This window comes from Bubalus kerabau, chromosome 4, assembly GCF_029407905.1.
Source record: "Bubalus kerabau isolate K-KA32 ecotype Philippines breed swamp buffalo chromosome 4, PCC_UOA_SB_1v2, whole genome shotgun sequence".
Classification (NCBI taxonomy): Eukaryota; Metazoa; Chordata; class Mammalia; order Artiodactyla; family Bovidae; genus Bubalus; species Bubalus kerabau.
This window is the reverse complement of record NC_073627.1, coordinates 161774470-161842741: the sequence shown is the minus strand read 5'-3', so window position 1 is coordinate 161842741 and position 68272 is coordinate 161774470. Positions and strand designations below refer to the sequence as shown.

The following is a 68272-nucleotide window of genomic DNA, read 5'->3' as shown; positions in this document are numbered from 1 at the left end:
CATTCAAGGGAGCAGGTCCTCCTGTTGGAAGATAGGTTTGGAGATCCTCTCTTAACCTCTGGCCTTGTTTCTTCTGTCATGGTAGAATAATTTATTCATTCTAAAAACCCCCACAAGCACCACCACAGGCTGCTTTGCGTATTCAGGATTCTTAGCTGTTGTGAGTGGAGGACATGGCCCACGGGCCTCCCAAAGGGAATGAATTTTGTCCAAGGAAGCACCTGAGAGGCTAAATCAGTGAATCACTTTGCTTTTGCTTTTTTAAGGTGTACACCTTAAACAAACAAATTATTGTAAATCAACAATATCTCAACTTAAAGAAAAGATATTCCTTCATCAAAAATTGTTCAAAATTTTGTAAAATTTTTCTTTCAATTGTTGGTTCTTCAGTTCAGTTCAGTCACCCAGTCGTGTCCGACTCTTTGCGACCCCATGAATCACAGCACGCCAGGCCTCCCTGTCCATCACCATCTCCCGGAGTTCACTCAAACTCACACCCATCGAGTCCATGATGCCATCCAGCCATCTCATCCTCTGTCATCCCATTCTCTTCCTGCCCCCAATCCCTCCCAGCATCAGGGTCTTTTCTAATGCGTCAACTCTTTGCATGAGGTGGCCAAAGTACTGGAGTTTCAGCTTTAGCATCATTCCTTCCAAAGAAATCCCAGGGCTGATCTCCTTTAGAATGGACTGGTTGAATCTCCTTGCAGTCCAAGGGACTCTCAAGAGTCTTCTCCAACACCACAGTTCAAAAGCATCAATTCTTCGGTGCTCAACTTTCTTTACAGTCCAACTCTCACATCCATACATGACCACTAGAAAAACCATAGCCTTGACTAGACGAACTTTGTTGGCTAAGTAACGTCTCTGCTTTTCAATATGCTATCTGCTGCTGCTGCTGCTAAGTCGCTTCAGTCGTGTCCGACTCTGTGCAACCCCATAGATGGAAGCCCACCAGGCTCCCCAGTTCCTGGGATTCTCCAGGCAAGAACACTGGAGTGGGTTGCCATTTCTTTCTCCAATGCATGAACGTGAAAAGTGAAAGTGAATTCGCTCAGTCATGTCCAACTCTTAGCAACCCCAAGGACTGCAGCCTACCAGGCTCCTCCATCCATGGGATTTTCCAGGCAAGAGTACTGGAGTTGGGTACCATTGCCTTCTCCAATATACTATCTAGGTTGGTCATAACTTTTCTTCCAAGGAGTAAGCATCTTTTAATTTCATGGCTGCAATCACCATCTGCAGTGATTTTGGAGCCCCCAAAAATAAAGTCTGACAGTGTTTCCCCATCTATTTCCCATCAAGTAATGGGACCAGATGCCATGTTGGTTCTTAGTATGTGTCTAATTGGTTTGGTGGTGTTTTGTGAGGTAGGGATCCAACTTACTTTTCCATATGGATACCAAATTGTCCCAATGGGACGATTCCTTTGTCCTTTCTCCTGGAAATGTCCTTTCTGGGTTTACATATTAAGAAGCTTTTTTTTAAATGCCAAGTATCAAGAACTTCAGAATTTTTTTAATTTGTAGAGCACCCCAGAGACATGTTTCCATTTCTGTGTCTTCTCTTTGCATTTCACCATTGCCAGTTTCTAGTATACACAAGTACCCTCAGAGGGTTCTCTGTAGTGAACCGTGTATGTTTCTGTGAGAACAGAGGATGTGAGCATGGAGGAGGGTCTGAGTCCATAGTGACCATGTAACTAGGCTCAGCAACCCCAATATTAAGTCTGGCTGAGACTTCCTAAGGCAAGGTCTGTGTTTCTTCCTCTCGGTGTCTGGATACGGAAAACGATGTTGGTGGATTGGGACTTGGGTCTCTGGGTCCAGCAGTGTAGAGATATACGCATAGCCTGCTTTTCCATTATATTTTCCTCCTGTGGGCTCTGCTGAGATGGTGTGGAGATATTTCTGCTAAAGGCTTGAGAGGTAGTCAATCCTTCTGCTTCTCATCCCCTGCCTCATCTGTACTTCTGTCATTTTTTTTTTATATAGCTAATTTTCAATGTTGTTAGTCCTTGTGTCATTCTGACACTCAGGCACCTGTAGTTTAATAGACCTCCAGCTCCTGAGAGCTTTTTGCCTGGTGGAGACATGGAGAACTCAGGGAGCAGCACCACATCACACTGGAGCCTGGACCAGAGAGAAGGTTCTTGCCAGGAAGGCTCCATCCCTGCTGTGGGGGGTTCGGAGTTATCACTTCTGATTGTGCATCCACCGGGCCCTCGGTGCAGGCCCCACTCTGAGATCTGGAAAGGAGGTGGCTTCCCTCATTGACACAGGACTAGTACTTTTTGTCCTCGTCCTTGTCCAGTCCCGTTTGGTTCCCAGGCTCTACCCTTAACCCTCACCCACCGGATCAGGAGAGCCCCGTTCTAGAGGAGTTTCATACAAGGAGAGACTCCTGGAGACACTCTAACCCCCAGGCCTAAATAAGCATCTCCTTGGAGTTTCACAGCCCTGGAAGGAGATACTGGGTTTGTGTCCATTTTACAGTTGAATATGTTGAGCCTCAGATCATGGTGCAGTTTGCCCTGGGTCACTCTGCAGGTCAGTAGGTGAGCTGGGATTTGAACCCAGACTCTATGTCTTGGAGCCCATAACTGTACAGGTGTTTCTGCCCCTCGGTTAAATTTATTTCAGGTATTTTTTTTTTTTTTGGATGCATTTGTATATGGGACTGTTTTGTTCTCTCTCTGATGGTTCATATCTTGCTATATTGCTGAGTTTACTAGTTTTAATAGTTGTTACTGGTGGAGTTTTTAGGGTTTCATATAAATCCTGTCGTAATCGAATAGTGACAGTGTAACTTCATCTGCTCCAATGGGGATGCCTTTAATTTCCTTTTCTCGCCTAGTTACTCTGGGTAGGACACTTCCACTACTATGTTGAACAAGACTGGGGAGGGTGGACATCCTTGTTCTTTCCTAATCTTTTAGGAAAATCCCTGTTGGCTCAGATGGTAAAGCATCTGCCTACAATGTGGGAGACCCAGGTTCGATCCCTGGGTTGGGAAGATCCCCTGGAGAAGGAAGTGGCAACCCACTCCAGGACTCTTGCCTGGAAAATCCCTGGTAGGGGGGTCGCCAAGAGTCGGGCACAACCGACGGACTTCACTTTCACTTTTCACCTCTTTGCCACTGAGCTGGATGTTAGCTGTGGGCTTGTCTTATATACCCTTTAGTATGTTCCATGTATAACCACTGTATTGAGAGATTGTATCAAAATTGATGTTACCCTTTGTCGAAAGCTTTTTCTGCAATTATTGCGAAGATCATGTGATTTTATTCTTAATTTTGCTCATATTGTGTATCACAGTGATTGATGTACAGATAATAAATCATGCTTGAAGGCACGGAATGACTTACATTTGATCATAGTGTATGATTCTTTTAATATATTCATCAATTTGGTTTGCTAATATTCTTTTGAGGATTTTTACATCCATGTCCACCAGGGTCAGGGTTCTCTGGTGGTTCATATAGTAAAGAATCTGCCTGCAATCCAGGAGACCTGGATTTGACCCCTAGGCCAGGAAGATCCCCTCAAGAAAGGAATGGCTACCCACTCCAATATTCTTGCCTGGAAAATTCTCTGGACAATGGACCTGGTGGGCTACAGTCCATGGGTCACAAATAACTGGACATGACTGAGTGATTCACACTTACAAGACTGCTTCTTGACATTCTTAATATCTAAATTTAAGATTTTATCTCAGTCAAAAATTACAGTCAAAGGCAAAATGTCAAAAGTCCAAGAGTCCTTAGAAATAAATGACAATAAGGCATAACAGATGAAAGCAAGAAGGACTCCACATAATTTACTTTTCATAAGAATTTTAGATCTTCAGAGGAATTCTCCTTAAGCTGAATTAAAATGCAAGCTTTAGTTTACAATGGAAACCTTTTTTGGTATTACGTTTCTGTGTGGAGACTGAAATTTCATTATTTATGTATGATATCTTAAACAATGCTTTGTGGCTATTAAAATCATATTTTCAAAACCTTTAATGACATTTCTAAGCACTTATAGTGGAAAAATAACTAGGAATAGAAGATGATCCCATATAGCTTTAGATGACAGTACAGATGTGTTGAATGATAGTTTTCAGATTGTATTTATTTTTAATCAATGAATAACTACTTTACAATGTTGGTTGGTTTTCCTCATACAACAACACAAATAAGCCATAAGGATATTATCCACTCTTTGGTGAGCCTGCCTCCCACTTCCCGCTATCCCACCCTCTAGATCGTCACAGAGCTCCATGCTGGGCTCCCTGTATTATATAGCAACTTCCCACTAGCTAGCTATTTTGCATATGGTAGTGCCTATGTTTCAATGCTACTCTCTCAATTCGTCCCACCCTCTCCTTCTCCAGCTGAGTTCACGAGTCCTTCCTCTACATCTGTGTATCTATTCAGTTCAGTTGAGTTCATTTCACTGGCTCAGTGGTGTCTGACTCTATGCAACCCCATGAACCACAGCACGCCAGACCTCCCTGTCCATCACTAACTCCGGGAGTTTACCCAAACTCATGTCCATTGAGTTGGTGATGCCATCTAACCATCTCATCCCCTGTCATCCCCTTCTCCTACCTTTAATCTTTCCCAACATCAGGGTCTTTTCAAATGAGTCAGCTCTTCGAATCACATGGCCAAAATATTGGAGTTTCAGTTTCAACATCAGTCCTTCACACCCGGGACTGATTTCCTTTAGGATGGACTGGTTGGATCTCTTGCAGTTCAAGGGACTCTCAAGAGTCTTCTCCAACACCACAGTTCAAAAGCATCAATTCTGTGCTCAGCTTCTTTTTATAGTCCGACTCTTACATTCATACATGACTACTAGAAAAACCATAGCCTTGACTAGACAGACCTTTGTTGACAAAGGAATGTCTCTGCTTTTTTAATATGCTGTCTAGGTTGGTCATAACTTTCCTTCCAAGGAGTAAGCGTCTTTTAATTTCATTCCTGCAATCATCATCTGCAAGGAAAGATATAAGCATCTGAATGCAGAGTTCCAAAGAATAGCAAGGAGAGATAAAAAAGCCTTCCTCAGCGATCAATGCAAAGAAATAGAGGAAAACAATAGAATGGGAAAGACTAGAGGTCTCTTCAAGAAAATTAGAGATCCCAAGGGAATATTTCATGCAAAATGGGCTCGATAAAGGACAGAAATGGCATGGACCTAACAGAAGCAGAAGATATTAAGAAGAGGTGGCAAGAACACACAGAAGAACTGTACAAAAAAGAGCTTCATGACTCAGATAATCACAATGGTGTGATCATTCACTAGAGCCAGACATCCTGGAATGTGAAGTCAAGTGGGCCTTAGAAAGCATCACTACAAACAAAGCTAGTGGAGGTGATGGAATTCCAGTTGAGCTATTTCAAATCCTGAAAGATGATGCTGTGAAAGTGCTGCACTCAATATGCCAGCAAATTTGGAAAACTCAGCAGTGGCCACAGGACTGGAAAAGGTCAGTTTTCATTTCAATCCCAAAGAAAGGCAATGCCAAAGAATGCTCAAACTACCGCACAATTGCATTCATCTCACATGCTAGTAAAGTAATGCTCAAAATTCTCCAAGCCCGGCTTCAGCAGTACATGAACCGTGAATTTCCAGATGTTCAAGCTGGTTTTTGAAAAAGCAGAGGAACCAGAGATCAAATTGTCAACATCCGCTGGATCATCAAAAAAGCAAGAGAGTTCCAGAAAAACATCTATTTCTGCTTCATTGACTATGCCAAAGCCTTTGGCTGTGTGGACCATGATAAACTGTGGAAAATTCTGAAAGATATGGGAATACCAGACCACCTGATCTGCCTCTTGAGAAACCTATATGCAGGTCAGGAAGCAACAGTTACAGCTGGACATGGAACAACAGACTGGTTCTAAATAGGAAAAGGAATACGTCGAGGCTGTATATTGTCACCCTGCTTATTTAACTTCTATGCAGATTACATCATGAGAAAAGCTGGGCTGGAAGAAGCACAAGCTGGAATCAAGATTGGCGTGAGAAATATGAATAACCTCAGATATATAGATGACACCACCCTTATGGCAGAAAGAGCAGAGGAACTAAAAAGCCTCTTGATGGAAGTGAAAGAGGAGAGTGAAAAAGTTGGCTTAAAGCTCAACATTCAGAAAACGAAGATCATGGCATCCGGTCCCATCACTTCATGGCAGATAGATGGGGAAATAGTGGAAACAGTGTCAGACTTTATTTTTGGGGGCTCCAAAATCACTGCAGATGGTGATTGCAGCCATGAAATTAAAAGACACTTACTCCTTGGAAGGAAACTTATGACCAACCTAGATAGCATATTGAAAAGCAGAGACATTACTTTGCCAACAAAGGTCCATCTAGTCAAGGCTATGGTTTTTTTAGTGGTCATGTATGGATGTGAGAATTGGACTGTGAAGAAAGCTGAGCGCTGAAGAATTGATGCTTTTAAACTGTGGTGTTGGAGAAGACTCTTGAGAGTCCCTTGGGCTTCAAGGAGATCCATCCTAAAGGAGGTCAGTCCTGGGTGTTCATTGGAGGGACTGATGCTGAAGCTGAAACTCCAATATTTTGGCCACCTCATGCGAAGAGTTGACCCACTGTAAAAGACTCTGAGGCTGGGAGGGATTGGGGCAAGAGGAGAAGGGGCCGACAGAGGATGAGATGGCTGGATGGCATCACGGACTCAATGGACATGAGTTTGGGTGAACTAGCGGAGTTGGTGATGGACAGGGAGGTCTGGCGTGCTGCGATTCATGGGGTCGCAAAGAGTCGGACATGACTGAGTGGCTGAACTGAACTGAACTCAACTGAATGTGCTGAGTGTGCTATATCTAGATGATGGAAAAACAGTGAGGGTTCTATATATATGTATCATTTTAATCTTCTGCAGCAAATATGTCTAACAAAACATATAATAAATATTATTTTAAAATATACAATGTTTGACCCTGTTTATAAGAGAGGTCTTTTTAATATGATTAAATTTACTTTAGTGTAATTATTTCTCCCAGCAAACCAAATGCTTGTAAGCAAGCATTTCCTTGAACAATGCTAATTTTTTTTTAAACATGAACTAATCTTTTTTTATTTTTTCACGTATTGATTTATTTTTGGCTGCACTGGATCTTATTGCTATGCTCAGGCTTTCTCTAGATATAATGCATGGGCTTCTCATTGATGTGGATTCTCTTGTTTTGGAGCATGGGCTGCAGAGCGTGTGGGCTTCAGTAGTTATGGCACACCGGCTTAGTTGCCCCATGGCATGTGGGATATCCCTGGACCAAGGACGGAACCTGTCTCCCCTGCATTGGCAGGTGGATGCTTAACCACAGGCCCAACATGGAAGTCCTAAAGAAAAAAAAATTTTTTTTGAAAGGGGAATTCCAGCCAGTTTCTACATCTGCAGTAATCACAGTGATTCAACAGTAACAGAGTGAATTTATTCAATGGTCCCATACACTGAGCATCCAATGTCCATGACCTTAATCCTCATTTGTTGCTGTTGTTCCATCACTCAGTTGTGTCCGACTCTGTTACCCCATGCACCGCAGCATGCCAGGCTTCCCTGTCCTTCACTATCTCTCAGAGTCTGCCCAAACTCATGTCCACTGAGTCAGTGATGCCATCCAAGCATCTCATGCTCTGTCACTCCCTTCTCCTCCTGCCCTCAATCTTTCCCAGTATCAGGGTCTTTTCCAATGAGTCAGTTCTTCCCATCAGTTGGCCAAAATGCTTGTTGTCCAAAGGACTCGCATGAGTCTTCTCCAGCACCTCAAATGATCTAGAAAAATAATTAGGATGAAATTATTGCCATTTTAACCATCTCCTGAACATGCCTTGCTTTATTTTAGAAAACTCATTTCCAGATTTCCTGCTTTTGCTTAGAAGAAGGTAGGAGAGCAGGCTGACCAAGAAATGCATCCTGGCCTAGGTCTCTAGCTAGGAACTGGGGTTTCTTTTGTGGGGTGAGAAGGTGGAGCTCTGCAGAGCCTTTGTGTAATTGTGGCTTTATAGGGTAGTCACGGGTCTAGAACAAGCTTGACTTTCGGCCAAAGCACCTCATGTTATTTTCAACTATTATAAAAGGAAATGAAAGGGAATCAGATGTAGTGTTCTGGTGCTATACTCTGTTTTTTAAAAGCAGGATGGTTATGCAGAGTCTTTGAGCACAGCAAAAAGGTTTTCTTATTTATTTATTTATTTCCTCCTCCTATTTATAGCTAGATCAAATTCTTGAGAAATCTAGGTAAGGGGCCGAAGTTGAGGTTAATTGGTGTGAAATCCAGGAGAACTGGAGGAAGCCAGGAAGATGGAAGAAGTGGATGGGGCTGCAATCAGTAAAACCGGCACCCTCCTCCTGCAGCACACCCCTCTGAAGTGTAACCCACGGCGCTTTGTCTTCAGTCAGTCCCTCCCGCTGGCCCCACGAGGACAGGAGAGCGATCAGCTTTGCCCACTGAGCACAGGGGTGGTTGGCCCAGTTAATCTGCCCTGTGTTAAGAAATTGGGCCTGCAGCCCAGCACACAGGGCACCAGACCCATTCATTCTGCGTGTTTTGGCAAAAGTGGCTGAGGATGACAGTCCAACAAATACCAAAGCTGCTTCTGTTTCCAGACTCATTCCTGAGTGCATTTGCTTTTAAAGTATAATCAGGCTCCCTCCTGATTGCACTTTGTCTCAGATTGCATAATAAACATGCTTTTGTTGAAAAAATTGCTTTGCATTGTCACTTCTGAACTATGTTGATAATATCCTATCTGACATAGCAACAGAGTTTGGTTTTTTGTTTTTATTTTCACTCAAGAAGGGTTCTGTCTTCAAAAGACAGAAGAATGACCTGAGAAGTGTCACTCTTTTGGAGGCCAACGCTAAGGTGAAGGGTATTGCAATATCCAGGGAGAGGAAAATTCTAAAAGATGCACTTCGATAAGGTACTTTTGAGCATATTTTCCATGGGGTTTTAGTAGATGAAAAAGATCCAAATATGGAGAAGGAATGGCAGCCCACTCCAGTGTTCGTGCCTGGGAAATCTCATGGACAGAGGAGCCTGGTGGCCTATAGTCCATGGCATCACAAAAGGACAGACACAACTTAGCAACTGAACAACAACAATACAACATCAGCAGATTGTGATTTGGGGAAACACTGCTTGATGGAAATGTAGAATAAAATGGAGAGCGAAGTGACCTAGCAATATGGAGCATAGAGTTTTGGAAGAAATTAAAAGTGTATAGAATAATAGTTGGAGAAGGCAATGGCACCCCACTCCAGTACTCTTGCCTGGAAAATCCCATGGACGGAGGAGCCTGGTAGGCTGCAGTCCATGGGGTCGCTAAGAGTCGGACACGACTGAGCGAATTCACTTTGACTTTTCACTTTCATGCATTGGAGAAGGAAATGGCAACCCACTCCAGTGTTCTTGCCTGGAGAATCCCAGGGACGGCGGAGCCTGGTGGGCTACTGTCTATGGGGTCGCACAGAACCGGACACGACTGAAGCCACTTAGCAGCAGAATAATAGTTGCAAATATTCAAACAATAAAGTCTGTGGCTAAAGGAAAAAAAGAAAAAGATTCAAATAAAGAAAAGCAAGTATTTGTAAAAACAGTTAAAGATCAAGCTTCTGAAATTCAGGTGACAATGATGCTCACTGAGAGTTGTAAGCTATGAGGTCTTCATCACAGAAATCTTCTTCCTATCACCAGGGTGTGTATAGAAGGAGAAAAGCCCATGGGGATATTGGCTTACATGAACTGGGGGAATCTTAGATTGTTTTTACGGCAGTGCCAATTAGTAGAGGCCCATAATCCACAGGTGATTTCTTAACAAGACTTGGTTCACATGACTGTTCAGATTGCCTGAGGAATGAGCTGTCTGTCCAGCAGGGAAGTCATCCACCAAGATGTGGCTGTTAGGACCTGTATTGCTGAGGATACACTTCAAGTTAAGATCGCAGACAATGCCGTCTGCAGAGACTTGTTCCCCGTGGACTATGTCATTGCCTGGGGGACAATGAAAACAGGCGGATTTGGTGGATGGCTCTTGAAAGTCTGGTTAATAATGAGTTCTCCAGGGCCAGTGACCTGTGGGCCTTCAGAGTGATGCTGTGGGAGCTAGCTTTTGACTCAGGGCCAAATGCCCTACGTGGACATGGACCCCTTTGACATGGCAGCGGGCCCTAAAAGACGGTTACTGCGCTGTCCTGAGGACCTGTTTGCTGTGCTGGCTTGTTGCTGGCCCTTCGATCTGGAAGGGAGAGCCCAGTTCTAGCAGCTGGTCATGTATAGCCACCTCTGCCATGTCCTGATGATTACAGATGAGTCACTAATTGCACCACATGTTCAGCTATATATCTTGAAAGAAAAAGATCAAAGAATTTGTGCACCTGCCTTACAACCACCACAGGTAAATACTATTAATAATCTTGTTTTTTCCTCTTAACATTTTTAAACACTTTTTTCCAACATTTTTTCATTTCATTAATTATTTTGCTATGTTACTTTTGATAACTCCCTAACATACTGTATGGGTCTAATACCAGTAACTTAACCAGAATCCCATTGGGAACATTTTAATTCTTTTGAAGTTTTTGACATTTGAAGAATACTACAAAAACATTTTGTCACATAAATGTCTATATGTGTCTTAGTCACTCAGTTGTGTCCAACTCTTTGCAACCCACCAATTGTAGCTTGCCAGGCTCCTCTGTCCAGGGGATTCTCCAGACAAGAACATTGGAATGGGTTGCCATTCCCTTCTCCAGGGGATCTTCCCAACCCAGGGATTGAACCCAGGTCTCCTGCACTGCAGGCAGATTCCTCACCATCTGAGCCAGCGGGGAAGCCCAAATGTCTCTATAATCCATGATTATTTAACAAGGCTAATAGGTAGACTAAAATCCTCATTAGTGTGGAAATGGTTTCAGCAACTCAGAGGATGGAGCAAAAGCCAAGCGCTTAATAAGACATTGTCTGGACACTCTCCAGGGAGGGAGGGGTGGAAATCCTGGGAAGTGGTTTGCATCAGGAAGATTCCAGACTCCTGTGGGATCGTAGCATAATGGAGGACAGAGACAGCTGTCAAAGCCGGAGGCCTGTTGCTGTGATTCAGCAGGGACAGCATGAGGTGTGCCCGAGGGGACAGAAAAGACAAAAGAAACCAGAGGAAGAGCAGTCAAGTGCTGAGACATGGTAAAACCTGAGTCTGAGGAGTCAAGAAAAAACAGGCCAAGATGACTCAGGGCCCAGGAAAGGGATGGGTGAAAAGTCACTTCATGTTCTTGTGGAAATCTATTCCAAAAACTGAGTTTTGTATTTTCTATTTGTCCAACTCAGACTATTGGGGGATGTCAAAAAATCTTTAAAAGTTTATATGTATTTAATGAAATCCCATAGAGTGAATGTTTAACATCCAGGCAGAGAGACTGTGTGCACCCTGCTTATCTTTACTACTGGGGACAAATTTCTGGCCTTTAATCCTATTATCTTCAATTTATAAAATGGACATGACATTTTTCAGGTTTGCTTAAAGTTTAAGTTTTTTGAGCAAAGATTGTGGGCAACTTTGCTTAAAGGCTGTTTGGTTAACAGGACTTTTCAGGTGGTGCTAGTGGTAAAGAACCCTCCCTGTCAATGCAGGAGACCTAAGAGATGCTGGTTCCATCTCTGGGCCAAGAAGATCCTCTGGAAGAGAACATGACAACCCACTCCAGTATTCTTGCCTGGCGAAGCCCATGAACAAAGAAGCCTGGTGGGCTAAGGGCCATAAGGTTGCAAAGAGTTACACATGACTGAAGCAACTTAGCATGCAGCAAGCACAAATGGTTGACATGCCTTAGAAGGGAGAGGTTGGCTACTGCCCTGTAGGGACTAGAGGTTGTCCCCTGCCGATCAGGGCCGTGTACTCACATTCTAGGCTTCTTTCCTCCAAAAGAGACTTTGTTTCTATTCCAGAAGAAAATACAGGATATTTCTTACTGAGGAGGAGAGCAGGAGTTGATGTGTCAGCCATCTATTTAAGCTCTGAGTTTCATAACCTGGAATTGATGCATAAACCCCACTGCACACACAGGTACACGTGCCTCTCCCCTCTCCCGCTTGGGGAACCAGGGCTAAGTGTACTCGGCAACGAAACAGTCTGATCCTCGATCCAGAGATCTCACGACGGGATGGTATGTGCACAGTTGGCTAGCACATATGTTTGTATGCATCCATATGCACTTGTATACTGGTATATACACACTACCCAGGTGAACATGCACACTCATAAAGACTCACATAAATAATGTGGTAAGGTAACTCACTAACTCACAAGTAGGGTCTCAGAGCTGTCAGATTTTCACATAAAATACTGAGAAATGGATCAACAGAAGCAGTGGCATGTCTCAAGATCAGGCTAAAAGGATGGTGACTCCTCCCCAGCTCCCACACCCCACCCATCCCCACCGCATTGCTCACTTTCTCTGTTGAAACAAGCTGCCATGTGCCGGGGACCAGCCCCGGCTGATCCAGGGTATTCGAAGCGGGGACGGCGTCGGCGACCTATTTATATTTATTTATTCATCAAAGATTCAAAGAGTAATAGAATGAGGATAGCTCAGTGAAGAAATTCAGTGGAGAAAAGCGGCTGAAATAAAGATAGCTCAGTAGGAAAATTCAGTGGAGAAAAGAAGCTGAGTGGCTTGGTTTACGCGGAAAATCAATATAACCCGTGACACCAGGTTAGCTCTGACCACGGAGGCCGCAGGCGCCCTCTCGAATAGCGGAAGGTGCCCCACCTTAGACACCCTCTCGAGTGGGTCTTAGAAGCCCAGGCAAATAAATGGTCGCAGAGGACATCCGCGCTCCAGATGGACGCTCAGCCGGAAGTTAAAGGGAAGAATGACATGGGGAGACCAAGTTTCAGTGAACAAGGCCCGCACTTTATTTTCCAAAGTAGTTTTTATACCTTAAGGTATGCATAGAGGATAATGGGGGAAGGGGTAGAGTCATGCAGCAAGCCAGGCTTTCTTCCTGCAAACTTATCATATGCAAAAGTTCAGGTGATTGACATCATCTTCTGGCCCGGAGGCCTGTTAACATTTTAAGAAACTTATCTTTTTCTAAAGGTGATTATTCCAAAGTCAGGCGCCAGCCTTCCAAAAAGCATTGGACAAAGCGGCATTTTACATTTCTATACACCCATTATATCAATCAATACACTGCCAAGGACACAGTAGGTAAGGAGTATGGAGACTTAGCAGCAAACATTGGCCCAACAAGTGAAAAACCCTTCACCAATACATTTTCTAATCAATCTTTTAACTACTCAAAGGAATCTGTGTTTAGGCAGTTTAGAACATCTCCTGCCTCTCACAGTTGGGAGGCTCTGAACAATCACATGTGGCCGGAAAAACCTATTCAGGCAGGCTAGAGGATTTCCAAAGGAGTTTGTAGGTTAAACACTGTCACACCCAGGAATTATTAACTGGAGCTGTAAGCTAACTCTTTTTCCAGAGAGAGGTAGTGGGGGACAGCCCCCTGTAAAGTCAGAGGTGTAGGTGAAAGCACAAAGCAGAAAGTAGGCAGACTCTGGTTTTGGGGGTAGATGTTCGAGAATTTCCAGGGGGACTCCTGAGGCTCGATCCCGCCTTTGCGTATGCCGAGCCTCCTTCCTCATGACCTTTGTCATGGGTGGAGTGCCTCACGCTGGCTCTCAGCAGTGATAGAATTCCAGTTGAGCTATTCCAGATCCTCACTCAATATGCAATATGCCGGCTCCCAGCAGCCATGTTTTGCTCAGCCCTGTGGAGAGGCCTGGGTTTCCCTGGTGGCATTGGGGGTAACCAACCCGCTTGTCATTGCTAGAGACCTAAGAGATGCCAGTTCAGTCCCTGAATCAGAAAGATCCCCTGGAGGAAGGCATGGCAATCCACTCCAGCATTCTTGCCTGGAGAGTCCCATGGACAGAGGGAGCCTGGTATAGGGTTGCAAAGGGTCTGACACAGCTGAAGCAACTTAGCATGTACACACACACATATGGAGAGGACTGGGCTTCCCTGGTGGCTCAGCCGTGAAGAATCCGCCTGCCAATGCAGGAGACTTGGGTTTGATCCTTGGGTTGGGAAAATCTGCTGGAGAAAGAAATAGCAACCCACTCCACTATTCTTGCCTGGAGAATTCCACGGACATAGGTGCCTGGTAGGTTACAGTCCACGGGGTTTCAAAGAGTCTGACACGCCTGAGTGACGACTAAACAGTAAATGGAGAGGCAAAGGACAGCCTCCTGCCAACTGCCCCCAAGAACTGAATCCAGCCCCACCTCATGTGTAAGCTTGGAAGCACGTCCTTTTCCATTCAGGCCTTGAAGGGACCACAGCCCCAGTCTGGTGAGACTCACTATCAGAGAACCAACCTACACTGAACCATTAGAAATGGTGATGTAATAAAGGCTGTGACAAACCTAGACGCCGTTTTAGAAAACAGAGACATCACTTTGCCGACAAAGATCCGTCTGGTCAGCGCTATAGTATTCCCAGTAGTCGTGTACGGATGTGAAAGCAGGACCATAAAGTAGGCTGAGCACCGAAGAACTGATGCTTGTTTAACCGTGGTGTTGGAGAAGACTCAGGAGAGTCCCTTCAACAGCAAGGAGATCAAACCAGTCAATCTTGAAGGAAACCAACCCTGAATATTCATTGGAAGGACTGATGCTGAAGCTAAAGCTCCAATACTTGGCCACCTGATGGGAAAAGCTTGAAAAGACACTTGAAAAGACTCTGATTCTGGGAAAGATTGAAGGCATGAAAAGAAGTGGTCGACAGGATGAGATGGTTGGATGGCATCACCGACTCAGTGGACATAAGTTAGAGCAAACTCTGCGAGATGGTGAAGGACAGGGAAGTCTGGCATGCTGCAGTCCATGGGGTCACAGAGTCGGACATGACTGAGTGACTGAACAACAACAGTAAGGCTGTAGTGTTAAAACTCTATGTTTTAGGTTAATGTCCACTAATACGTGCTCTTACCTATCCTGTAAAACTGCTCAGATGCATCCCATATGTGAAATGTTAGTCGCTCAGTCATGTCCGACTTCTTGTGACCCCATGGACTGGGACTTGCCAGGCTCTTCTGTCCATGGGATTCTCCAGCCAAGAATACTGGAGTGGGTTGCCATTGCCTTCTCCAGGAGATCTTCCAGACCCCGGGATTGGACCTGTGGCTCCTGTATTGCAGGCAGACTCTTTATCATGTTAGCCACCAGGGAAGCTCAAGTCTGTTGATTATATAATATTGCCCCTAACACCCTCACCCCGCCCCCCACCCCCCACCATCCCTCAGCTTCTCATAAAGTGTTAACAGACACAAAAACAAATGGAGGCCCAGTCAGTCTTCTCCATTCAAGGACAACTTAGGTGATCTGATATAGGGGTCTCACACAGGCAACACTGCTTCTCAAGAATTTATTTTCAAGTAATTATAAATTCACTTCTTCCTCCTGATTTGTGATCTAAAATATTTTTCTTCCCACTCCTGATGTAATATGTTCACAGGCAGGAGTGGGGGCAGTCAGGGGGTGTGCAGCTCTGCACGAGCACCTTTGCTCTGGGAAAGGGGACAGGGCTGGGACCACGGGGCTCCCCCAGGAAATCTAGGTGGGTGGGGGATCCTACCCTAAGGTCCAGGGGAAGGGAGTTGTGTCTCCATGAGGTTGCAGGGCTGAGCCACCAGACCCACTGTGATGAGGATGCAGAAAGGACAGCAGGGACAGAAGGGGAAGGTGGCCCCAGAGTGGCAGGAGGCTCACAAGTGAGGGGCCACTGAAGAACCCCAGCAAGCAGGGCCCCACCAGCCCTTCCCAACAGCTCTGTCAGAGCCAGTCTGCACCTCCAGGGAGCCCAGCAGGCCCAGACAGGACTCAGAGACACCACAGTGGGGAGGCTGTGCAGGAGCCTGACCAGGCTGGGGCCTCTCTCCCAGGGGAAGAGCGGGGAGGAGGTGACAGACGAGGGGCTGTATTCAGGTCCCCCAGGAATCTGGCATCTGGAAATCTTGAGTCAGAGCAGGAGACACACCCATGCAAGATGAGCCTGAGGCATAAAGGGAGAAGGAAGGAGTGGGTCACACAGCAAGAACACACCCCTGTACCCTTCACTCAGAACTGCTCCAGAGAACCAGAGGATGGGGAAAAAACACACACATGCCTCTTTTTATATAAAATTACATCTTTAATTTGGTCACAAATTCATAAAATTGTATATTTCATAACAGTTTGATAGTTTTTATACTTTTTATAACATTCCACATTTGTCAAAATGTATAAAACTATATATAAAATTATAATATTTGTATATAACATCACATATTTAATTTAGTCACAGTCATAAAATTGCATATTTATATAAAATTGCAAAATGTTTATGTAACTGCCATGTAATTTGGTCACAAATTCATCCAATTGCTTATTTATATAAAATTATAAAATTTGTATATAACATTGCATATTTAATTTGGCCACAAATTCTTTAAATTGCATGTTTATAGAAAATTGCAAAATTTGTATATAACACTGAATATTCAATTTGGTTCAAAATCATAAAATTGCACATTTACATAAAATTATTTGTATATGACATTGCATGTTTATTGATTTTTTTATATTTAATGAATTTTAATTATCCAATTTTTAGATGAGATATAGTATTATGGTTGTTTTTTTATTTTTTAATTTAAATTTATTTATTTTAATTAGAGGCTAATGACTTTACAATATTGTATTGGTTTTGCCATACATCAACATGAATCCACCACGGGTGTACACGTGGACATAACATATTAAAATTGGTCACAAATTCATTACTGAGGAGAAACCTGAACAGGCATCCAGTCTTCAAGTAAAACTTTAAATTGTCACATTTGCACTGGCATAAAGCAGTAATGCTTCCCGGATGGCTCAGCAGACAAAGAACTCGCCTGCAGTGCCGGAGACACAGGACACGCGGGTTCGATCCCTGGATCGGGAAGATCCCCTGGAGTAGGAAATGGCAACTCACTCCAGTATTCTTGCCTGGAGAATCGCATGGACAGAGGGGTCTGGCAGGCTTAGTTCACGGGGTCGCAAAGAGTCAGACACGACTGAGCGACTAAGCACCCACCGGGAAGCAACAAAGGAGTCAAGTTTCACGTTTCTTGAAGGTTCTCATTAGTAAAACACACAATAAACGGGTACAAATGAATACACATGACAAATACTGACAAGGCTGATACTCTAGATGGGCACTCAAGGAAGTCTTCTGAGAAAGGGACAAGTGACCTGACACTTGACTATGTATTTTCTTAAACTGTTTTACAAATGCACATGTTTTTTGTAACATATAGGTGACAGTTTCAAATTTTATTGTATCTTATTTATTTTAGCTGTGCAGACTCTTCACTGCAGCACACAGGCTCCTCTAGCTGTGATGTGCAGGCTCTACAGCACATGGGCTCAGTTGTGGAGCACATGCTTAGTTGTGGTATGTGGGATCTCAGTTCCCCAACCAGAGACCGAACCCGGGCTCCTTGCATTGGGAGTGCAGAGTCTTAACCACTGAACCACCAGGGAAGTCCCAAGAATTCATTTCTATCTCCTTCTGGGGATGAAGGCAGAGTGTCCTGCACAGAAGGGACAGCAAAGACAGGAAACACCTGACTTCCAGGAAAGGGAGGGACATCAGGGCCAGAGGGATGTAGCACCAAGACCACGGGGGTCAGCCCTTCTCAAAACACAAGTGAACTCCACACACTGTATCCATTTGTACCTACATTTTAGGCAATTCAGTTTTGACCACACCAGTCACATCAACCTTAGGGAAGACAACATACAAGCCTTGAGATGGACTAGACCAAAAACCTCCCTGAGAATTGCTTCTGCCATTAAATTATCCTGCAGTGATTGGAATACTACAGAGAAGGGTTTAGCAGAAGGTAAAAAAAAAAAAATTTTTTAATTAAAAAAAAAAAAAAACCTAATATAGCAGGCATTTTAGGTCAGTTCTCACAGTATTTAAGAATCAGCATTTCTGTGTCTTTTCTGCAGAACATCAAAGCTTACAGAGGGGCTGAGATCCTTAATCAGCCAATTCAAACACAAAAAGGCAATTCTGGGCTCAGAGCACCAGTATCAAGGGGGGCCCATCTAGTGCGGAGCAAGCCAACACTGAACATAACCTAGGAGCCCGTCCATTCTTCCTCCCAAAAACTATGGCAGATCCCTGTCCTCTCTTCCTTGAGCCCAGATGCAATGAAGGTCACTGATAAGAGCAGACATGACACAGAAACTATCTGACACTCATATCTAACCCACGTCCCACCCTAACCTCCCAGATGAGCAGGAGGAAGCCCGGGGAATGACAGCCCAGTTCACGGTCACCAGACACAGCACGGGGGTGCCACTTCCCCTCCCTCTCTGCTCACTTGTTAACATCTCCCTAGGAAAAATACAAATATTCACCCAACTATAAAGTTGACATGTTTAAAGCCTGGATCCTAAAGAAGTCGCCAGGCAATCCCAAAGTGGTCAAATTCCCCCAGCAGTGGGCTTGCTCTCCTTTATTGTTGTTGTTGTTTTGTAGGTTTTTGTTTGTTTGTTTTTGCCTCATGGCTCGTGGGATCTTACTTTTTTTTTTGGCCTCATGGCTTGTGGGATCTTACTTTCTGACCAGGGATTGAACTCAGGGCTCTCAGCACAGAGTCCTAACCACTGAACAGCTAGGGAATGCCCTCCTTTTGTATTTCTAATTGCTTTGGATTGCCAGTACTCAACCAGGTAGCCCACATAAACCTAGAAATTATATTTGCAAAATGTTTTTCTACACATATAAATATATGCACAAACATAAAAGTACCAAGACATACAAGATGTTTGCACTTTAATCATGTATATTACAAGTTACAGGGCCTCCCTGGTGGCTCAGTCGGTAAGGAGTCTGCCTGCAGTGCAGGAGACCTAGGTTCCATCCCTGGGTAGGGAAGATCCCCTGGAGAAGGAAACGGCAACCCACTGCAGTACTCTTGCCTGGAGAAACCCCATGGACAGAAGAGCCTGGTGGGCGACAGTCCATAGGGTCACAAAGAGTTGGACATGACTCAGTGACTAACACCTTCATTATAAGTTACATCATTAAATGCATACATACTAACATGAATGACAAATTTCAAACAAATACAAATAAAAATTAGAAGTCTATTAGGAGTGTGTCCTGAAATGAAAGATTGACATCCTCAAACAGTCAGGGCACAGCAGAGCCTGTCTCCCTTTCTTCATAAACATGTTAATACTTTCCTGAGTTCAGCAGGCGCTCTTGAATTGTCTCTTTTGTCAACCTTTGCCCCAGCATTTCCAAGGCATCCATAAGGGTGTTGACTGAGGTCCCCTGTCCCTTCTTGGTGACTGGCAGCATTTCACACAAGGCATCCGGAGAGACCCAGGCCTATTCTCTGGTCACAAGGATCTCATTTCATGTGAGGCCCAACTGCATCAAGAGCGAATCACAGAAATCACAAGGAAAAGATAGCTGCAAAGTCACTGAAGAATAGCTTCAGGCCTAGGTTGGGGGAAAGTCACAGAGACAGAGTTGGAACAGGCTTCCACAAAGGCCAAGGACCCTCAATTCGGGCCTAGACTTCAGGATGGGAACCTGAGGAGCTCCCCCTGCTGGTAAGCCTGCTGCTCTGCGCCCCTGACCTGCTTCCCAGCAGCAAACAAGCCACACAGGCACTGGGCATTGGACTTCGCCAGCACCCAGAGCAGGTGGGGACAGTCCAGGTCAGCAGAGAGTCCTGCCCCAAGCAGGGGATGAGGGCGCATCTGGAAGAGGAGACTGCTGTCACAGAGGGAGAAGGCATCTGTGAGAGGAGACAGAGGGTGGGACAGTGAGGGGCAACAGACCTCAGAGGAGGGCACCTGTCTTTCTCAGGAGGGTGGGGCACCTGCCTTTCTCAGGAGGGTGAGGCCCCCTGGCTGCCACCTCTGCACTGGGGACAAAGCAAAGGCCTGGAGGGAGGAAGGTCTCCGGCCTCACATCCCGCTCGGCCTCACTGCCTGACACTGCGGTACAGCTGGATGGGGACAGACTCTGAGCAAGAATTTAACCCTAAAATGGAGCAAACACCACCTGCCTCATGGACTGTGCTGCAGATTCAACGCTGTGTGTGTGAAATGCTGTGCACACCACCATCCACAGTACATAAGGAGGGCACCCGACACAAGTTTATATTCTCTAACAGTTACACTGAAAACATGAAACATAACAATACTACTTTTCATGAAATATGGTACTAACTCAAAGTATTCTAAAAAATTTCATTTCAATATGTAATATAGATAGCTAATGGGAAGTGGCTTTATAACACAGAGAGCTCAATCCGGTGCTCTGTGATAACCTAAGGGAGGTGGGATGGGGGCGTTGGAAGGAGGCTCAAGAGGGAGGGGATATATGTGTACCTATGGCTGGTTCAGGTTGCTGTACAGCAGAAAGAAGCACAACATTGTGAAGCAATTATCCTCCAATTAAAAGTAAGTTAAGAATTTTTTTCACTGCAATATGTAGTGTTAGCTGCTCAGTTGTGTGTCTGACTCTTTGTGACTTCATGGACTGTAGCCTCTCAGGCTCCTCTGTCCATGAGATCCTCCAGGCAAGAATACTGGAGTGGGTTGCCATTCCCTTCTCCAGGGGATCTTCCTGACCCAGGGACTGAACCCTGTTCTCTTGCATTACAGGCGAATTCTTCACCATCTGAGCCACCAGGGAAGCCCCTCAACATGTAATCAATATACAAAAAAAAACTGTTAACGAGACAAATTACAGTCCTTTTTTCTACCAACTCCTTGAACTACAGTATCGAGTTATATACTACAGTTCATCAGATTTAGCCACAGTTCAGGTGCTCCTCAGGGCTTCCCAGGTGGCACCAGTGGTAAAGAACCTGCTTGCTAATGCAGGAGATGTAAGATATGGGTTCGATACCTGGGTTGGAATGATCCCTGGAGGAGGGCATGGTAACCCACTCTAGTATTCTTGCCTGGAGAATCCCATGGACTAAGGAGCCTGACAGGCTACAGTCCATGGGGTTGCAAAGAGCCAGACATGATTAAAGAGACTTACATGCATGGACAGGGGCTCCACAGCCTCCCTGGGCCAGGAGGTGCCCTGCTGGACAGCACAACCTATCAGATGTCTCAGAGTGGGTCAACCTGGCCCTGAGCAACCAGGGAGGAGAGAGGATGGTGGAGGAGGGAAGGACAGGGAGGTGTTAGGGGCCACTGTTAGAGGACAGAGGGGTGCAGGGTGGGAAAAAGAGGAGGGGGCAGGGAGGGAATTAGAGTCCCGATGGTTCAGGGACAAGCCATCCCCTCTCTGAGTTGCCCTAACCGCTATGGAGACAGAAATTAGGACACTGTCCCTCCTCCCTCTACTCCTGATCCCCTGCCCAGGAAAAAAACACTCACTTTCAGTGGCATCTGTTGGAACCAGCAGCCATCTTCTCCTCTGAGATCCTTCAGGTGCTGCTGGTTTCTGTAAAACACAATGGAGAGCAGCCTTGGTCTTAACCGGGGGTCCTAGGTTACAGAACTGAGCCTAGTAAACCTTGTTCTGAAATTCTGGCAGATGCAGCCGTAAGCAAAACAAAACCAATGCAGGATCTTTGAAGGGAGCGGACAGAAGAGTCATTATTTTATATACGATTGTATTCTTATAAAACTCTAATGGTTCAACAATAATACGTAAATGTGAGTGTGTGGATGGTGAATGTTAAAAATTATGACAATAAATTCTATAATGAATTATGAGTTGGATAAACTCATAAGGTTATAGAACATTGTAATACAAAGATACAGCCTCAACAAGAAATGAGCAATTTACCAAAGGAAAACACACATGGAGTTGAGGTATTATAAAACTCTTAACTTAAAATGCTAACTCTTTTCATAAGAAAAATATAGAATAGCTAAAAGATCTCAATTCCTCCTAGATTAATTTATAAATTAAGGTAAAACTCAAAAACCTCAAAACTATTGAAATGATATGACCCCAAATTGTAAACGTCTCTGTATGTGTGTGTGTGTGTGTGTGTGTGTGTGTGTATGTATACATATATAATATACGTATGTTTAGTCACTCAGTCATGTCTGACTCTTTGCGACCCCATGGGCTGTAGCCTGCTGGGCTCCTCTGTCCATGGGGATTCTCCAGGCAAGAATACTGGAGTGGGTTGCCATGCCCTCCTCATACATATATATATATGTACACACACATACACATAGTGAAAATACTTCTATATGTTGACAAAGAAATTTTACTTCAAGTAGATTCAACTTAACAATACTTTTGAAATAAATGTGAAATTCCCACTATGATGAGGAATGGCTTAAAAGTATGTAACAGTCACATAGAAAATTATTATGTAGCTCTGACTCCATCACTGAGTCAGTCATGGGAGGAGTGATTACCCTTCGCCTGCCCTGTTCTAGACGAGGGATGTGGTGACAAGACAGATGAGAAGTAGCATCAGAGCTGCCAGTGGACCAGAACAGGGGTTGGGACTCCCTTCCCCTCCATGCCCTGGTCTCTTTCCAGAGCACGGGGTGGGCTCCCTTCTCTCCATGCCGCGGTCTCCCTCCATCACCACCTCCCCAGAGAAGAGGAGACCTGACCCACTGCCTCTCCCTGTCTCTACCACAGTCCCAAGCAAGCAGAAGGGCCAGAGCCCCACACTCACCAACAGGCAGTCTGCTTGCTGCATCTCGGGACTGGGCGTTGTTTCCTGCAGCTTCTTTTTCTGCCAAGGGACCAGAATGGAAAGTCAATCTCCATTGGTCAGCCTGTTGTTGTGTGCATGGTCCAGAGCCCCAGACCTTCCTGGGGGACATAAGTGCCAGAAAAGGGCCTCGAAAAAGCAAGGCACTGACCCAGGAGTCACAAACCCACAAACCCCTACAGCTTCTGAGGGGACACAGTAGGTTCTGCCTTCCCACCTACACCTGTGCTATGCCCAAGTGGGCATAGACTCAGCACATCTGGGCTCTGCTGATGGCACCCAGACTCTGGTGTGATGCTAAGGGGAACTGAGCACCCCTGCCTGACACCCCCCACACCCCAGGGCTACAGAGTGAGGGTGTCTCAAACAGTAAGGACAGGGCCAGCGCTGCCAACCAGCCTTAGGACAGCTCTCAGCAGGCCAGTCTCCCTCCTACATTCAGCCTAGAGCCCCCAGGCCAGTTGAGAGACTCAGGGACAACAGCATAGGACACACCGGGGACCGTGTCCACCCTGGGCTTTGTTGTGATGCAGTTACTGAGGGTCTGAGGCCACCAGATGCTGGAGAAACCGATCACCTTGTGCCAGCACTCATTAAAGAGACCTAGAAGAGAAGAGACATCCACTGAGTGGTGGGGAGGGCGCTCTTGCCACACCTCCCTTCCTAGGGACAGGGTGCAGGGTGGGGGCTCAGACACTGAACAAACAACCCCGGGCCTGTGACTGCAAGCGGGATATTCTGAATCTGGAGAACCCTCAGGGAGGAGAAGAGAAGGGAGAAAATGAAGTAAAATGAAACCCATGTAAAATCTCTGTGCAGTGCTACTGAACCACCCTCTTCTCCTGCCTCCTCCCACCAGACTCAGCCAGGGGGAAGAGGGGACCGTCAGCTGAGTTGGGGGCCCAATGTGATCAGTTTTGTAGGACCAGGTGAGGTGGGAGGAGGAGGGGTTTCCTGGGGAACAAGATCAGAGACAAGCCAGGAGGAACAGGAGGATTGGGGAGATGGAGGAGGGAGCCAGCACCTCCTCCTTCCCTTCTAGAACCTCACCTGTAAAGTAGCACCATACACATCCGATTAGGACAGCGGCAATTACAGATACAAGTTTAATCACCAGCCTTGAAGGGCCTGATGAGGGAGAGGGAGTGATGGTTGGTCTCTGGCTCATGGTTGCTAGCTCTCCAGGAACTGGGGCCTCCCCATGGGTCAGGGTACTTGATTCTTGGTCCACACACTTGATGTTGCTCCAGGGGGTACATTTCATGACCATGACCTTCCCATCAGGGCACCTGGGTACAGACACAGGGGGACCCATCAGGGACAGCTGGCTGGATGAGGAGAAAGAGGGGGCAGCCTCCTGTCCTGGGTCCCCTGACAAGACAGTGGAGGGGAGACAGGCTCTTGCTGTCTGCAGGGGAGGGTCCCCTCACTCCCCATCCCTGGGCGGGAGAACGATCCAGGATTGTGTACTGCAGCTCCCGGGCTCCTACTGAGTGTTCAGAGCTGCCCTTCAGGAGCTGGGCTTCCTCTGCAAGGCCCGTCTGGCTTCTCTGGGCTGCACGGGAAGCTCTGTGCGGGGTGGGGGGGGCCTCATCCAGGTCAAGAGTCACAAGTTTGACTCATCCTCCAGTTAAATTGGAATATAAGGCCCTCTCATCCACCTGTTGACTCTTCCTACCAATCTCAGCCAACACTGGAGCATCAGAGGATAGTGAATTACTATTGGCCACCGAGTCCCCAAATAAGAAAGATTCAGGTGCTACTGGGGAACCAGGGGCTGGGTGTGAGGCCTGTCGAGTTGGCTCCGGTTTTATAGGAACCTTGAAGGAACACACACGTGGCCTCCTCATGACTTCTGTCTGCTGTCAGCACTTCGGTCTTTCTAGGCCCCTCCCGAGGAGACGTGGGAAGGGGCCACCGGGAAAGCCGTGCAGGACAAACAGTGGTGGTAGGGAGCACTGCTGCAGGCTCAGGAGACCCCACAGGCACAAGGGAGCTCTGGGAGGTGGGAGGGGCTTCACGGAAGCAGGAGAGAGAAATGGGTACAAGGAAACTCGGGTCTCCTGTGGGTTGGAAGCCCCCCTAGGCTCCTGTGTCTCACCCGGTGCTGCATTTTTGACAGAATTCAGGTGCATCTTCTCCACGGAAAGTGCCAGGTTTGCACTGACACTCAGTGTCCTTGGTCGGGGTGCAGCCATTTTTTTCTTCTTCTCCTAGAGACCAAAGATAAGGTTTTGAGGGTGTGTTTCCCTCGTATGTCTCTCAACCCTTCTTCACCACCCAGATCTCCATCCACTCAGTTCAAGAAGTAATTCGGAGGGCTTGCTGGGTGGTCCAGTGGTTAAGAATCCGCCTGTCAAAGCAGGGGACACAGGTTCCATCCCTGGTCTGGGAAGACCCCACATGTTGCGGGGCAGCTAAGCCCGTGTGCCACAACTACTGATCCTGTGCTCTAGGGCCTGTGCACCACGATGAGAAGCAACAAGGAGCAGCCCCCCTCACCACAACTAGAGAAAGCCCTTGTTCCGCAACAAAGACCCAGAACAGCCAAAAATAAATGAATTAATCTTTTTTTTTTCTTAAATAATTTTGGGGTCATTTTCTGTGGCAACACACATACACCATCCATAGAACAGCCACTCTTCACGTGTCACCAACAGAGGCATACAAAAGGCACTGTGCATCATTACAGATTGCATCAGGGTTGGGAAGAAAAATGTTTTAGATCACAAATGAGGAGCAAGAAGTGGACTGGGGTGAGGTGTAATCTGAGACGCTGTGGATGGAGAGGAACCCTTGGGTGATGTCCCAACGGGTGATGCCTGCTGGAGAGGCAGAGGGACCTCAGGTCATGAAGGCTGAGAGAGGCTGAGACCCCAGAGCAGAGGGCATGACGCACCCAGGAGCCTGGCCCAGGATCAGACACATCACACAGCTCAAACCCAGCCCTGCCCCACTCCCCCAGGCCTTCTGCACTGTTACCATCCAGCCCCCTCCACCAGGGGACACGTTATTCTCCTCTTTCCAGCTGATGTTCTGAAAGACTTCCCTACCAGTTGGCATGCGTTATGCAAATAACTTCTGTTTTCATTATTCTACTGACCTAAGACAGGATGAAGACTTAGCTGGGCTGGAAATCAGGTCTCTGACTCCTCGTCCCATTTAAATCCCATCTCGTCACCCAGCACTCTAACTGCAGGCATGCGGGACCACAGGCTCTGTACCTGATTTGCAAGTCGTGCAAGGTAAGCAAGAAGGGAGGGTGTTTGAATGACTGGTGTAGTCTATCCCATCGGTGCATGGGGCACAACCTCCAATGGCTTCTTCCATATAGAATCCTGGGAAGGAAGGGAAAAGCTGGTGAGAAAATCCCCGCAGGATTCCCTGAGGCTGGCCGTGTGGCTGCGGAGGCCTCTTTTGGCCATCTGTGGAATCCACAAGGGGAACTCTCCTCAACCGGGCTCTCATCTTTTGATTCTTCATCTACCACATACCCTAGACCAGCACTGCCAACAGAAATATATTACAAGCCACACATCCAAGTCACACTCATAGCTGGCACATTAAACAGTAAAAAGAAAGGTCAGGGGCTTCCCTGGTGGCTCAGTGGTAAAGAATCTGCCTGCCTATGCAGAATACATGGGCTCGATCCCTGGTCTGGGAAGATCCCACCTGCTGCAGAGCAGCTAAGCCCACGTGTCACAAATACTGAGCCTGCACTCTACAGCTCGGGAGCCACAACCACTGAGCACACAGGCTGCAACTACTGCAGCCCGTGCACCCGAGAGCCTGTGCTCTGCAACAGGAGAAGCCCCCCAGGGAGAAGCTCAAGTACCGCAACTGGAGAGCAGGCCCCACTCTCCACAACTAGAGAGAGCCCGTGCAGCAACAAAGCCTCAGCACAGCCAAAAATAAATACACAGACATGAAGACAAGGGTTGGAGACCAGTCTTAGAATCTACCTGGTGGACATAAGTTCTGCTGGGGGCTCCGTTCCAGTGGGGCTGATGACTGCTGGTGAATTTCATCCTTCCTTACAGACATGGCTGAAGCAGGTTTGACCTATGGAGACAAAGCAGGGACAGGCATGAGTGGCTTCCACACTCTCACCCCTTCTAGGATCCACCCCCCATTTCCTTGACCACTACCTGCAAATGAAACAGAACTGGGACCTTTCTTCCCAGCTCTGAACTCTCATTCATATTTGTTCTTTGGCCTTTTGTGCCAGCAAGTAACGTACATTTAATTTTCCCCTGTATTCCTTCCTCTTAAAATATGTTTATTCCAGAAAGTATGTGCTCAGATACGTCCAACTCTTTGCAACCCCATGGACTGTAGCCCATCAGGCTCCTCTGTCCATGGGATTCTCCCAGCAGGAATTTTGGAGTGAGCTGCCATTTCCTCCTCCAGGGGATCTTCCCGACCCAGGGATCAAACTTCAGTCTCTAGCATCTCCTGTGTTGGCAGGCTGGTTCTTTACCACTAGCACCACCTGGGAAGCCCAGAAAGTATGGGCAAGGAAAATTTTTTTTATAAGAATACAGAAACCATAGAGATCCCCTTGATTAGAGAAAACATCCATTATTTTGTGTCTTGACTTCTATTTGACCATATGTGTGAATACTCTCAGGCTCTCTCTTTCTTTCTCACATGTGCGTGCACACACACACACACACACATTTTCACAAATGAGGGTTCTGTCATGCATACAATTTTTCATAATCAGGATATAGAATCACATACTGAGTAATGGATTTGTGGCTTTAATCCAACAAGCGGTCCCCAAAAGGAAGCTGTCAGTGTTCCACAAAATACCAGAATCACATGGAGAAAGAAGAAATAGCAATACAGGGCTTTTAGCCAAGTCTCTGTGCTAAAACAGAGAAGGCAATGGCACCCCACTCCAGTACTCCTGCCTGGAAAATCCCATGGATGGAGGAGCCTGGTGGGCTGCAGTCCATGGGGTCGCTAACAGTCAGACACGACTGAGCGACTTCACTTTCACTTTTCGCTTTCATGCATTGGAGAAGGAAATGGCAACCCATTCCAGTGTTCTTGCCTGGAGAACCCTAGGGACGGGGGAGCCTGATGGGCTGCCGTCTATGGGGTCGCACAGAGTCGGACACGACTGAAGCGACTTAGCAGCAGCAGTTAGCAGCTGTGCTAAAAATGACACAATGGGGCCAGTCTGAAATCACTGGAGCCTGAGGCTTCCACCAGGATTAATGTGTTGATGATAGTGTTCTGATGTTCAGGATTGTATTGTCATTTGGGGGAAGACTGTCCTCATTTGTGGGAAATATATATTCAAGTGTCCAGTCATGGGATCTGTCATGTCAGCAGCTATGTTTCAGATGATACAGGAAACAAAGGGTTTTGTATAGTTTTGTAACTTAATCTGGGAGTGATTTAAAGTAGAAAGTGACATGAAGAGGAAAAAAAAGAAAGAAAAACAAAGTTGAAGTGGAAACAGCTTATGTTGAGCCCAGTTCAACTGCCTGGATCTAAACAAGATAAAATGCCACCTGTTAAGTATTTGGGGACAGCTAAGCTCATATGTGTCCCCTAATCATCCCTTCCCCAGTCTGGGCCTCCTCCGAGTCACCCCAAATTGGTGGACTCTCCTTTCCCGGCCCTCACAATCCTATGCCTTCCTTTCTTCCCTGGTTCTCCTCTCACAGACTCTCTCCCTCATTGTTTTGTTACGAACAGTTTCAAACATCCAACAAAGTTCTAAGATTCATTCACTAAACTCTTACATGCTCAGCACCTAAGTTCTGTAACTTAGGTGTATCACATATTTCTTTCTCTATCCATCCCCCTCTGGCCATTCTAAGTGTCTTATTTTTATGATGAAATTCATATCTGCAACTCTTAATATATCGACATTATGTCAGTAACTCGAGCTCAATATTTCTTTACAGTTTACTTCAATGTTAAGATTTCCAAAGAAAGACATGCACAATCTTAAGGGTACCATTCAAAGAGTTTTCTTTTTTTTTTTTTTTAATGCATACACTTGGGAAATCCAAACCCTCTATCTAGATCATGGAAATTAGCTTGCTTCAACACATTCCCTCATGCCCCTTCCTCAGTTATTCTAGTCTCTAATGTGACTCCAAGAGGGAGTGGCCTTCATCATATGGAGGAAGGTCCTTTCTACCCTGATAAAATGAGACTTTTTTCTGACAGTAAAGAATCTGCCTGCAATGCAGGAGACCCAGGTTCAATCCCTGCGTCAGGAAGATGCCCTGGAGAAGGGAATGGCAATCCTCTCCAGTATTCTTGCCTAGAGAATTCCATGGACAGATGAGCCTGGCAGGCTACAGTCCATGGGGTTGCAAATTGTTGGGACACGATTGAGCAACTAACACTTTCCCCTTTTCATTACAGGGGGTTAAGTGTCAGTTCAAATTCTTTTTCTGCATCTGTTAAGCTGTTCATACAGCTTTTCTCCTTTACACTGGTTTGTGTGTGTGTGTTTTAAATTTTTAATTAGAGGATAGTTACTTTATGTGATGGTTTCTGCCATAGTTTTTAAAGATCTAGAATTTAGTTAACTATTTGCTTTGTAAAGGAATTTTGCCTCTGTTTTTAGGAAGGGTATTTAAAAGTATTTTTTCTTCTTTTCAAATGTTTCTGTTAGGTTTAGGTATTAGGGTTATGTTGGCCTTAGAAGAACTAGTGAAGAACTCCTGTTGTCCGAAAGAATTTGTGTAAAGATTTTTGTTAGCTCTTTTATTGTCTGAATTTTTGTGCCCTCCCCTATGTCCTAACCTGGGGTCTCCTGGTTATCCACTCCCAGTCTCAGCAATCTCATGGATCCTTGAAACACTCTACTGGAATGGAAGAATCAAAACTATGACACTATGGTGCCCCATCTTTACTTCTTAGACTGGGAAAGTGTTAAAGTTCAGTGTGCAAGTGCGTGCGTGCGTTAGTCGCTCAGTGTCTCCGACTCTTTGCAATCCCATGGACTGTAGCCTGCCAGGCTTCTCTGTCTGTGGAATTCTCCAGGCAAGAGTACTGGAGTGGATTGCCATTCCCTTCTCCATAGGAACTTCCCAACCCAGGGATCGAACCCTGGTCTCCTGCATCACAGGCAGATCCTTTACTGTTTGAGCTCAGTGTGCAAGGGTGCAGGGAAATAGGGCACCGTTGTGGATTCCTGGTGTGACTTAAAATGGTCCAGTCTTCTTTGGGAGAACAGTTTGTCATTATCTAGGCAAAAGTGTAAAATCATCTAATCCACTGACCCAGCAATTCCACTTCTAAGGAGTTACCCAACAGACAATGCACATGGCTACACTGGATACTTGACATGGCACCCAGACCCATTCATCAAGTAGTGTTCAACATGAGTCCTACCTATTACAAACCGATACTTTAAAAACGAATTCTAGACTTCTTGTGAATACAAAATGCTATTTCTTTCCAGATTTTTGGTACTAATTTGTTCAATGAAAGATGCATATTTTCACGATTTCTGTAACTTTGTTAGACCCTTAATTTTTTTTTTCCTTTGACCCTCTAAGCAGCTTTGAAAAGAGCCTCAAACAAAGCAAGAAAGCGGTGCCAAGTGTGCACATTTTTCCCCATGGTGAGTTTCTTAAAAATGCACACTCAGGGACGGGAAAGCCTGGTGGGCTGCCGTCTATGGGGTCGCACAGAGTTGGACAGGAGTGAAGCGACTTAGCAGCAGCAGCAGCAGCAGCGCTGAACCACACCCAGAGCCTCCAACTCCCCTCTGAAAGAAAGTGGTGAGAATCTGACCCAAGCTGAGTTGATTGGTGGTTTCTATTCATAAAGTGTAAGGAGCTGGAAGCAATTTTGAAGTTGTTCTCCTTTCAGAGAAAAGGAAATGTTAAGGGTGCTTAAGGCAAGTGGAGGGGGGAAGATGGAGCCTACACTTAATGATTTACAAAGGACAGGTTTTAGAAGATACATGCAGTGCAAAATAGCAAAAGAGAGAGAAAAGAGTGAGGAGGGTCGGCAGAGGGAAAAGGGAAGGGAAAGGAAAGAAATGGCGATCTGATGCTCGCTGGGCCTGGAGCCAATCCAGAGGTCAGGTTCTCCAAGGAGCCAGATCTTCCAGGCAGCAAGTAGACGCCAGGGATCCGTACTCTAGCGCCCCCCACCAACACTCCGCGTATTGGACTTGGCCGGGCGGGTCCTGCCAGGATTTGCCCAGCCAGGCGCGCCCGGGCCTTTTCCGGGCCACCAAGAGCGCCTTTTGGAGCCAGGACTCGCGGCGGGAACTCACCAACAGCAAGACACCCAAGACGGTGAAGATGAGAGCCCAGGGGCCCCGGAGTCGAGGCCTGGGGCCCTGGGTGCACCCTGCCCGGGAGCTCGAGGCGGCCGCTGCCCTCTGTCCCCGCTGCACGGTGCGGTCGGGGAGCGTTCGCTGTCCAGGTTGCCGCGGGGTGACAGCCTCCAGAGCCATCAGAAATGAAAGTGTGTTTCGTGGGGCGCGAGATTACCCCTGCGAGCTGCGCGGAGGGGAGCTCTGCTGTTTAATCTGAGCGTGCCTCTACTTTTATACCACCCCGCCCTGGGATCGCGTCACCCGCGGTAGCGAATGAGCCAGTGCTTGCTTCCAACCAATCACGCGTGGCTCAGGAGAGGAGCCCGGGCTTTACCAAAAGGGGCATTTCCGCCAGCGAACAGCATGTGACCCGGTTTTTCATTCAGCGCCAGGCAGGTCCGTGCCTTTGGGAGGCGGGGGCAGGGCACCTCCCACGTGCCGGAGAGACTCAGAATCTGCGTTCCAGCCAGGTCCTAATGCCCCACGGGTTGAAAAAAGGAATGAACCACCTGTCTTCTAACTACTGCCTTCTGCCCACTCCCAGCTTCTGCTCCTCCCCGCCCCGCCCTTCATTGACCAGGGCCCCAAGGAGGCCAGAGAACATGGACAGCCAAGAAGGAGATCCAAGAGGTGCCCTGTACTGTACTGTAGGGGAGTGATGGGTCAACTAAGAAATCTTGAATTGTTAGAAAAATGAGTAGGTTGCCAGACTCACTTGCACTTTCTGAGATTTAAGTACTTAGGAAATGAGACAGACCTGGTGAACCTTTTTGCCCTGGGCCTATCTCATATAAATAGTGTTAATAATCACTTTACTACAGAATTATAAGTAAATATTTATTTAAAGGCAAAGAATTGTTGTTTAGTTGCTAAGTCATGGCCAACTCTTTTGCGAGCCCATGGACTGTGGCCCGCCAGGCTCCTCTGTCCATGGGATTTCCCATGTAAGAATACTGGAGTGGGTTGCCATTCACTTCTCCAGGGGATCTTCCCGACCCAAGGATGGAACTCAAGTCTCCTGCGTTGGCAGGTGGATTCTTTACCACTGAGTCACCAGGGAAGCCCCCAAAGGCAAAGGATACACACCATATTTTCCTGTTGTGAACTCTACTTTTCAAAGATCTGAAGTATCATTAACACGGTTTATAAGTTTACTTTTGTCACTTTTATTTTATAAACCTGAAGTTCTACCCAACAGAACATTTTGGAGTCTGGTGAATAACTCCCCGCCCCAATATAAGTGGCATCCAGGAGAAAGAAGGTGGCCTGGCTGTGACTATGTAGTTGAAACACTTTATTTGCAGATGAATACATCCACCAAGTCCTATTTTATGTTAACAACTCTGAATGTCTCTGATTTCACAAACTGGGCTCACCATTCACATTGAGGCAATGCAGCACTTCCTATCATCAGGCTCAGGGAAGGGTCCAGGTCACCCTGGACTGTCCCATCTCCCTAGTTTGCCAGGATCAACAAGTTACCAAATCAGGATTTCCCTGGTGCTTCAGTGGTTAATAATCTGCCTTCCAATGCAGGGATCTCCAGTTTGACCCCTGATGCTGCTAAGTCGCTTCAGTCGTGTCCAACTCTGTGCGACCCCATAGATGGCAGCCCACTAGGCTCCCCCGTCCCTTGGATTCTCCAGGCAAGAACACTGGAGTGGGTTGCCATTTCCTTCTCCAGTGCATGAAAGTGAAAACTGAAAGTGAAGTCGCTCAGTCGTGTCCAACTCTTTGCGACCCCATGGACTGCAGCCTACCAGGCTCCTCCGTCCATGGGATTTTCTAGGCAAGAGTACTGGAGCGGGGTGCCATCGCCTTCCCCGAAAATCCCACATGCCTCAAGCTACTGAGCTGGCACACCCCCAACTACTGAGTCCTGCCCTCCACAACTAGAGAGTGCATGCACTACAAGGAAAGAAACCCACAGGATGGAAGGAAGATCCCCCCTGCTGAAACAAAGACCCAAGGCAGACAAATCAATACATACTGGCATTTAAATAAAATCTATTTTTAAAAAGGTAGCATACTGCCTTTGATGGTACCTAAAAAGGTAGCATTCACTCCTCAGGGTTCCCAGTATCTTCTTCTACTCTTCCTCTCACCTCCCAGAGGGTCTCTGATATGTATGAGCTCTTCCCATGGACTCCATACTGCTGTTCCCGAGCCCAAGTCTGTCCCCCATACTTCACTGGTGCTGGGCTCTCTATCCTACGAGGGTGTGAGTACTTACGACAGCAAGGCAAGTACAAATAGTTTGCTTTTTAAAAAAAGGTTCCGTCAAAGTCTGTTACAGCACCTTTCAGATTTAGTCATGCAACATAAAAGAGAAAGGAACCCTTATTATGAAAACCTCTTCCACTGAAAGGAATAATCTACTCACAGGTGAGCCTGGTTCCAAAAGGAGTTAAATCCCTCTCTGCCTTTGCTTTCTGGACAGGAAGCACCACAGGCCTGCTTCCTGTCAGAATGTCGCAGACTGGAAACAAGGGTATCTGTCTTGGGCTGCTGGGCAGCCCTGGGAGGTGTTCTCGAAGTTGACCCCCTCAGAAGCCTGGTGGGGGCCCAGGGTGGGGAAGAGCTTTTGTATGTGTTGTTTGTCACAGCAGTGCCCCCGCCAGACCCTGTATTGGATTGTTTTTTTCTTTTTTTTAATTGTGGACCAGAATACCAACATGTCCACTAAGAGCTCTGAGTTCTGATCATCCAGAGTCAATAAATCCCTGTGTGACTTGAGGAAAGTTTGGGGTTTTGTTTGGAAAAATTTTTTTAATTAATTAATTTATTTCTGGCTGTGCCAGGTCTTCATTGCTGCGCACTGGCTGTTCTCTAGTTGAGGAGAGCAGGGGCTACTCTCCGGTCCTGGTGGGCAGGCTTCTTATTGCCGAGGCTTCTCTTGTTGTGGAGTACAGGCTCTAGAGCGCAGGCTTCAGAAGTTGTGGTGCAGAAGCTTAGTTGCCTCAAAGCATATGGAATCTTCTCGGAGCAGGGATCGAATCCCTGTCCCTGCTTTGCCAAGCAGACTCTTAACCCCTGGACCACCAGGGAAGTCGGAGAAAGATTTTTGTTTGTTTCATTTTATTTTTTGGCTGCCTTATGGCATGTGGGAACTTAGCTCCATGAACAGGGAGCAAACTTGTGCCCCTGCAGTGGAAGCACAGAGTCCTAACCACTGGACACCGGGGAATCCCCGTGTTTTGTTTTTAATTTAAAAATTAAAAAAAAAAAAATGTACACTTTGTCCCCTGACCCCTGAGGCCTGAGGCAGGTCTTTTGGTAACAGTCCAACTAGGGGAGAGGGGAGTCTAAGCTGGTCCTGGGGAGGGGAGCTGCCAGAGAGAACCCAAGGCAGATTGGATGCAACTGATGACTCGGGCGGGTGGAGGTCCTGTGAACCCCCAGCCTCATCACCTACCATGACACTGAGAACCAAGAGGAAGCAAGAGACATTTTAACCAGCCCCCCAAAACCCTCCCCTGTCCCTGTGCTAAAGCCTGCAGTCATGCACTCTCTTGAGTCGGTTAACTCTCAGTTTACATCCAGTCCTTTTTCCTTTTCTTTTTGCCTTTTGATCCTCTTCACCCATTTCTCCCACCCCACCCTGCTGCCTCCTACTTCTGGCAGCTATCAATTTGTTCCCTGTATCTCTGAGCTTGATTTTTCTTTAAGATTTCACATATAATAGAGATTATATTGTAGTTGCTTTCTCTGTCCTGTTTATTTCACTTAGCATAATGCCCTCAAGGCCCATCCATGTTGTCACAGATGTGTCTTCTTCAATGTCCTCTTTTCAATATGCATATCTTTCACCTCCTTGGTTAAATCTATTCCTAGAAATTTTATTCTTTTTGATGCAACTGTAAATGACATTATTTCCTTAATTTCTCTTTCTGCTGGTTTATTATTAACATAAAGAAATACAATAGGTTTTTTCATGCTGATTTTGTATCCTGTAGCTTTATTGAATTCATTTATTCTAAGAGTTTTTGATGGAGTCTTGAGGGTTTTCTATAGATAATATCATGTATCTGAGAATAGTGACAGTTTTACTTCTTGGTTTCCTATTTGGATGCCTCTTTTCCTTGCCTAATTCCTCTGGCTAGGACTTGCAGTACTATGTGGATAAAAGTTGTCAGTGGGGCATCCTTGTCTTTTTCCTGATCTTAGGGGAAAAGTTTTCAGATTTCCTGTGAATTATGCCACTCAGAGCACTTCCAGATAAGGAAGACACCTCTAGATCAGCAAAGGGTACTTCTTATTGCCCTTTTGTTACAATCAAAAAATGTCAAACAAGATTCAAATACCACTAGGCTTCTCTCAGAGCTCTCTTGTGAAGGAGTTATGCTTTCAAAAGCCCAGTCACATGTGGGATCCTCCCCTTTTGAGGAAGGACACAAGAAGACACCAGAATGCATGCGCTTTGGAGGGAGAAGTCATTGTAACCGCCATTACTCTTTCTCCTGGGGAAGTTGAGAATGGTATGGGTGACGTCATGTGTCACCCCATCACCTTTTTGGGGCATCTTTTCATGGGCGATTTTTCCCTGTCCTTAGCTGCAGTCAAGAGCCAAACAGGACAGTGCTGGAGAGAGATTGCTCATAGGAACCTTTATGTATTATCTGAGTGTTGCCATAATGGTATGTTTATTTTCTATAACCGTTAGTGTTAGTTGCAATCTTGCTCAACTCTTTGCGACCCTATGGACTATAGCCTGCAAGGCTCCTCTGTCTATGGGATTTCCCAGTCAAGAATCCTGGAGTGGGTTGCCTTTCCCTCCTCCAGGGGATCTTCCTGACGCAGGCATTGAACCCAGGTCTCCTGCATTGCAGACAGATTTTTTACCATCTAAGCCACCAGGGAAGCCAGGAAATGCAGGTCCCTGCTTTCCGTTACAGACCAGGGCATACAGGATGGGGGTGAGCTTTGTCTGGACCACTTCCCTTCCACGGGGTCTTCCCTCCCTACGGTGATGACATTCCCCCTCTGAGGATCTCATGCTCCCTCTGAAGGTGTGAACACTCTGCCAGGGTCTGCCCTCATTCACCTGCAGAATTCTGAAGAGCTCTGTACAGACCTGCCCCTGTCCCGGCCCAAACATAAAACCCTCTGACTTCTCAACTCCAGTCCTGGGCCTGACTTTTCTCCATCATGGGGCAGAACAAGTACATGGAATCAATTGTGAGCAACCCTGACATCATAGCTCCCCCAATCTCCAGACCGAAATGAACAAACTGTTGGTAAGAACCAAAACAGTGCGTGGGTATTTGTGTGTGTGTGTGTGTGTGTAGAAAAAAATACCACTCTAGGTTAACCCAGATATTCTATTTCTTCTAGGAAGCCTCATGTTCTAGTAAGAAGATGATCAAGAATCTAATATAATCTATTTTCAAATATATTCACAAGTTCTTGGCTCTCAGGATGCTGGTGATTGAGGTTTTTGGGAGAAAGGGTGGTTGAAGGGCTCCAACATAACAACAGATACATGCCATCTTGGGAATGCACTTCTCTTCTCACGGTTATCTTCCTGTCAGAGACAGCCCCACAGGAGATGTAGTGTCCATGTTGGGGTGGGGAGATTGGGGAAAAAGTGAAATGTCAGGAAAAAAGGTACAGAGCTGGAGGATGGGAGTTTCCTACTGTGAGCTGTCACAGGACATCTGGTGCTGGTTTGGAGGAAAGCGGGGATAAATGAGCAGGAGCAGACTGTGGAGCAGAGGACAGATGGCACTGGAGGACTGTGGGGGATTAAAACAGCAGGTTGTGCTCCCATGGCTTCAGGGTGAGGCAGAGGGGCCAATGGGCAGGGGCAGAAGGGCAGCCCCTGGGAGTGGATACAGCTCTGTACTCAGCACCTTGGCTTTGGGAAGGGGACAGAAACCTGACTGTGGAGCCTCCCAGCAACTCAAAAGGGAGAACAGCTAGGCCCTAAGGTCCATGAGAGGGAAAAAAAAAAAAAAAAAAAAAAACGGGTCTCTGTGAGGTTGCAGGGCTGAGTCACCAGGCCTACTGAGAAGGATACAGAAAGGCCAGTGGGGACAGAAAGAGAAGGTGGCCCCGGAGTGGCAGGAGGCTCACAAGTGAGGGGCCACAGAAGGACCCCAGCAAGCAAGATACCTTCCTGACAGCTGTCACAGCCAGTCTGCACCTCCAGGAGCCTAGCAGGCCCAGGTGCAACCCAGAGACACCACTGGGGCAGGCTGTGGGGAGTCAGGCCCGGCTGGGGCCCCTTTCCCAGGGGAAGGGCAGGGAGGAGATGGACGGAGGAGAGGCTGAATTCCAGCCTCCAAGAAACCTGGTGCCTGGAAATCTTGAGTCAGAGCAGGAGACACACCCATGCAGGCATAAAGAGGGGAAGGAAGGAGTGAATCACCCAGCAAGAACATACACCCCTGCCCCTGTGCCACTCACAGCTTCTCCAGAGGAGACTGCAAGGAGGGGGAGGAAAGTACACACATGCTTCTTTTTATATAAAGTTATGTATTTAGGTCATGGATTCATGAATACATGAGTCTCTTCTAGCTAGTGGATAATTAGCTATTTCTTGTATTGTTTGATAATATCAACAAACTCTTCAAAGGGATCTCCAATTGTTTCCCTTTCTAGGAGAAGAGATAAACCAGGGACTCGGTGCTTTCTTTAGGAAATGCACATGCAGAGGCTATCTGTCCTGTGTTCTTTTCCTTTCTTCTACCGGTCAATTGCACAGTTAAACACATGTAGTGTGGATTTTTCACTTCAGCTATTTGACTTTTCAGCCCTACAATTTTGTGTTGATTCCTTTTCATAGTTTCTATTTTTACAGACCATTCCCTGCAGTAATCCGCACTCCTTAAGTATCTGCTCCAGCTTTGATAACTGTATGCAGCTGAGTAGCCATCACCCAGTCAAGACACAGAACACTCCCAGCACCCCACACAGTCTCTTCTGCCCCAGTAGTCCTTTCCCACCCACCCCATCAGGACAGGCACTCCATCCCAGGATATATGTGACTCAAATGAGGACTATATATGAGGGCACTTAGGAAAACGGAAGTAATAGTTATTCAACAAGTGTGGAGATGCTTTGCACCGTTATCAGTAGTCTAAATAAGGAAATGAAAGCATGCGATAGTCTCCAGGGAAGGTGAAAAGATAAAATTAAGTACCAATTTTGATTTTTTGAAACCATCTCAAAACAGGAGGCTGCATCCACAATGATAAGAATTTCTACATGAAACTAGGATCCAACCTCATTCTTTTCTTAAAACTTAATTTAGGACTTCCCTGGGAGCACAATGGATAAGAATCTGCCTGCCAATGCAGGGGACACAGGCTCGATCTCCGGTGCAGGAAGATCTCATATGCTGTGGAACGACTAAGCCCATGCACCACAACTACTGAGCCAGAGCTCTAGAGCCCTCGAACTGCAACTAATGAGCCCAAGTGCTGGAACTACTGAGGCTGCGTGCCCGGTGCCCATGCTCCCTAATAAGAGAAGCCACTGCAATGAGAAACCTGGGCACTGCACTGAAGAGCAGCCCCTGCTCACTGCAACTAGAACAAGCCCGCGTGCGGCAATGAAGACCTACCGCAGCCAAAAATATAAATAAATAAATGGATCATATGAAATTTTTTTTCACAGTTAAGAAAATAAAACAAAGAAAGACCCACAGCATCAGATCAAAGCTACTGAATTCTAGGAACCAAAGCTGGATGCACCTGTGCCCAAGTGTGTGTGTAGCTGGGTTACAGTAAAAATACACTTGTATATTTACAAATACAAAATATGCTTCGTGGGTTGACTCAGATTCTACTCTTCTAGAAAGTCACCTACTAACGTCATCAGAAAACATATATGGTTTTATTTTCAAATATATTCAATGTAATAATTTTGAAAAAAATCAGAAATGTTTAGTTTTAGGAGGATTATTACTAAATATTATAACCACCACACAGTGGAATACATGCAGCCTTTATTCAATCATTCAACAACCATAGGAGCACCCGCTCTGTGCTGCCTGCTTTAGGTTTCAGGAATATATTGACAGCTAGTGAAAACAAGACAGGTGATAAATAACATAACATCTCTTAGAGCAACCAGTCTACCACAGGTGGCTCCCTTCCCCTCCATGAACCTGATCTCCCTCCTTTACCACTTCCTCTTGGGGCACAAGATGGGACCAGAACGGCCTTTTCCTGTTTCTACTGCAGTCCTGGGCAAGCAGAAGGGCCAGGGCCCCACAAGGTCCACCACACGCTCATCAGCATGGACTCTGTTGCTTTTCTAGCTTTAGTTTCATTACTTTCTGTTCTAATCTGTACTATTTCCTTCCTCTGTTTACTTTACCTTTAGTATGTTCTTCATTTTCTAGTGTGTCACTGAATAGTATTAGGTTATTGATTTGAGATTTTTCTTCTTCCTGAATGCAGTCATTTATAGGCATAAATTTCTTTCTAAGTTTTCAGCTGCTTTAGCTATATCCCATAAGTGTTGGTATACGGTATCTTCAATTTCATTCATCTTAAAAGATTTTACAATTTCTTTTTTGATATCTTCTTTGACTAATTGGTTATTTGAAAGTGTGTTGTTTAAATTTTATCATAGCTGTGAAGTTCCCCAATTCCTTCCTGTTTGTGATTTCTAATTTCATTCCATTGTGGTGGGAGGGTATGTGTTCTATTATGGCTCTCCTTTTAAATATATTGATATTTGTTTTATGAGCTAGTATATGGTTTATTCTGGAGAATGTTCCATGCACACTTGAGAAGAATGTATTTTGTTATTGACTGGAGTATTCAATAGATGTCTGTTGGTCTAATTGTTTTATAATGTTGTTCAAGTCGACTATTTTCCCGTTGATCTTCTTTCAGTTTATTATGAATCCTTACAGATTAAGGAAATTACATTTCTAAGTGTGATTTGTGTTCTGAGTACTTTTTTTCTAGTTTGTTTTTATCTTTGTCATGATTTCTTCCCTTTGGCTTTCTTCTTAATTTTTATATAGCTTTGGGCAAGTTTTATAATTTGTTTTCATACTGAAGAAGTTCTTCCCCTCTCCAAAGTGGTAAGACATTTTTTCTCATATTTTTGCAGTACTCTTCTGGTTTCATATATTACAATTCATTCATTGATCCACCTACTTTTAATTATCCAATAAGAGGGGCATGAGGAAGAAACATCATTCTTTTTCAGAAGGCATCCTAGTTGCTGTATCATCATTATTGAAGAGTGAATTTTTTATCATTAATAGGAAGTGTCATCACCATAACACATTATTAAGGAAAGGTTTTAAAGGTTGGGTTTTTTTAAGAGCATCTTAATTATTAATAAATATGAATTACATGAGAGAGACAGATCCTGCAAGGAAGACTGAGGTCATCTGAAGGAGGAGAGCCCGGGAGGTGAAGGTCAAGCCTAGGGACATGGGGTCCCGGGTTGTGACAGCTCTTCCACGTCTTCAGCTCCGTTCCAGATCACAGAGCCCCTTCCTGTGGGTCACTGTTTGACTCGCTACAGGTCGGACCCATTTTTCCTCTTGTCTTCCCGCCAGGGCCCAATGGCATGAGCTTTGTTTGAAGGCTCTTCCCTCATCACTGTATTTTTTCTGTGCCTCTTTGTGTCTCTTAATGACTAGGAGCTCCTTGAGAACCAGAATTAGGACTTCCTTCTCTAAGTTCTAGAGGCCCAGGTGGTGCTGTTCAATAGAGTAATCACCAGGTCCTTATGGGAATGGAGCACTTCAAACAGCTTCTCTGAATCAAGATGTGTTGCAAGTGAAAAATACATTCTGAATTTCAAAGACAGTATTTAAGAAAAAAAGTCCAGCAATGTTTTATATTGATTGTTGTTGTTTAGTCACTAAGTCATGTCCAACTGTTTGCGACCCCATGAACTGTAGCCTGCCAGGATCCTCTATCCATGGGATTCTCCAGGCAAGAATACTGGAGTGGGTAGCCACTGCCTTCTCCAGGGGATCAGGGGATCATTCCCTTCTCAGGGGATTTTCCCGACCCAGGGATGAAACCTGGGTCTCCCGGGTGGCAGACAGACTGTTTACCATCTGAGCCACCAGGGAAACTCCTGAGCTTCCCTGTACCCCATTTTCTCCCCTCTTCCTATAGAGCCCCAACCGCCCCCAGGCTTTCCCATGCTGGTGGGGTCTTCTGAGGCTGCAGAGGCCCCTCCTCATCCGACTGTGTGGCCCCACACTGCCCCTTGCAGTGTCCATCCCCACACCTCTTCAACACATTTCCCCTTAGGCCAAGCTAGCTTCTCCACTGGGCACAGCAGGCTGCAGGTTAGAGCCCATGATCCCATCAGTGGCCCACGAAAAATTTTTCAGTATATTTGTAGAATCTAGAGAAATGGTACAGATGAACCTATTGCAGGGCAGGAAGAGAGACACAGATGTAGAGGACACACATCTGGACACGGGACGGAGGCGGAGGTGGGGGACGGAGGGATGGGATGAACTGGGAGATTGGGATTGACATATATACACCACCACGTGTTAAATAAGTAACTAGTGGGAACCTGCTGTATACCACAGGGAATTCAGCTTCATTCTCTGTGATGACCTAGAGGATTGGGGAGGTCCAAGAGGGAGGGCTATGTGTATACATATAGCTGATTCATTTTATTGTACAGCAGAAAATAATACAATATTGTAAAGCAATTATACTCCAATTTTTAAAAAAATCTTGAAATCATACAAAACTATTTGCATAGAGTTCAGTCTCAGGTATATTCATCTTTATACCTATTGAGTCCTAAATATAATCTTTAATTGTTTTTGTAAGCAAGAAGGGGCCTAGAAAGACCAAAGGTGCTGACAGCAGACAGAAGTCATAATGAGGCCACGAGTGTGCTCCTTCAAGGTTTCCATAAAACCCTGAGCCAACTTGACTGGCCTCACACCCAGCCCTGTTCCCCAGTAACACCTGAATCTTTCCTATTTAGGGACTTGAAGGTCAATAGTAATTCGCAGTCCTCTGACACTCCAGTGTTGGCTGAGGTTGGCAGGAAGAGTCAACAGGTGGAGGACGAGAGGGCCTCGTATTTAAAGCTTGACTGAAGCATGAAGCTCAGCTTGTGCCCACACCCTTGTGACCCTTGACCTAGATGAGGCCTCCCCTCACAGGACTCCCCCTGCAGCCCAGGGAGGCCAGGGTGGGCCTTGCAGAGGCCCTGCAAGGACAGCTCTGAACACTCAGCAGGAGCCTGGGGGCTGCAGGGCACAAGCCTGGATCCTCTTCCCGCCCAATGAGGGGGAGTGAAGGGATCCTGACCTGCAGACAGCAGGAGCCTGTCCCCTCTCCACTGTCTTGTCAGGAGACCTGGGACAGGAGGTTGCCCCTTCCTTCTCCTCATCCAGCCAGCTGTCCCTGATGGGTCTTCTACGTCATCCCTGTGTCTGTACCCAGGTGCCCTGAGAGGAAGCTCGTGGCCATGGCCTATACCCCCGGAGCAATGTCAAGTGTGTGGACCAAGAATCAGGTACCCTGGCCCATGAGGAGACTCCCTCTCCCTCCTCAAGCAGTTCACACACACATACACACACTCACACACACACTTTTACAAATAAGTATTATACATAGTGCAAACAAACAAAAAATCAGATTACAGGATCAAATGTTAAGGAACTATCCTCAGGTTTTAAAAGACATTGATCTTTTGTGTATTAACTATAGGGTTTGTTTCGTGAAGCCCAAGAATACTGAAGTGGGTAGCCTGTCCCTTCTCCAGGGGAACCTCCCAACCGAGGAATTGAATCGGAGTCTCCTGCATTGCAGGGGAGTCTTTACCAGCTGAGCTACCCAGGAAGCCCTACATATGACAACTTATATCTATAACAGTCTATTTTAAGTTGATAACAAGTGCGATCCCATGCTAAAGCTCATCATTTTTAGTCTCCTACCCCCAACATTGTACATTTTTGATGTCACTTTTCACATCTTTTCTTCTTGAATATTCCTTTGTTAATTATTGTAATCATAGTTATTTTTACTGCTTTTGTCTTTAAGCTTCATATTAGCTTTATAAGTAATCAAACCAGTACTGTTACTAAATATTTACCTTCCAGTGAAATTTATTCTTTCTTATCTGTTCTTGTTATTATTTAATGGCTTTTATTTTCAGCTTAAAAAAATTTTTTTTAACATCTGTTTTAAGGCCAGTTTAGTGATTAACTCCTTTAGCTTTTGTTTGGTAACCATAACCATAATGTGCTCAGTCATGTGCGACTTTTTGGAGCCCACCAGGCTCCTCTGCCCGTGGAATTTTCCAGGAGAGAACACTGGAGTGAGTTGCCATGTCCTCCTCCAGAGGATCTTCCCCACCCAGGGATGGAACCTGCATCTCCCGAGTCTCCTGAATTGGCAGGCGAGTTCTTTACCACTCTTGACCATTCTTTAGGGCCAGCTGTCTGGAAAACTGTTTCTCTCTCTTCGATTAATGAATAATCACTTTGCCATGTAGAGTATTACTGGTTAGAGGTTTTTTTCCTTTTAGCATTTTGAATATATTGTGCCACTCCCTTCTGACTTGCAATTTTTGTGCTGAAAAGTCTGTTGATAGCCTTATGGGGGTTCCCTTGTATGTAACAAGTTGTTTTTCTCTTGCTGTTTTTAATATTCTCTCCATTATCTTTAACTTTTGACATTTTAATTATAATGTGTCTTAGTAAGGATCTCTTTAAGGCAGCAGCAGCAGTAGCAGCAAGGATCTCTTTAAGGCCCTTATTTGGAACTTTCTGAGCTTCCTGTATCTAGATGTCTGATTCCTTCCCCACATTATGTAAGTTTTCAGCCATTATTTAATCAAATAAGTTTTCTGCCCCTTTCTAGTTCTCCTTTGGAGCCCTATAATGTAGTATTGCCCTATAATGTCCTTTAATGTTGTCCCATAAGTTCCTGAAGCTATCTTCACTTGATTTCATTCTTTTTCTTCTCTGATGTTCTGACTGGGCAAGTTCCACTGCTTTGTCTTTTTTTAAAACATTTTGAAAAATATATATTTGTCTATTTATTTGGTTGCATCAGGTCTTAGTTTTGTCACGTGGCTCTTTTGTTGCAGTGCATGGACTCTCAGGTTGTAGTGTGTGAGCTCAGCAGTCGCAGCGTGCGCTTAGTTGCACTGTGGCATATGGGACCTCAGTTTCCTGACCAGGGACTGAACCTACATCTTCTGCATTGCTTTCTGGTAGCTCAGCTGGTAAAGAATCCACTTGCAGCGCAGGGGACCTCAGTTCAATTTCTGGGTCGGGAAGATCTGCTAGAGAAGGGATAGGCTACCCACTCCAATAATCTTGGGCTTTCCTGATGGCTCATCTGGTAAAGGATCCGCCTGCAATGCGGGAGACCTGGGTTTGATCCTTGGGTTGAGAGAATCCCCTGGAGAAGGGAACGGCTACCCATTCCAGCATTCTGGCCTGGAGAATTTCATGGACTGTATAGTCCAGTTCAGTTCAGTCGCTCAGTTGTGTCCAACTCTTTGCGATCCCATGTATTGCAACACGCCAGGCCTCCCTGTCCATCACCAACTCCCGGAGTTCACTCAAACTCATGTCCATGGAGTCAGTGATGCCATCCAGCCATCTCATCCCCTTCTCCTCCTGCCCCCAATACCTCCCAGCATCAGAGTCTTTTCCAATGAGTCAAATCTTCGCATGAGGTGGCCAAAGTACTGGAGATTCAGCTTTAGCATCAGTCCTTCCCAAGAACACCCAGGACTGATCTCCTTTAGGATGGACTGGTTGGATCTCCTTGCAGTCCATGGGACTCTTAAGAGTCTTCTCCGACACCACAGTTCAAAGGCATCAATTCTTTGGTGCTCAGCTTTCTTCACAGTCCAACTCTCACATCCATACATGACTACTGGAAAAACCATAGCCTTGACTAGACGGACTTTGTTGGCTAAGTAATGTCTCCGCTTTTCAATATGCTATCTAGGTTGGTCATAACTTTCCTTCCAAGGAGTAAGTGTCTTTTAATTTCATGGCTGCAATCACCATCTGCAGTGATTTTGGAGCCCCAAAAAATAAAGTCTGACACTGTTTCCCCATCTATTTCCCATGAAGTGATGGGACCAGATGCCATGATCTTCGCTTTCTGAATGTTGAGCTTTAAGCCAACTTTTTCACTCTCCTCTTTCACTTTTATCAAGAGGCTTCTTCGTTCCTCTTCACTTTCTGCCATAAGGGTGGTGTCATCTGCATATCTGAGGTTATTGATATTTCTCCAGGCAATCTTGATGCCAGCTTGTGCTTCTTCCAGCCCAGCTTTTCTCATGATGTACTCTGCATAGAAGTTAAATAAGCAGGGTGACAATATACAGCCTTGACTTACTCTTTTCCTATTTGGAACCAGTCTGTTGTTCCATGTCCAGTTCTAACTGTTGCTTCCTGACCTGCATACAGTTTCTCAAGAGGCAGGTCAGGTGGTCTGGTAGTCCCATCTCTTTCAGAATTTTCCACAGTTTATCGTGATCCACACAGTCCATTGGGTCGCAAATAGTCAGACAGGACTGAGCGACTTTCACTTTCACTTTCCCCTTCATTGTAAGCTGCAGTCTTAACCCCTGGGCCACCAGGGAAGTTTCCACTGCTTTGTCTTTGAGATGACTGATCCTTTCTTTACTTTACCTAGTCTGCTGCTGAACCCTTCTATTGTTTTTCAGGTCAGTTATTGTATGTTTCAGCTCTGTGGCTTCTATTTGACAATTTCTTATATTTCCCATCTCTTTGTTGAAGTTCTCACCGTGTTCATCCATTCTTCTCCCCAGTTCAGCAAGCTTCTTTATGACCATTATTTTGAACTCTTTATCAACTAAATTATTTATCTCCATTTCATTAAGGCTTCTTCCTAAGGCTTTATCGCATTTAGCAACTTGGAACAGGTTTCTCTGTTTCTTCATTTTGCTTGATCTCTGTGTTTCTTTCTATACAGTAGATGAAACCCCCTCTCTCCCAGTCTTGAAGGAGTTGCCTTGTGTAAGAAATGAATTTTTCATTCAGCCTGCTCTTAGTCATCTCTCAAACTCTTGGGATTGTTGAAGCAGCCTACTATATTTTTTAAGAGTTCCCAGTAGTTGAGCATGTGCCAAGACCTGTCCTATTGCAAAGGAGCAGGACACTATGGTCCTTGCCCCTCCCCCGACTATGTCCTTTGCCTGCCTCTTGTCTATGGAAAACTTCAGTCCAAGAATAAGTTTCATCAAAGAAGTGAGAAATGCAGAAACTAAAGAAAATAGTCAAAGGAGACCAAATAATAATAATGTAGTCATTAAGCTTAGTCAAGGATCTTTCTTTCTTTCTCAAGGGCTATAGATAATATTCTGAGCCATATCTTGTGAGCTGTCTTTTTTTTTTTAATTAATTTAATTGGAGGCTAATTACAATATTGTAGTGGTTTTTGCCATACATTGACATGAATCAGCCGTGGGTGTACATGTGTTCCTCATCCTGAACCCCCTCTCACCTCCTTCCCCATCCCATCTCTCGGGGTCATCCCAGTGCACCGGCCCTGAGCACCCTGTCTCATGCATCGAACCGAGACTGGAGATCTAGTTAACTATGATAATATACATGTTTCAATGCTATTCTCTCAAATCATCCCACCCTCATCTTCTCCCACAGAGTCCAAAAGTCTGTTCTTTATATCTGTGTCTCTTTTGCTGTCTCCCATACAGGCTATCGTTACCATCTTTCTAAATTCCATATACATGCATTAGTATACTGTACTGGTGTTTTTCTTTCTGACTTACTTCACTCTGTATAATAGGATCCAGTTTCATCCACCTCATTAGAACTGATTCAAATGCACTCTTTTTAATAGCTGAGTAAGATTCCATTGTGTACCACAGCTTTCTTATCCATTCATCTGCTGATGGACATCTAGGTTGCTTCCATGACCTAGCTATTGTAAACCGTGCTGCGATGAACATTCGAGTACACATGTTTATTTCAATTCTGGTTTCCTTGGTGTGTATGCCCAGCAGTGGGATTGCTGGGTCATATGGCAGTTCGATTTCCAGTTTTTAAAGGAATCTCCACCCTGTTCTCCATAGTGGCTGTACTAGTTTGCATTCCCACCAACAGTATAAGAGGGTTCCCTTTTCTCCACACCCTCTCCAGCATTTACTGTTTGTGGACTTTTTGATAGCAGCCATTGTGATCTGTGTGAGATGGTACCTCACTGTGGTTTTGATTTGCATTTCTCTGATAATGAGTGATGTTGAGCATCTTCATGGTGAGCTGTCTTACAGATACTGAAACCCCAAGTGGGTAAGTTAACTACATGATGACCAGACTGTGCCCAGGATATGAGCTGCCACAATTCCAAGAACTGGCCTCAGAGAAATGGAAACAAATGGACCCTGGAACTGTACCTAAAACAATCAAGATGATGCTGGTCAGACCACCGATGATCAATTTGAAGATGACTATCAGAGCTGACTCTGCTGTTTCTGTATGTGGATCCCTCCTCACTTCTGTCTATAAAAGCTCTTGCCCACAGGTTGCCGGTGGGGGCGGGGAGTCGGCCTTCGGAGAGATGTTCACCACTCTCGCCCCCCAGTTGTAAGCATCTGAAATAAAGCAAACTTTCCTTACCCCCAACGTGGCCTGCTTATTGGCTTTTGGGCAGAGAGCAGCCAGACCCACACACACACTTGCAGTAACACTATCCCAAAGGGGAAGATCTCAGTGCCTAGATTCAGGTTGACTGGAAGTCAGCCACATACACACACAAAGAAATTTACAGGCCAATATTCTTGATGAACACAAATGCAAAAGTCATCAACAAAATTTTAGAAAGCTGAATTCAACAATACATTAAAAGGACCACACAACATAATCAGTGGGATTTATTCTAAGGATGCAAACTATGGTTCAAAATTTACAAATCAAAAAAAAAAAATCACAGTCAATGTGATATACCACATTAGTAAAATGAAGAACAAAAATCATATGATCATCTCAATGGGTACAAAAAAAGCATTTGACAAATTCAATATTGATTTATGATAAAACTCTCAACAAAGCAGACATAGAGGAAATACACCTCAACAAATAAAACCCTATGTGACAAGGCCACAGCAAACACCACATTCCATAGTGAAAAACTGAAATTATCTCCTCTAAGATCAGGAACAAGATAAAGACACTCACTTTTGTCATCTTTATTTAACATAGTATTAGAAGTCCCAGCCAGAGCGATTAGGTAAGAAAAAGAAATAAAAAGCATCCAACTTGGAAAGGAGGAACTAAAAGTGTCACATTTTGCAGGTGACATGATATTATGTATAGAAAATGCTAAACACTCCATTGAAAAAAAACCTCTTAAGACTAATAAATGAAGCCAGTATAGTTACAGGATATAAACATCAATATGAAAACATATGGTGCATTTCTTTACATGAATAACAAACCAGCAAAAAGAGAAATAAGAAAACAATCTAATTTACAGTGGCATCAAAAAAATAAAATTCCTATGAAGAAGTTGAATAAATTTAGCCAAGGAGGTCAAAGACCTGTACATTGAAAACTGCACAAATAAATGGAAAAACAGTCCATGCTTATGGATTTGAATAATCAATATTTGTAAATGTCCATATACCCATAGAAATCTATAGATTCGATGCAATTTTTATCAAAATTTCAATGGCACTTTTCACAGAAATAGGACAAAGAATTAAACTTTTTACAGAACCATAAAAGACTCTGAAGAGCCAAAGTAATTTTTTAGAAAAGATGAGGAAGGCTGGTGGCATCTTACTTCTTGCTTTCAAACTATGCAAGTGAAAGTGTTAGTCACTCAGCTGTGTCCAGCTTTGCGATCCCATGGACTGTAGCCAGCCAGGCTCCCCTGTCCATGGAATTTTCCAGGCAAGAATAATTGAGTGGGTACCCATTCCCTTCTCCAAGGGATCTTCCCAACCCAGGGATCAACTCTGGGTCTCCCCCACTGCAGGCAGATTCTTTACCATCTGAGTCACCAGGGAAGCCCTGTATTGGAAAGGGAGAGTCTTAACCACTGGACCACCAGGGAAGTTCCTTAATGAAGGATTTTTGCGTGTATAATAGATGTTAGTCAGTATTTTTTTTTTTTTTTGGTAATGTCATTGTAAGTTTTAGATACCAGGGTTGTGCTGGCTTTATAAAACAGTGAAGAACTGTTGCCTGTTCATATTTTCTGAAAGAATTTGTATAAGACTGATATTATTTTTTCTATGAATATTTATAGAATTCCTCAATGAAACTACATGGGCCTGCAGTTTTCATTGCTGTAAGATTTTAAGTGATGAATTCTAATTCATAAAAAGATATAGGATTAATCAGATTTTCTTTTCATCTTGTATCTGTTTTGCTAAGTAGTATTCTCAAGGACTTTGTCCATTTTATTCAAGTTGTCAAATTTATTTGACATTAAATTATTCCTAAGTTCCCCTTATTGTCCTTTCTATGGCTGCAGAGTTTGTTATAATATCTTATCGTTAATTGTTGATATTGGTATTTTTTGTTTTTTTGGCCTTTTTTCTTTTAAAATTTGGTTTGTTAATTTTGTTAATCATTTCAGAGAATCAACACTTGGTTTGTCAATTCCTTTCATTATTTGTATTCTATTTCATTGATTTCTACTCATATTATTATTTTTTCCCTATTCTTCTGAGTTTAATTTACACTTATTTTATGGTGATTTAAAAATGTGAATCTTCAGGTCGCTTTTTTTTCTTTACTTTAAAAAAATTTTACTCCCCACTTCTCCCAACCCGCTATTCTTTTTAATAGAACATCTTTAATTGGAAGAGCTTCCCAGGTGGCACCAGTGGTAAAGAACCCACCTGCCAATGCAAGAGACTTAAAGAGATGTGGGTTCAGTTCCTGGGTCGGGAAGATTCCCAGGGGGAGGACACAACAACCCACTCCATTCTTGCCTGGAGAATCCCTTGGACAGAGGAGCATGGCGAGCTACAGTCCATAGGGTTACAAAGGCTAGGACACAACTGAAGTGACTTAGCATGCACTCACACTTTAATTCCGAGAAGGTGATGGCACCCCACTCCAGTACTCTTGCCTGGAAAATCCCATGGACGGAGGAGCCTGGTAGGCTGCAGTCCATGGGGTCACTAAAGAGTCGGACACGACTGAGTGACTTCACTTTCACTTTTCACTTTCATGCATTGGAGAAGGAAATGGCAACCCACTCCAGGGTTCTTGCCTGGAGAATCCCAGGGATGGGGGAGCCTGGTGGGCTGCCGTCTATGGAGTCGCACAGAGTCGGACATGACTGAAGGGACTTAGCAGCAGCAGCAGCGGTAGCACACTTTAATTGAAAACTGCAGTTTAAGCACTGTGTTAGCAGCTTTTCACAAGTTTCCACTTAGTATGTATTCATTACTATTTGTTTTTAAATTCAAAAAAAATATTCTTTTGATTTCATCTAAGAACCATAATGATTTGAAGGATGTCGCTTAATATTCAAATTTTGGAGTCCTTTTCTAGAGATCATTCTTGACTAGCAATGTAATCAGATGAAAACTTGAAATAGTCTTCTATGGACCTGGGCAATCCTTCAACATTGACATTCAGTTATCTCTATTCTGTCCCCAGCTTGCCGGTCACATTTCCCACCACCCAGATCAATACCCTCCATGCCCCTCAGAGCAGGACACAACACTAACATTAGTGCAGGCATCTTAGAACCCACACCACCCACGCATTCAGGGGGAGTCCTGTCTGCAGCCTGCTGAGTAGCCCTGTGCAGGGGCTGTGGGGCACTGGGGACAAGGCGAGGTCCTTGCTTTCCTCAGGGCAGTTCTGGCCACAGGAACCTGAGGCAGAGACAGCGATTCCCGTAAAGTCACCAAGGTGAAAAGAGCCTGGAAGGGCTGCAAGGCAGATGGGACAAGACTCCCAGTGGCAGAGAACAGGTGTGGACATGGAGGGAAAAGTCCCACAGTGCCAGGATCACAGACAAGAACGAAGTCAAAGTAACGGGAGTGGGGGGTGGGGGGGTGGGGCTGGGATGGACGAGGAGCAGGCTTCCTGGTGTGTAATGTCCATTTCGGGCTGTTTGAGAGACAAACACTGGGGTGCACCAGGTGCGGTGGAGATGTGAGACTTTGCCACTCACAGACTTGTGGTGTGTGTGTGTGGAGAGTGGGTTGGGGGTGTGAGAGAGAGAGAGAGAGAGGAGGGAGACAGGAGGGCTGCGGTGGAGCAGCAGCGTGGGACAAAAGAGAGAGGGAAACGAGAGAACTTCCCTGGCGGTCCAGTGGTTAGGGTGCCGCACTTTCACTGCGGGGGTCAAGGCTGGATCCTAGGTTGGGAACTAAGATTCCTGCAGCCTTTGAGCCTTGGCCAATTGAAAGAAAGGAACTGAGAACGGAGGATGGGTCGTGGAAGTGTCTTCAGTTCGGCTCAGCAATTTGTCCACAGCTACCAAGCTGGTGAAGTTAGAGCTGAGTCCCGAGTGGGGATTTCCTTTCGTGCTTCTTACCACTTACTTCCCGCAAGTGATGCAATACTGTTAGCTGGGTTTGCAGAGTCTAGTTGGACCTTGCTGTGTTCCCATGTGACTTCCCGGAGCTGATGTAACTGTTTTAGGGTCGAGCTTGATTTTCACTATCCCTTGATAGGTCACCCAAAACAACACTACTCTTTCCTCCCTGGGGACAAATGGGCCCTAAAAGCTGCACCGTTTCGTTTTTTTGTTTGTTTTGTTTTGGTTTTTTTTGAACAAAAGATTCTTTAAATTCTATAGTGCTTTACAATTTTCAAGCGATTCACACACAGGATTTCATATAATCTCACAATAACTCTTCTTTTCCCCTCATCCCTATCTTGCCCCTCCCTGCTTCCCTCTCCTCACTGGTAACCACCAGGTTTTCTCTGTATCCCTGAGTCTGCTTCTTTTTTGTGTGTTACTCACTAGTTTGTTGTAATTTTTCTATTGCACGTGCAAGTGTAAGTAACGTGTAAGTAACATCATACAGGGTTTCTCTTTTACTCTAAACCTCATCAGCTGTGACAAAGCCATAGTGTCAGACTTGTTCTCAAGGTCTTCCTGTGCTCTGAGACCTGTTTCTTCTAAGATTTGTGTGGCTGTGGGGTTGTTTTTACAAGTAAAAAGACAGCTAGGTTAACAGTAGACCCTTCCGCCTGGAGTTCAGGGCAGCCATTAAATAGTTTTTTCAGGATGCATGCCACACCTGTTTCAGACTCAAAACAGAAATCAAAAGAACATCTTCAGACCCTTTCCTCCTAAACTAGACAGAGCCCCTGAGGCTAGTCGCCTGATGACTGGGGATTTACCCTGTAAGCCCTGTGGGTTGCTGCGGAAGAAAGTGGAAGGAATTTGCAAAATGACTGACAGCAGCCCAGAAGGGGTGCTGAATGCAAGGGAGGGTGGGAAAGCTACTTTTCTGTACAAATCGAGGGGAAGAATAGATGCGATGAGCATATTCTAGAATCTCAACAAAAAAGAGGAGGGGAGAGGAAAAAGAAGAAGGGACACGGGAGGGAGGAGAGGGGAAGGAAGGGGAGCGGAGAAGCTTGCAAAAGAGTTTTCCATTCTTTTTCCTTTGGAATTTACTTCTGGGACAGCCAGACAAGCCTAGGACCGGGACGGAGAACACAGGCTCTTCTCCCTCTGGGCCCGGGTCGGTCCCGCCAGGCCCTGAACCTGCTCCTTCCCCGCATGCAGCCCACGGTAGATCTCGCTCGGATATGCCCCGGCCGCAGCTGACCCGGGCATGCACACCGCCGGGTCTTTTCCCGCCGCCATTTACCGGCCACCCGGCGCGCGTTCCGGAGTGGTACCCGCGGTGGTACTCACCCACAACACGACACCCATGACGAAGACGAGGTACCCGAACCGAAGTTTGGGGCCACCGGGGCGCCCTGCACCGGCGCTCGAGGAGGCCGGTGCCTTCCGTCCCCGCTGCCGCTTGCGGTCGGGCAGCGTTCGCTGTCGAGGTCCCCGCAGGTTGATGGCAGGCACAGTCATGAGGAATCTTCACGGTCGTCCGTGGAACTTGGAAACCCGCCTCTGATGGCCAGACGTCGGAGCTCCTCCGTATGCCGCCGCGGAGCTCCTCTGTATACCGCCGCTCCCGCGCACTGTACTCACGCTTTCAGAGAAAGCAGGCAGAGGTGGCCCCGCCTTGTCTTACTCAGGATGTGCCGGAAAAATAAGAATCTCCGTCTCTCTCTCTAGACGGCGAGTTGAACGCAGCCTGTGCGTGCTCAGTCGCTCAGTCGTGTTCCACACTTTGCTGACCCCATGGACTGCGGCCCACCAGCCTTCTCTGTCCATGGGCTTTCCTAGACAAGAATACTGGAGTAGGTTGCCATTTCCTCCTCCAGGGATCTTCCCGATCCAGGGATGGAACTCTCCTGTCCTGCATCTCTTGCATTGGCAGACGGATTCTTTACCAGGGAGCCACCTGGGAAGGCCGAAGCACGCAGAGTTGGCATTAAAGGTTCTTCTTGAACCGGATCCCTTCTCAGGGGCAACGACCCTCCTGAGCTACCTCTGGTCCTCTGACTACCGCTCTCAGCTTCTGCTCCTCCCAGGCTCATTGACAGTGTGGGTGCAAGGGAGGGGTATCACTGTCTCCAGAGTCACATGGCAGCTCTGTCCCAGGGGAAAGTTGTTGAATCAGAGGTTTGCTCTTAGCATCTTAGTAGCCAGGTGCCTGACTGGAGTAGATACTCAATGAACAGGTGGGTGGACAGAATGAAGGTCACAGAGACGGCCATCGGTGGGTCTGAATTCAGGTCACAAATAGGCTTCGGATGTCCTCCATCACTACCTGTGCGTTGCAGTAATGCCAGGGTCAACGTCTGCCTTTCACACGCAGGACTTCATACGATCTCCTCTCGACCCTACTGCTCTTGCAGTCAGGCAAGCTAGAGGAATCCACTCCATTCAGCCTTTCTTGGAAATTTTTCTTCCCCGTAGATTCTTTAAAGCCTTTGGGAAACAGAACTGCTGGACGCTAATTGGCATATGAAACCAAACGGGCCAGGAGGAGGAGGTCCCCACGTGGGTCAGGCGCGTCCAGCTGTCCCGAAACATCTGCGCTCTGCTGGACTTAGGTTGTGGGGAGTCCAGTATTGGGTAAGCGGCTCAAGCCTAGGTCCTACAAGGCTAGGGCGACTGTGGGCTGGGGACTGGGCAGGGGAGACACGAACCGGGAGCCTCCAGCTCCACCCTTTTGTATCCGTTTTGTGAGGCCGGTGTGGTAGGAATTAAAATTCCTTTTTCCTCCATATGTTTATCCAGCGGTTCCAATACCATTTATTGAAAACACTTTCTTTTCCCATTGAATAATATTTCTGCCTTTGTTGAAATTCAATTGACCATCTGTATGTTCCATTTCTGGACTCTATATTGTGTTCCATGGGTCTATTCATTTTCTGTCCTGTGCCAATACCACGTTACTTGATTGTGTGTGTGTGTGTGCTCAGTCGTGGTCCACTCTTAGCGACCCCATGGACTGGAGTCCGCCAGACTCCTCTGGCTGTGGAATTTCCCAGGCAAGAATACGGGAGTGGGTTGCCATTTGCTTCTCTAAAAGATTTTCTGACACAGGGATGGAGCCGCGTCTCCTGCTGCTCCTGCACTGGCAGGCGGATTCTTCACCAGTAAGCCTCCTGGGAAGCCTGTTGCCTTGATTACCATAGCTTTATAGTGAGTGTTGAAATCAGGTAGTTTAAGTCCTCCAATTGTTCTCTTTTTCCTCTGAAATTGTTTGCGTTTCGATATGTTTTATATAAAATAATTTAAAAAGTCCTGCTGGGATTTTAATCCATATTGCATTGAAAGTGATGATTGACAAGAATTAACATTTTAACAATATTGAGTCTTGCAATCAATGAGATGGTTTTATATTAGACCTTTCTTACTTAATCTTGACAACATTTGGAAGCTTTCTGTGTACAGATTGTATACATCTTTTGTAAATGCATTCCCAAATGTTTTTGATGTTACTTTCAGTGCAATGGTTGAGATTATTGGTTTTTCTTTTCAGTCCATGGGTCCCAAAGAGTGGGACGTGACTGACTGAGCATGTTTTAGACAGCTTATAATTTCAGCTTGCTTTTTTCCAGTTGGAGAATCTTAGCCTTATAAATGACATGTTTATTCTAGTTACATTCATTGTTGTAGCTTTATTCGGAATATATGATTTGCCACAATTTTTTCATTTTGCCTTTGTTTTTTTAACAATATTTTCACTGGGTATAAATGAGTAATGAGTCAACAGGTTTCTTTCACCACTTTAATTCTTAGCTCCATTGTTTACGTCAGGTCATTCATTGGTCTTTTGAATGCAAAAAAAAATTTTTTTATGCACAAAATTTTCTCTTTGTTACTATGATGTGCCCAGGTGGTGTTTTCTTTATATTTATCTTTCTTTGGGGCTTTCTAAGCTTTTTGAATTTGTAAATTGGTGTTTTGTACTACAGTTGAGAAAATTACGGCCATTTTTTTCCTCATTTGTTCAGTTATTTCTTTTCAGTCTTCGATCCCAAACATATTCCATGGTGTTGTCCCGAAGGTCACCAAGACTCTGTTCCTTGTTTTCTTTCAGTTTTTTTTTAACCTCTGCTCTTCAGATTGAATGCTCTTTAGATCTATCAAATCTCTCTTCAAGTTCACTCATTATGTCTTCTGCAGTGTTCAAACTCTGTTAATAACATTCAAGTGAATTTTTAATTTCAGATAATGGGATTTTCAGTTCTAAAATTTCCTTTTGGTTCTTGTTTTATAGTTATCACTTCTGTGCTGAGATATCCTAACTTTGTTCATTTTAATACTTTTCTACAGGCCAAACATATATTTTAAAGCTCCCCAAAAGAGATTCTATTATGAATTAGAGGTGAGAACCAGTAAAAAGATATAAACTTTACCCGGAAGGAAGAGATATGTAATGGGAAGTATCGGTAGCAGAAAATGTTAAAATCCCTCTGTCCATGGGATTCTCCGAACAAACATACTGGAGTGGGTTGCCATTTCCTTCTGTAGGGGATCTTCCCAACCCAGGGACTGAACCTGGGTCTCCTGCATTGCAGGCAGATTCTTTACTGTCTGAACCACCAGGAAAGTCGACAGAGAAGGTATTATACTTGATTGACAAAGAAGTCTAAAGGGAAACCCAAAGACAACAGAGAATAGATAAACAAGCACAACAAGGGAATTTTAGTCTCTGACAGCAACCGCTATCACAAAAATAAATAAAACCTCACCCTAAACACCTACTTAGCTCAGTTCCCTTACCAGTTACATTATGTCTAACTTTAAGCAGAAAATTATATGGCATCCTAAAAGACCAAAGCCAAAAACACTCATTGAGGTTTAAGAGATAGAGCCAGCACCAGAATGAGACACAGATATGGTGGAGATGTTGGAATTATCACATCGGGAATTTAAAACAACTAGGAATAATATGCTAATGATTCTAATAGAAAAGTGGGCAGCATGCAAGAACAGATAGGAAATGTAAGCAGGGAGATGGACACTTCAGGAAAAAAATTAAAAAGAAATTCTAGTAACAAAAACCCCCACAATGTAACAGAAAAAAAGGATGCTTTTCATGCGCTCATGAATAGAATCAGCGGAAGGGGAAGCATCAGTGAGCTTGAATCAATGTCAACAGAAACTTAGAAACCTAAGTACAAAGGGGAAAACAAAAGAATTAAAAGGGCAGAACAGAATATTCAAGAACTGTGGGACAATTTAAAAAGGAAGTAACATAAACATAAGGGGAATACCAGAAAGAAAAGGAAAAGAGAAGAAAAAGAAGTATTCGAGGAAATAATGACTTCACATTTTCAAAAATAAATGATAGACATCAAACCACATATGTAGGAAACAAGCAGAACACCAAGCAGGAAAAATGTTAAAAAAAAATTTATGCATAGGCATCTCATACCCAAGCTACAAAATACCAAAGAAAAAAAAGAGAATCTTAAAAGAGGCCTGAGGCTGAAGAGGGAGGGGATATATGCATATATATAGATAGCTGATTCAAGATGTTGTACAGCAGAAACTAACAACATCGTAAAGCAATTATACTCCAATTAAAATATTTTTTTAATTATATGGTTTCATGATTGATTGTGAATAAACTGAATTTCAATTCTAAAAAAGAAAAATCCTGAAGGAAAAAGCATTTTTCCTGCAGAGGATGAAGAATAAGAATTGTAAAAAAAAAAAAAAAACCAAGAAGAAAGTGAGGTAAAATACTTAAAGTGTGAAAGGAAAGAAAATCCCACCAACCCAGGGTTCTTTGTGGAAGAAAATTGTTCTTCAGAAGTAAAAGAGAAGTAACAACTTTCTCAGACAAACAAAAATTGAGGAAACTTGGGCCTTGCAAGATATGCTTTTAGGAAGGTGTTTTGTTTTGTTTTTTTCCAGAAAGAAAGGAAATGATAGAGGTCAAACACTAAGATTTGCATAAAGAAAATAGCTTTAGAGAAGGAATAAAATAAGACAAATTTTTTCAAAAGGCAAATTAAAATCTTGTACTTATTTTTTTGAAAGAAGGTCTATATATTCAACAGTTCTTTATTGAACACCGACTATGAACCAGTAACTCTTTAGACTCTGGACAGCCAGAATGTCATCCTGGAGCTTATCCACTAGTAAATATATCCACAAACCACTTTCTGATTCTTCAGTGAAAACTATATTAATTATATTGCTACGAAGTTTGACTATTTAATCCAGATTAGAGACAAATGACATTCTAAGATTACTTATTCTCGTTTGGTCCAACAAAAACTCTGGAGTGAAGTCACTCAGTTGTGTATGACTCTCTGTGACCCCATGGACTGTAGCCCACCAGGCTCCTCTGTCCATGGAATTCTCCAGGCAAGAATACTGGAGTGGGTAGCCGTTCCCGTATCCAGGGAATCTTCCCAACCCAGGAATCAAACCCAGGTCTCCTACATTGCAGGTGTCTTTACCGTCTGAGCCACAGAGAAGCCCATTTGATGCCACAGATAATAATTTGTTCCAAATGATACTAGCCAAAAGGTATGTAGTGATGATAACTTCTTGATAAGTGAAATGAATGAAAGCAGTATTATGAAGGATGGGAGGGAGGGATTGGGATGGCATTGCTGTTGAGTACCTGTACTGCCTGTGAAGTGATAGTGTTATTAGAAAAAGGACTTGGATTAGTTTATTTTTAAGTTCTTGTTATTTGTGTATGTGGCTGCACTGTCTTAGTTGCAGCAGGTGGGCTCAGTAGTTTTGGTGCACAGGCTTGGTTGCCCTTTGTAAACCAAAGGACAGCTACTTAGAAAGTACAAAAAGAAAAAGAAGAAGTAAAACTTATATGCCAACAGAGGTTAAAAATGAAATCATATAAAGTGTTCAATTAAACCCACAGAAGCCAGAAAAAGTGGAAGTCAATACAAGAAACAAACAACAAGGCAATGAATACAGAACAGTAACAAATATTTTAGATTTATAACTCAACTATATACATAATAATTAAAACATCAGTGGTCGAAATACCCCAACTGAAAGGCAGGGACTGTCAAAGTGGATAAAAACAAACAACACTCAACTGCATGATGTTTGGGGGAAAAAAAGGCAATGGAGATACAGACAAGCAGTAAAAGTGTAGAGAAAAATATGCTAACACTAAAACTAGAAAGGTGGGATGCTTATATTAATTTCAGACAAAGCAGACTTCAGAGTAAGGAAAATTATCAGGATTACAGAGGGGCAACATGCAATGAAAAAAAAAAAGTCAATTCTGCATAATTTTTCCAAAGACATAGCAATCTTTAATGTGAATGCACCTAACAACAGAGTGTCAAAATATACATGAAGCAAAAATTGATAGAAAGGCAAGGAGAAATAAAAGAATCCTCTATTATAGCTAAAGACTTCGATAGCCTCCATCAGTAACAGATAGATCCATCAAGCAGAAAATCAGTAAGATCCTAGTTGAGCTCAACAACACCATCAGTCAACTGCATCTGTGACATCTATAGTCTACTTCATCCAAAACCAACAGAATACATGTTCTTTTCAAGCTGACATGGAATATTCACCAAGATAGATCACATCTGGGCCATAAAACACTCCTTACCAAGTTTTAAAGAATAAAAATCTTACAATGTCTGCTCTCAAACCACAATGGAATAAAACTATAGAAATCGATAACAGAAACAACTGGAAAATCCTAAAATATTGGAAATTAAATAATAATTTCTCAATCACACATGGTCACATGAAAAAGGATTTAGAGAAATGGAATATTTTGAACTAAATGGAAGTAAAAATAAAATGTATTAAACTTTGTGGGCTGCAGCACAAGCAGTGCATGGAGGCAACTTTGTAGCAATGAATGCACATGTGAGAAAGGAAGGAAGATCTAAAATCAACAGTCTAAGATTTCATCTTAGAAAACTAGCAAAAAGAAGAGCAAGTTAAATTCAAAGGAAGAGAAAGAAAAGAACAAATAAAAACCAGAATAAAAATCAACACAACTGAAAACAGGAAATCAATAAAGAATATCAACCAGACCAAAGCTGGATGTTTGAAAAGATCAGTAAAAGTGAGAAATCTCCCATGAGGTTCATGGGATAGAGAGAAGTGGGGGGAGGTGGTGGAGAGAGAGAGAGAAATGACAAATTTCAAGGAAGAAGCAGAGACCATAACAACTAATCCCAGGGATGTTGACAGAATAATCAAGTAATATTATGAACTACTACTATGTCTATGAATTTGATAACCCTGATAAAATGGGCCAAATCCGTTTGGTAGAACTTAAGAAAAATAGACAATCTGAATAGGCCTATATCTGTTAAAGAAATCAAATCAGTAATGAATAAAATACCCAAACAGAAAGTACCAGGCCCAGATGGGTTCACTGGTGAGTTCTACCAAACATTTAAAGAAGAAATTTTACCAATTTTCCACAGTCTCTTCCAGAAAATAGAAGCAGAGGGAATACTTCCTAACTCGTTCTATGAGGCCTGCATTACCCTAATATCAAAACGAAAGACATGACAAGAAAAGACAACTTCAGACTAATATCTTTCAAATGTCCATGCAAAAATCCTCAACAAAACATTAGCACATCTAATCAAGCATAAGAAGAATTATATACCATGACCAAGTGGGATTTATCCCAGGTATGCAAGACTGGTTTAATATAGGAAAATCATTCAGCGTAATCCACCACATCAACAAGCAAAAGAAGAAAATGGTTTGCTCATATCAAAAGATGCAGAAAAGCATTTTTGAGGAGAGTATGTAGGGACTTCCTTCATACTGTTAAGATGCTGAAACTTTGAAATCCTGATTTTGCCCACATCTTCCTGGATGCTACTTCCCTGTGGCTTTGATGGTAAAATATCTGCCAGCAACGAGGGAAACACAGTTTTGATCCCCAGGTCGGGAAGAACCCCTGGAGGAGGGCATGGCAAACGAATCCAGTATTCTTGCTGGGAAATGCCACGGACAGAGGAGCCTGGTGGGCTACAGACCATGGGGGTCACAAAGTGTCGGATACAACTGAGACTAACACTCCCAGATCCTACTGTACTTGAATGGTTAATAAAACCACACTTCAGTTCAGTTCAGTTGCTCAGTCGTGTCCAACTCTCTGCGACCCCATGAATCACAGCACGCCAGGCCTCCCTGTCCATCACCAACTCCCGGAGTTCACCCAAACTCACGTCCATCGGGTCGGTGATGCCATCCAGCCATCTCATCCTCTGTTGTCCCCTTCTCCTCCTGCCCCCAATCCCTCCCAGCATCAGAGTCTTTTCCAATGAGTCAACTCTTCACATGAGGTGGCCAAAGTACTGGAGTTTCAGCTTTAGCATCATTCCTTCCAAAGAACACCAAAAAAAAGTTTCTCCTAAACCCTGTTTCAAATTGCTAGTGTCCCCCTCCTCCCTGTGGGAAGCAACAGGATTTTTTTTAATCTTCACTGTGAGAACCTGGCAGAGCTCCTGGAAGTAAAACTCCTCACTTCAAGGGATTCCTTCTAAGACTGGCCTTCTTGGTGTTTTTAATTTTCAGACTTATCCACACATATAGTTTTTTGATACCTTGATGCTGGTTTCAAAGGAGGATTTCTCTTGCAGGTGTCTGCTCTAGCAAGTGTGATTCTCTGTAGCTTATCTGTTTCCCCAGTTTTGGTGATAGAAGTTTGCCCTTTGACCTCAGTTCTCTGATGGGTCTAAGAGTTGTTCATTTATTGCTTTTTCAGACCTTTGTTAGGACACAATGATGGCTTCCAAGTTACTTTTATGCTGGACTGAAAATATAGAACAATTTGGATGGAAAGAGTGGAAGCGAAGACAGTGAGATGACAAAGTGATACATTTGGACTTGCCTGGTGATCCAGTGGTTAAGAATCTGCCTTCCAATGCAGGGGATATGGGTTTCATCCCTGATCAAAGAACTAAGATCCCACATGTGACTAAGCCTCAACTACTGAGCCCAGGTGCCACAACAAAAGATCCTGCATGCCACAGCTCAGACCCAACGCTGCCAAATAAGTAAATATTAAAAAAATAAACGGGGATCAATTCTTTGGAGTGAAATTGAACAGAATCACAAAAGGTCACTGAGTTATTCTAAAGAGTCATGGCTGTTAATAGGTAGATAGCAACAGCCTCTGTGGTCTGGGTGCTTTGAAGAAAGAAAAGGGATTTCCCACACCTGTTCTTTGCTCAAGCTTCTCAGTCTGAACATGGAGGCAATTAAGTTTAGAGGTATTTCAGCCCCAAACAGCTAAGAAACAGTCATTCAAATAGATCAAAGATTCAACTATTTTATTAATACATTGTATTCAGGTAAATATTGTTATGCAATAAAGGATAACAATTTGATTAAATTGTTTCTTTATTCAGAGTTTGGTCAATTAAATTCATTCATTTATTCATTCAACAAAGTCCTCCGGATATGCCAGGCACTGTGCTAGAAACACACATAATTAACAACACAGTCCCTAACAGGAGGGCACTTCAGCTAGTCAGAGATACAGGCACAAAAACAGAAACTTAGAAAACAACATGGGGGACTTTGCTGGTGGTACAGTGGATAAGAATCCGCCTGCCAATGCAGGGGACATGAGTTTGATCCCTGGTCTGGGAAGATCCTAAGTGCCTCTAAGCAACTAAACCCGTGTGCCACATCTGCTTAGCCTACACTCTAGAGCCCAGGAGCCACAACTACTGAAGCCCATGCCCCTAGAGCCTGTGCCCTGCAACAGAGAAGCCACCTAACCGCAGTGAGACGCTCATGCACTGCAACGCAGAGTAGCCCCCACTGGCCATAACGACAGCAAACCCCCCACCCGCCCAGCAACAAAGATCTAGTGCAGCCAATAATAATAAAATAAATAAAAGGAAACAATCAGGCACATTAAATGATAGGAATACAAGGTTACAGAAGGATAAGGAGCGACACCTAATCCAGTCTAGAGCAGGAAGGAAGAGGAAAGAAAGAGATTGGGAAAGTCTCCCATAACACAGCAGTGCCTGAACAGAATATTAACAAGCCTGCCTTCTCCCTCTGTAAACATAACAGTTCAGTTCAGTTCGGTTTAGTCGCTCAGTTGAGTCTGACTCTTTGTGACCCCATGAACTTCAGCATGCCAGGCCTCCCTGTCCATTACCAACTGCCGGAGTCCACCCAAACCCATGTCCATTGAGTCGGTGATGCCATCCAACCATCTCATCCTCTGTTGTCCCCTTCTCCCCCTGCCCTCAATCTTTCTAAGCATCGGGGTCTTTTCAAATGAGTCAGTTCTTCGCATCAGGTGGCCAAAGTATTGGAGTTTCAGCTTCAACATCAGTCCTTCCAATGAACACCCAGGATTGATCTCCTTTAGGGTGGACTGGTTGGATCCCCTTGCAGTCCATGGGACTCTCAAGAGTCTTCTCCAACACCACAGTTCAAAAGCATCAATTCTTTGGCGCTCAGCCTTCTTCACAGTGCAACTCTCACATCCATACATGAACACTGGTATAACCATAGCCTTGACTAGACGGACCTTTGTTGGCAAAGTAATGTCTCTGCTTTTTAATACGCTGTCTAGGTTGGTCATAACTTTCCTTCCAAGGAGTAAGCATCTTTTAGTAAACCTCACAAGCTAAGAATACTGTATTTTCCTTCTCATTCCTCTTTTGCCAAGTCCTAATGGCTATAAATCATAGGGATGAGAACTAGAAATAAATGGGGAATGCAACAGGGTATGCATATTTATACAACAATGATGAGGCATTGCCAATAAGCAGGAGAAATGACATGGGGCATTGTGCATCATAGAAGCATTGCAGTGTTTGAAATATCTGCAATGTTTGTACTTTATGGCTGAAGTTAGGCTGCTTCAGTATCTGGCCAAAAACATATTGGGGCATCAGTATAGAAATATCACAGCCATGACACACTGATGTTTAGGTGATACTCTGTTCTTCAGACTCCCCAGAACCAAAGGATCTCTGCAATCACACATTTACAGGAGATACTACATTTAAAATCAGAAAGCAGGAGCTAGGAAAAAAAACTCAAGATCATAATGTAGAAACCTTTACTTCACAGAGGAGGAATCTGAGAGGAAACCTGCCGCTCTGAGTGCATGCAGCTCTTTACTAATAGAGATGAAACCAGAATGCAGGTCTAGGTGATTTCTTTCTTTCTTTTTTAATGGAATAATATCTAAGTGTTGAGCTATGTGCTGGGTACAAAATATAAAATTTATACTCACTGATACTTCTCTACTGTCCTCCACCCAACATCCTGCCACAATAGCATACAATCTCACTCATAAATATTTTTTCCACAAAAGAAACACTACGTGTTTTAGGGATACAGAATTTTTCTAAGTTGTAAAATACATCACCATATACTGTGGAGAAGGGGTGTAGACATGAGCTGGAATGGGACCTGAAGAGGAAATAAAATTAAGACAAAGCTGGAGGAGGAGAGCAGATGATAAATGAGCTTCCTAGGCTGACACCTCTCTTCCCAAGAGAGTGGGGACCACCCCCAAGCAGACTCCGCCTTGGGATCTCTCTCTGGCATTCCCCAACCAGAAGCCCTGCTGCTGGAGGATGGAGACACCAGGAGGAAGACCAGAGATTCACCCAGTGGAGCTGTGCCTCTCAGCCTGAAGGGACTCCTGTCTCCTCGGGCCCCTGTGGAGCCTGGGCCTGGAAAGCTACCCACTCCCTTGTCCTGCTCTCTGCTCAAATGCTCAGAGAGGGGGCAGCCCCGGCAGAGAAGAGCTGCTGGCCCTGGCCCTCAGGGGCTGGTGTGCAAAGTTGTCTTGACTGCTTCTCTTCTCTCCCTCAGGTCCCAATTAATGGATTCCGACATGGATTATGAAAGGCCAAACGTAGAGACCATCAAGTGCGTGGTGGTGGGGGACAACGCTGTGGGCAAGACCAGGCTTATCTGTGCCCGGGCCTGCAATGCCACCCTCACCCACTACCAGTTACTTGCTACCCACATGCCCACGGTTTGGGCCATTGACCAGTATTGGGTATGGCAAGAGGTAAGTTTGCAAGTCTATGGCCTCATTCATCTGGGCTTCTTCCCCAGGGATCTCTCCAGAAGGGCCCTGTGCTGAGCTCACGGAAGCCCTTTAAAGGTTGAGTAGAGGCAGCTGAAGAGCACAGATTCCTGGGAGAGGCCTGAGGGGAGCCCACCCCAGGGGAGGGGTCCCCAGCCCTTTGTGTTTGTCTGAGCAGAAGCCTGGGGCATCTTGTGTAACATAGCCCCCAGTAATGGGAAGCCCTGGAGCTGGGAAAGGGGTGGTGCTTTGGAGAGATGAGAGCTGCCAGGAGAAAAGAAACTGCTGGCTAATGATACCCAAAGACCCAAGGCTGGGAAACATCTGATGGCAGGTACAGCTGGGAACGAGGATGGGCTCCTTGGGAGATCACATCACTCCCGTGACTGTCTGCCCTCTGGAGTCTCTTCTGTCCTGGCCAGCTCTTGTTAGGGGACTCAGGTCTTCTAGGACACACAGAGGGAGACACTAGTTGTCCCTCCAGCCCCCATGCTGTGGGACCCAGGAGTGAGCTGACCCCACCCTGAGTCGGCATGCAGGGCCCCCAGGAACCATTGCCTTCGCTTCTCTCCCCTCTCCCTGTCCCACCCCACCCCCTCTCCACCCCCCGCCAGGTGCTGGAACATTCCCCAAGACGTGGTAGAAGATGTGAGCATGTCTCTCCGCCTCTGGGAAACCTTCGGAGACCACCACAAAGACCGGCGCTTTGCTTATGGGAGGTAGGGAAGGCCCCCGCTGCCTGCAGGGAGCCAAGTGGATGGGGTTTTTCCCCGAGGTATGAGGACACTCTGTGAAACTGAGTTAAAGGAGTTTCACTCTGAAACTGGGAGGAAGGAGTGGAGAAAACAGCCCTGGGAGACCCTTGATGGGAAGGCAGCCCGGGCTGGGCAGGGAGCCAGCTTTGCAGTCGGGAGGCCGGGTTTCAGTTCAGTAACGCTGGGACTCTGAGCAGTTAGGAAGGCTGTTCTGAGATGAGTTTTCTCAGATGAGATGGTAAAAGCGGTCATGTCTAAATCTCAAGAGAGCTGTAAGGTCAGCCCAAGAGTGTTTGAAAGCTCTCAAGTGCTAACTTGGGGGTACAGAAATAGGAGGTGCTATGATTACATGTTTTGGGGAAGATCACATGAGCCGATCCATATGACATTTGTGGGATTGCAGTGTAGGGATGCCGTTGGGTATGTGCTCTCCCTTGTTCCAGCAGCAGGGAACCCATCACTAGCTTTTTCTGCCTATAACCTCACTCTCTCCCACCCCCAGATCTGATGTGGTGGTTCTGTGCTTCTCCATTGCCAACCCCAACTCCCTCCACCATGCCAAGACCACGTGGTACCCAGAAATCAAGCACTTCTGCCCCCGAGCACCTGTCATCTTGGTGGGCTGCCAGGTGGACCAGCGTTACGCTGACCTGGACGCTGTCAATAGGGCCAGGAGACCCTGGCTAGGTAGGGAGGGAGTCCTGGTGCCTAGGGAGGGAAAGCTGGCAGATGGGGAAGGGGAAGAGGGGGTGGGGGGAAGTTGTGTGTCTCTCAACTCCCTGCTCAGCCCTGAGAGAATGCACAGAGCCTCACTTCTCTCCCTCCATTTGAAGCAGACTCACATAGGGGGCCAGTAAGAATGGTCATTCTTTCATCCATCCACCCATCCATCCATTACACACTGAGTGGGCAATACTGGGCTAAGCATCATGAGGAGAGAAGGCGAAGGAGAGGCAATCTTTGTATGAAAGGAGCTTATAATCTTGCTGGGAGACGAACTGGATAGGTGAATATATTAAAAACCAGCATGCTAATTGCCAGAGAGGCAGTCAGCCCTCCCACTACTTTGAGCCGGGGAGATCACCCAGGCCTACCATAGATAATGGAGGGCTTCCTGGAAGAAGAAGGGCTTAGAAGTGAGCCTTGAAAGAATGGTAGGATCTGGCCAAATAGAGGAGAAAGGGAGTGGAAATGAGCAGGGCAGGACCGGGGCTTAGACTCATATCCTCAGCAGGGACTCCCCGAGTCAGGTGAAAAACACACAGGATCGGGGAAATGCATCTCCCTGCCGCCCAGCCCTCCACCACCGACATGAACTTGGCTTCCCTTCTTGACCGTGCCAAGCCCATCAAGCCCAATGAGATCCTTCCCCCGGAGAAGGGCCGAGAGGTGGCCAAGGAGCTGGGTCTCCCCTGCTACGAGACGAGAGTGATGGCGCAGTTCGGTATCAAGGATGTCTTCGACAACGCCATCCGGGCAGCGCTTATCTCCCGCCGGCACCAGCAGTTCTGGAAGTCCTATCTCCGCCATGTGCAGCGGCCCCTGCTGCAGGCGCCTTTCCTGCCCCCCAAGCCGCCGCCCCCGCTCATTGTGGTGCCCGACCCCCCCCCCCCTCCAGCAGCGAGGAGTGCGCTGCCCACCTTCTGGAGGACCCGCTGTGTGCAGACGTCATCCTTGTGCTTCAGGAGCGGGTGCGCATCTTCGCCCACAAGATCTACCTCTCCACATCCTCCTCCAAGTTCTACGACCTGTTCCTCATGGACCTGAGTGAGGGGGAGCTGGGGGGACCCTCGGAGTCAGGGGGTCCCCGCTCAGAGGACCACCGGGGTCACCCTGATCAACACCACCACCATCACCACCACCTCCACCACCACCATGGCCGGGACTTCCTGCTCCGGGCAGCGAGCTTTGACGTGTGAGAGAGCATGGAGGAGGGCGGGGGCTCTGGGCCTATTGGGCTCCGGGCATCCACCAGCGACGGGATCTTACGGGGCAATGGGACAGGGTACCTGCCTGGGCGGGGTCGAGTGCTGTCTTCCTGGAGCCGAGCTTTTGTGAGCATCCAGGGAGAGATGACAGAAGAGCCACTGACTTATAAATCCCGGCTGATGGTGGTGGTGAAAATGGACAACTCCATCCAGCCAGGGCCGTTCCGGACTGTTCTCAAGTACCTGTACACAGGGGAGCTGGACGAGAATGAGCGAGACCTCATGCACATCGCCCACATCGCTGAGCTGCTTGAGGTCTTTGATCTGCACTTGATGGTGGCCAACATCCTCAACAACGAGGCCTTCATGAACCAGGAGATCACCAAGGCCTTCCATGTCCGCCAGACCAACCGGGCTAAGGAGTGCTTGGCCAAAGGCACCTTCTCAGGTATGAAACAGGCTTAGGAGCTGGTGTCCCAAAGGCAGGGGACTTCCCTCCAGGCTCTTTCTGCAGAATCTGGGTTGGTCCGAGTAGCATTCTGAGTCATCTCAGCCACTGATGTCCTGGAGATACTGCGGCTCTGCTCCTGAAACCTAGAGCCCCCAGCTTGAGATTGTGGTCATGTGGTGCTCACAGAGTGTGGCTTCAGGAGAAAGCAGTCATCTGGGAGCAGTGTCTACCCGTGGGGTTGGTTGTCCCATATTCTTTCACCCCATCCTCACGTGATGCATCTTCTCTCACCCAACAGATGTGACCTTCATCCTGGATGATGGCACCATCAGCGCCCACAAGCCCCTGTTGATTTCTAGCTGTGACTGGATGGCTGCCATGTTTGGGGGGCCATTTGTGGAGAGTTCCACCAGGGAGGTAAGGCTAGGATGGAAATGGCTGGGAGGGAGAGAGGCTTACTCCCTTTCCATCTGAGGCATCTGTCACTTCATGGTACTTCCTTCAGCC

General features: G+C 45.4%; 1 protein-coding gene, 1 long non-coding RNA gene and 1 pseudogene across 3 annotated transcripts; 1 reads left to right on the top strand and 2 right to left on the bottom strand.

The window, feature by feature from the left end:
- Positions 1-19116: 19116 nt before the first annotated feature.
- On the bottom strand, positions 19117-22073 carry LOC129651721 (uncharacterized). Its single transcript, XR_008714287.1, has 2 exons — positions 21477-22073; positions 19117-19572 (listed from the first exon to the last, which is right to left on the bottom strand). It is a non-coding gene; the product is annotated as an uncharacterized LOC129651721 (long non-coding RNA).
- Positions 22074-22753: 680 nt separating this feature from the next.
- Positions 22754-53139, bottom strand: LOC129651720 (tumor necrosis factor receptor superfamily member 10C-like). 2 transcript variants are annotated; one of them, XM_055580322.1, is made up of 6 exons: positions 52910-53139; positions 26749-26848; positions 26011-26124; positions 24888-24999; positions 23837-24075; positions 22754-23389 (listed from the first exon to the last, which is right to left on the bottom strand). In XM_055580322.1, exons 1-6 carry the CDS (start codon positions 53078-53080, stop codon positions 23199-23201), a joined length of 927 nt encoding a protein of 308 aa, XP_055436297.1. In that variant the 5' UTR covers positions 53081-53139; the 3' UTR covers positions 22754-23198. The 2 variants fall into 2 exon arrangements, with proteins under 2 accessions (XP_055436297.1, XP_055436296.1); XM_055580321.1 differs by lacking the exon at positions 52910-53139 and adding an exon at positions 31050-31317.
- Positions 53140-64406: 11267 nt separating this feature from the next.
- The window catches only part of LOC129651719 (rho-related BTB domain-containing protein 2-like), a 12562-nt pseudogene continuing 8696 nt past the window's right edge, over positions 64407-68272 (top strand).

What these genes read in the sequence shown, in the direction of transcription:
- LOC129651720 (XM_055580321.1), bottom strand. Translation starts at nt 31,232, where the DNA reads ATGGCTCTGGAGGCTGTCACCCCGCGGCAACCTGGACAGCGAACGCTC. An exon ending in TCTTGGGTGTCTTGCTGTTG is followed by an intron (nt 26,849 to 31,049) that starts GTGAGTTCCCGC and finishes TTGTCTCCATAG; the next exon opens with GTCAAACCTGCTTCAGCCAT. An exon ending in TGTATGGTGCTACTTTACAG is followed by an intron (nt 23,390 to 23,836) that starts GTGAGGTTCTAG and finishes CTTCTCTTCTAG; the next exon opens with GTCTCTTTAATGAGTGCTGG.